The sequence below is a fragment of the Zosterops lateralis genome (assembly GCF_965231275.1).
Source record: "Zosterops lateralis genome assembly, chromosome: Z".
Classification (NCBI taxonomy): Eukaryota; Metazoa; Chordata; class Aves; order Passeriformes; family Zosteropidae; genus Zosterops; species Zosterops lateralis.
Window position 1 is genome coordinate 13,333,123 of NC_139800.1, and position 72,089 is coordinate 13,405,211.

Here is a 72,089-nt window from a genome sequence, read left to right on the forward strand (position 1 = left end):
CACTGCCTTGGAAAAGGTACCACTGCACTGCACATCTGGGTTTATGTAATGGGGTATTGTTTCTGAAGTTACACACTAAATGTGCTTGCAGACCTTTTGTATGATAAGGGTGGCTCCAGGGAAAAAAAAAATAAATCTGTGTCCCACATCTTTTAAAATCTCCCTCTGTAGACTCTCAATTGATGGAGCAGAAACACTTCTAATCTGCTCTGAAATGGAAAGCCCAGATTCCTCATCATGATGATTTTCTCTTTGTGCTCTTTGCTGGTCTTGTTTCTCTTAAGTATTTTCTCTGATATCAATTCAATACATATTATAAATTACATGGAAACTTTTCCCTCCCTGGACACCTCAAATATTCAACAAATAGTACAGATAATCAACAACATATCATCCAATTGCCAAAAGCTGACTATTATTCTGCATGATCAAATCACAAAATCCCCTGTGTCTGTCTCCTATCTGGGGCATGGATTTAAAAGGCAGCTGTATTCTGACTTCTATTCATTTGTTTGGAGCATTGCACAAGTACATAAATCAGCCTTTGTTTAATGTTAACTGATAGTATTTATTGATTACTGGCCAAACTTCTTTTTGAATCATCTGTATTTAGTTCTGTATTTAATAACTCTTCTGGGTGCTATTATAAAAAACTGACCAATAAAGTCCTTCAAAAGAGCCATTTTACAATGTCCTTCCTCAAAACCCAGATCATTGCATTAATTTCCAAAACCACAGAGAAACATTCTTTAAATGAGTATGAATTAGATGGAACATCAGGGCTTTGTTTGATCTTTGACTAATTTGGTGTACTATGGGAGCAGTGTCATTACCCACTGACCCTCCCCATCACTGGGATAACCTCAGTGCACACTGGTGCCCTTGCCAAGCCAATTTGCAGGTCTGTGACCATGCTCTCCCAGGTTCTTTCTCCTGTTCCACATTGTGGAACACAGGAACGGGATGGATTAATGGCTCATCATTTTTACTATTGTTATTTATTGCTGCCTTGCTGTGTGGGCAAAACAGATGCGGAGAGATTTAGAATACAAACACCAGCTAAGCCATGCAAAGCTGCTTGTGGATCCCTGAGTCAGCAGCATCCTGCTCTATGTCTGGATGCAGGGGGAGGGAGCAGCTCTGCAAGCTGGACACACGGGTCCACACGTGCCCTTTCTCCTTAGAGTGGTCCTGCTGCAACTTCACCCGCTGAGCTGGCAGCAGGGATGGAGTGGGACACTGCTGCTAGGTCACCATTTATCTTGTCTGATGTAACGTGATCTCAATCAAATGTTGTTGAAAAAGAGCTTTCACAGTCTGTGGGGAAATGGATCCCATCTGCCTCTGAGCAGTGACATGCCTCATCTTTGCTTATGTGACGGATTCTTTTTCATACCAGATGTTATGTTAGCTATGTTTGCCAGCCAGAAAGATTTTAGTGGTTTCAGAGGGATAGCTCTTTGCTCAGCTGAGTGGGTTTGTCTACCATAAGCAGGATTTGATTAATTTTGAAGACAATGAAGAAGAGCCAAGGAAATACTACCTTTATCCTTGCTCAGTAGGAACAATCTGATATACATTGGGTCTGCTGAGCTGTTTTAATGAGATTGCACTTGCATGTGAGATTTGATCCCAGAGCACTCTTGACCCATCAGCTTTAAATTGGTCGCCAACAGCCAGTTACTCATAAAGATGAAAAGCTCCAGTTTATTCCAAGCCTGGAAATAAATGAATTCCTTCCAATTTACTGGGCTTCCTCACTCCTTCCATCACTCATCTTTGGCAGAACTGTTAGTGTCAAGACTCCATTGACATTTTCCATATCTCTGGCCACAGATGCTCTCAGCACATTAGAGCTGTTTTGAGAGAGTTGTGGTGAAAATAATTAGAACAAAATAGAATAATTTACTTTGGGAAGCATCTTTAAGATCACCGAATCTGACCACTAATGTGGAACTGCCATGTGCATCAGTAAACCATGTCCCTGGACTTATAGTTCTGTCCTTCCAATACACATTTGTGAGAGTATTGATTTCCAGTGTATTCTCTGTTCTACATCAGTATTTTCAAGGAATTGAATATTTCTGAATGAATGGGGTCTTCTATTCTTTTAAAGGAATTCTGCATATGCCCCATTTATGCAAGGATAGATTGTTCTTGGCATTCAGGTAGGATAGACTTGGTTAAGTCCTGTCTGTACCTCATTTATACTGATGTCACTTGGAGTAAAATTATTGATTGGCCAAGTTTGGCACTTTTAGCATGTCATTGTTTTCTAGAGCTATTATGGAAGGCATTGGGGATAACATACAGACATAGAAAAAATTGTATTTAGCTTTTGTTTCTTTGGAACATAACCTGGGATCCAAATCCATCCCTGTGTATCAGGCTTTTGTGACTTGTTGGAGCATATTTTGGAGATAGAAAACTGTGGCTTGTCTTATACTGCAGGTCAATTTCCCTTATTGATTACTAAAAGTAAGAAACTGGGGAAAGAAATTATTTGTTCTTTCTATTTACGCTTTTATGCAAAAGAGACAATCAACTGTGCTAGCACTTGTTTGTGCAGTCTCATCCTGTTTCTCATTGAACAGCTCAGACCAACTCTGTGGATGATTTGGAAGCACTCCTGGAAGCCTGGTTGTGTGAGCAGATATGTGACAGGCACCCACCAGCTGCCTTTGCAGGACTGTGCTGCCCCCAAACTTGGCTGTCCCATCCTGTGTCCCATTCCGGCTCCTCATGGGGAGAAGAATGCTGATATCAGCAGGGAAAAATTTCCTTTCTGGCACCGTTTTGACCAGCAGTTCCCGTAAGCTGGGCAGACTCCATTCTGACCTGCAGAGCTGCTTGACTCCAGCTTGCCTGCTTTGGAACCAGATTGTCACTGACCTACTACTTTCCTGTCTGTGGCCCAGCTTGGCTGCTTTCTTCACTGCTGCCTGCCCTGGCACCCCACAGCTGCCTTTCCATCTGCATGGTAACACACCTTACCCCACAACAACACATTCAGTTCATAACAGTTATCAGCTCATTCCCTTTGTGGAAAGATCCCTGTAACCTGATGTACTCCCTGTGATATTTGGCAGCTTTACCTGGGCATAGGAGCAGGGAAAGGAGAGTTAACAGAGCACCTCTGACTGCAAGGACAGATAATATTGCCCTTTGCATACAGTTTTCATTTCCCCCAGCTAATGCTGGAACCAGCCAAAAGAATTCCTTCTTATGCCAACTTGAGTACATCAAGAAGTCATTTAATGCAGTGTTCAAGTTTGGCCAGAGCTGTTTTGATTTAGTAATGTCTCTTACAAATACATGCCAAATATCTAGTTTTCTAGTAATAACTTTAGCCCTGGAAATAAGACTTTCAGAACAAATACCAGGTTTTAAAATCTATCATGAATATGTTTGCAATTTATTCACTTTATCTTTCAGATTTAAGAGGAGGATTTACTTAAAATGACACAGCTATGTGTTGGACAGGCAACAATTTGATCTATGTAGCAAAATAGGGCTTTGCTAATGAGGGAGAAAACGAGCAATTGTCTAATGTAAGATGTACAGAAATGTATCTCTCTTTATAGAAAATTATTTCCTCTAACAAACTCACAATATAGCTGAGCATTATGATCTTTCCGTACATCTAATTTGAAGTGATTCTTTAACACATTATAAGAGATTTAAAGTGTGAAAATTCAAGAAGCATTCAGATTGGGGTTTTGGCTACATAACGTTAATCTGAAAAATTCAGGTTCAGATTCTCAGTTCCTCAGCATTGAACTTTTTGGGTTTGGATATATTGCCAGCTACCTCAACAAGGGAAGGTTCCTACTTCTTTATTTTCATTTCTTCTTATTTCAGTGATTATGAAGTAAGGAAAAAGTTTCAGGAAAACATTCTTTGTGGGAAGAAAGTAACTTCTGGCAAGAATAAACTGTGATTTCTTAACAGGCATTTTGGAGCAATAAAGTTATCCAGCAGCCTGTTAATATCTAACCTACTATCACTGTGTCCTTGACTGTGGTTTTGAATAATGTCTGCCTCTGAATCACTTTTTGTCCTTTTGCTTTCCTCCTCCACTCCTGTGCAGCCCCTTTCCAAATCATGCATAAATTCTCAGTCCAGGATACAAAGTCAAATCCATGTTTCATAAACAACAGAACTCTTCAAGATTTTCCCTTTATTAGGGAAGAAAGTTAGAGCCAACACACAAAATGTAAATTCCTGCTGAAATAACTGTACATTCAGGAACCCAGTTTAGTTATTGCTGGTGTCTGTGAATGCAATTTTCCCTCACACACTCTTGTCTGCCATTGTAACATGAACACTGCAAAGATTTGGGAAGGTGTTTCTTGACTACACTGTTTATTTAATTATTAAAATTTAATTATAAAAAATGAAGAATTTGCTGAGTAATCTCTTTAAAATACTGTCTATTTTCACAGAGGAGCCTCAGTTTGGACAGCAGCCAGTCTATTAAGACAGGAAACTGGTCAGCTTGTATAGAATATTTGCTAGTCCCTGCAAGATTCGAGTTCCACTAAAATGTTTTCAGTACATTGACTGCAATACTAGTGAAGACCTCACATTTTCCTTTTTTATTTAGTCACAAAAAGGTGCACATTTTATTTTTCAGCAAAGTTCACAGTAAAAGCATTACATACTTAGGCTCTCCCTTAACCTGCTATATCTGTTTGTCTTGGTGTATTTGTTCTATTTACAGCAACCAAGATATTTCCAAGAAACACTTATATTGACAGGAAAAATACTGCAAGTATATATTCCTGGTGGAAGTATCAAAAATTTTTACATTTCATTTAGTAAATCAGCAATTAAGAGTGTCTGGCACATTCCATACACTGGTAAGGAGGTAGAGACTGGGGTTCAGCCCGTAGGTTGACCTCCCTCTCTTGCTCCAAACATCAACCTCCACTTTGTATATTAAGAAGGACTTGGCACTGGGCCTTCCTATTACAGTTTTAACAATGATGTGAGTAAGAGGGTCTGTGCAATGCAAAGCACGTGGGACGACCCTTTACAGCTGCAAATTGTCATTCAGTTATGTTGCTCATTCACAGCTACTCTGCTGGAACTGGAGTCAGTTTATATAAACCTCAAACTCAATTCCCTTCCCAGAAGCAGATTTGCCCCCTTCTTATAGTGACTCACAGGAGAGCAAAATCGGGCTCCTTGAGCAGAGCCTGAGATTTCTGCATTGTTGATGAAGCATCCCAATCTTTGAGACTGCCTTCAGCTCAAGAACACATACTTCATCTGTGTATTTGGCCCTGGAAAACTGCTGTTTTTAAAAAATAGAATAAAGCAGAACCCTGGTTGTGCGTATGTGCAACAGGTCACTACTGAACCCTCATCTCCTTGATATCCACTGAGACACACAGCTAGTACAAACCTTTACGAATTTAAAGACAGGCTAGCTCAGCAACGCAATGAAGCGGAATGGTAAGGAATAATCTGTTTTCAACATTACATTCTTCATATTCCCATATATCTCAGCTGTATCTTTAAGGAATAGCATATCAACTTTTCAGTCCAGCATTCTATCCCACATAGGACATTTAATCAGAGGAGGTGTGGGAAAATGACTGGGGGTAAAATTAGAGAAAGCAGGGAAGTAATATTTACATTCTAGCAGAAGTTAGTACAGAAATTATAGGGTGATATGCAGATGCTACTCCCTGAATGGGATTACCCACTTTCCAGATGCAATCACTTCAGAATGAACATGATGCATGACAAGTCATTCAAGCTCTCCTTAAATGCAAAACCAGTATAAAAGTAAGTTAAAAATGGGAAAAAGTAAAAGAAAACTCCATAATAAACTTCTGGGATCCATCAGGAGGGTGAAACTGTCTTCTCCTTAGGGATGCTTATTGGGTAAGAATTGCAATTCATGCTTGCTGAATTATTACTGGGACCTTCTATTGGTGATTAGAACTTGCCTGCCTATTTTGCAGCCAGATATTATCACCATCAATATTTGAACTTTAACATGTCAAAATCTTCTATTATATTAATAAAGAGTTTATTCTGTAAACTGTGAGCATGAGTCCTTCACAGGTTCAGCAGCTTCTGGCAGCAGGTAACAGTCTCAACTCTGGAGACCCAGGAAGGAGTCTCTCTTATGCTGTTGTTGTGTGTCCCAGAACAAGTTGAACTCCCTCCAATCCAGGTGGGGTCACCACCTCTGGAAGTGTTCAAGAGGTTCCTGGATGCGGCACCTGAAATTCAGAGAGAAAACCTTTCTAAAATCAATATAGACACAGATTAATTTCAGCCTAGACAGTGTGTATTCTAGCCCTTTGCATCAAATCCCAAGGCAAATGGATTTTTTTTAAGAAATACATCAAAACCCACTAACCCAGAGCAGACTCTGAAGATACTGCTGTTAATTCTGATACCTTCTCAAAGCACTGTGCATACAAGATATGGCAACATATATATTGGTGTAATTAACTTCTGAATCTAGGAAACTGTAAACCAGTACAGGATTTAAACTGTGTGTACTTGAAGGGAAACAAATAGAAAATTTGTGCAGTGGATATGCTGCAGGACATTTCATTGTGAGCAGTCAGTTATGAGAATAGTGCATCTTCTGGTGATAATTATTAGGCACGAGAGTTTATTTTGCATGAGTAGCTATTTTCAAAGTACGGAGAATGAACATGAATGTATGGATGCATGTGTAATGACACAGGCATTCATAAGTTGAAATCATGGTTCTGATATTTCAGACAACAGAAAAAGCAGTATAAAATAAAGGGTTATTCCATTGCAACCTTATTCTGTGCCTGCTAACATCTGTGCATGCTCCTTTCCACGTGGCTTCAGCAATCTGAGCTTATCCATTTGAGTAAAGCTCTCAGTTCTGCATGGTAGCACAGTTCCCCCTTTATGGCAAATTGCTCAGTGTGTGGGTCTTTCACGGGCACAGCAACTCTCAGCAGACAGCAAGAGTAGTATTATTAGGCTGGAAACCTGCCTTTAAAAATATAAATATACAGTTATTTCCTGGTAAAACTACCATCAGATGGTATCTGTAATTACAACCTCTCTTCCCACATCCATCTCCTTCTGCCAAAACTGTAAGGATTTTTCCACTGTTCCCTGACATTTCAAGCTGTTCCCTGGTCCTCTGATGCTTATGGCTCCACAGTAGTGCTTTTCAGAGTTAATCTCAGTTTAATATATAAACACATCATTTCCAGAAATGGAGGTGCAAGTCTTTCAGACATGGTTGAAATTTCTTTCTGGTGATCCTAACATGACTTCAGCATGGTGCCTTTACTGGTAAGAAAGTCATATTTTTACTGTTGTGGATAACAGCTCTTGAGGCAGGGAGAAGACAAAACACATTGCCTTCTGAGATCAAGGATAGGTGTCGCCTATGGCTGTTAAATCTCTGCCCTCCCATTCCCACAGACAGGGATTGACATGGTTATTATCATGTCTGCTTTTCCCCACATGATTGAAGTTAGATTTGTCCTTTTCTGCTATGACTTTTACTCTGATATGGGCCAGGGTTGATGGTCAGTGTTAGGGATGACCCAGATAAACCAGGGCACAGACCTGGGCCAAAAATGGGACAGGCAGGACTCAGCAAGAGTGGGGGCTTACCCAAACTGGGCAACAGCTGTGGCCTTCCAGAGGGGCTCTTGACTGGAAACATCTTGTTTCTCCAGGAAACAGTGTCTGCAAAAGAATTTACAAATTGAAAATATGACCTAGTAGCCTTTTAAAGGGTACTAGCTCCAGTGTAGCCATGCAGTCAGTGTCAGTACTGAGCAATGAGCTCAGAGCATTGGCCTACCTTGTCTTAGGCACCCCCAAGTTGCCAATAAACATTTCTTTGTCTTCTGTGCAGGAAATATTACACTGTTATGCTCAAAATATTCTTTGTGGACTAAGAAAAAGCATGACACATACATAAATAAAGCCAAAAAATTGTTACTGCAACAAAAATTGTAATGGTCTACTTCAAGGATCATTAATTAATCTAAAATTCAAGAATGTAGATGTTATTATTGCAGGAGAAGGGAGACTAGGAATGCAGTTAGAACACTTCTGTAAAGTAAAAGTACCAATCATAGCAATAATAAAATTGTCATGCATACATTTAAAATTTTCTACCCCTTTCCTCGGATATATGCTCACCCTTCCACTTTCCTCTGGACCTTCAGGAAGTCTGGACCAACTGGAGAGGATCACAGCATGAACCATAGCCCCTGAAGTCACTCACTGTGATGAATGTGCATTGGATTCTTCTTCCTTCCTAATATGCACTTGGGATAAGAGGGTTTTAAAAATGTTTTCTAAAGAAGTTTTATACCTTTCTTTTGCTTTCCTGGTCTATGACTTCATTTTACGAATGTATTTACTACACATAGTATTATTTACGTATGTTAGATATTAATTCCTTGTTCCATTTGTTAGCTGTAAAATTAGATTAGTCCAGACTGGGATCCATATTTCTAAAATTGACAACTGATGAGTCTCCAGTGCCAAGCCTGTGGCCCATCTCTTACTGCTTCATCTCTCTAAGCCTCTGTGATGCACTCTGTATCTTCACTTCTCAAATGCTCTGCTGTCATGGCACACCTCTATTTCTTTGTTCTATATGGTGTGTTAGAGTCTTAAATCTCATTTAACACAGCACCAGCACTTGCTACTGCCAGCTATATAAAACTATGATTGTACCATGCAAGGATAAACAGAAGTAGAGGGAATTAGCCATAGGCACCTGGGTAACTGGAGGCTAAACAAAGCTAAGCAGAGCTGCAAGCAAGTCAAGAGATATTCAGACAGCAAACTTGAGGAGTCTCAGTCCTGAGGCCTTGGAAAGCCCCTGCAGAGCTCATGGGTTCTTGCTGGAAGGCAGTACTGCACTGTAGGGCTGCAGGGTTACACAGCAGAGAGGAGTTGTCTCTGGAGAGATTTAGGTTTCCATAATCACTCTGTAATAGCAAAGAACACACATTCACAAAGAACTCAAAACATTTCACGGCCATCTTCCAGCCATGATGTATGTGCAGGAACTGGGAAAGCTTGGGTTTTCTTTTAAAGCTGCTGGGTTGTAGGAGTAGCTGAGGTCACTTGGTCCATTCAGCCTGGAGGAGACTGAGGGGAGACCTCATTGCAGACACAACTTCCTTGTGAGGGAAAGAGGAGAGGCAGGCACTGATCTCTGCTCTGTGGTGACCAGGGACAGGACTGAGGGAATGGCCTGAAGCTGTGCCAGGGGAGGTTTAGGCTGGATATCAGCAAAAGGTTCTTCACCCAGAGGGTGGCTGGGCCCTGGCACAGGCTCCCCAGGGAAGTGGTCACAGCACCAAACCTGACAGAGTTCAAGGAGTGTTTGGACAATGCTCTCAGGCACAGGTGTGACTCCTGGGGATGGTGCTCTGCAGGGCCAGGAGTTGGACTTGATGATCCTTGTGGTTTCCTTCCAACTCAAGATACTCTGAGATTCTCTGAAAACCCATGTGGTGACTTTCAGTGCTGTCTGTAAGAGGTTAAGCACAGCTCCTATTGCCAAAATGACTGTGGGTTAAGATGATTCCTGCCACTGTGGTGCTGGCATGGTCTGGGATGTTTGTGGGGATGAAATACCTAGTGTCCTGAGTTTACTTCTTTAGATTTTTTGTTTTGTATTTCTCAGTCACACTCCCTGGCCATTGCTTTTTGATAAGTATTTTATTGTGGCTAAATATAAATACTTTTAAAGATTAAATATACAAATATGAATATTATTATAAATAAGTTCTTTCATGTTTCATCCTTAGCAAGGACAAATTCAAAAGTTTCTATTTCCAGTGGTTTAGCATATGAAAGAAAATTCTATTACTTACTTGGAAATTATTAAGACTTTGTTTTTTCCCAGACTGTCTGATCAGTTTGACTGATTCAGCCTGTTTAGGACACTTCATGTGAACAGGGTTTAAGAACTAGAGCTGTGTGTCTGGCTGATTCTCTTCACTTCTTCTGTTCCTGTACTAGTTTGAGGGGACAGGATAGAGCATGAAAAGGCACTTTGGAAGGCATTGGCATGGCCTGTCCTAGCACTACAGAAACACTAAAGAAAGAGGAACTGCAGTGCTTTCCAAAATTATCCCCACCTCTATTTCTTTGCATCTTTGTCAAATGCAGAACCCAAGTTTTCAGACAGTCCTTTACATGTCTTAATAATCTTTCAAAAGTGTTTAAACAATTCCAACTCCAGCTGTACTTACAGCTGGCCTAAATTTTTCTTTCATACCAAACATATTTAACAGAGGCTGCATTATTTTACAGCACATTGGAATTTCAAATTAGCTTGATTTGCTCTCATATTATTCCATTGCTTTTGATATATCTTATACATAAGTAATTCAGACATACCAAACATTCCACACCGTTGTTGAAAAGTAACATAAAGGGGAAAAAAATTGTAAAGTATTCAATGGCTTCAGTTTTTAAATTACAACAAAATATATGAAAAGACCTCTTAAAAGCTCATATTGTAACAGATCCATATGTATTTAAACATCAGTTAATTTTAAAAAAAATCTATTACTGTCTCTTTATTCCACCTTCCAAGACTTTAAAAGGTTTCTCTCATAGGCTACAGTTGTTCTATAATGACATTTCCAAAAAATTAATTCAAGACTGAAAATATAATTTATTACCCTAGAGTAACATATAATGTGGTGATTCATCTCATCTAAAAGCAGCTGCTTTTTTTGTCACCTTTGTAAGCAGCATTCATTTCCGTGCCATGAGCACAATTTACAAATTCATCCCTAGGCTCAGATAGCATCATTAGCATATATTTAGCAATAGCAGACAGTGAGCAGCAGGTACAAATGGCTGGCTGATGAGCTAATGAGTGCTTTGGGCACTCTTCCAGCTTGTACAATAAGAGAGAAAATACAGTACTTCAAAGTCTGAGTCACAAAACAATTAGCAGAAGAGAATGACAAAACAACCTATATACTCGGCACTGAACGGGGATTATAGATATACTGACATATTTATCATTCTAGTTAACTCATGAAATTATAACCCAAGTGAAGAGATGCATCTGTGTGCTATAGACTCATTTAAATATCTGTTTGTTTCTTTGTGTGTTTTGTGTTTTTTGTCTGTTTGGATTTTTTTTTTTTTTTTTTTTTTTTTTCCAGGGGGGTGTTAGTAATGAAAAAGTAGGCATCTGCTGCCTATCATCAGTATGGGCAATAATTATTCAACAAATAATAGCTGGAAGATACGGCTGTCAACAGGATTTACAGGATTTGAATATTTTCTTTTTATTGAAGAATGCCAGTTTCCTTATATAAGTTGATAATAAATGTGCAAGAACTGAGCAAGTGTTTTGTTATGATTTATTTTCTGCAGCCTGAAATTAGATACCTGCTACTGTTCAGTGATACCCATATCAGCAAGCACTGACACAGGCATAGAGTCCACTTCAAAATATGCTGATAATTAACCTTCTATTATGCTAAAAATACATATCTTGAAAGACTGTGAGAAAGACTGTGTTGCAGTTTGTGGTTTACCCTAACTCAGCCTCATTTCCAAGTAATTGTGACACTGAAGACCTTGTTGCTGGTTTCAGAAGTGCTTACTGCCAGAACTAGCACCATGCAGGATTGCCACAATTCACAAATTAAATACTGGCTATTTTATCATAGAGGACCATTCAGTGGGACCTGGATAGGCTGGAGAGTTGGGTGGAAAGAACCCTAAGGAGATTCAATAAGGGCAAGTGCAAAGGGCCACAAAGATGATGAGGAGTCTGGAGCATCTCCTTATGAGATTGGAGCTGGGACTATTTGGAAAAGAGAAGACTGAGATGCATATAAATCTATCTAAGACTGTAAATAAACACAAACACCTCAAAGGCAAGTGCCAAGAGGATGGTGCTCAACTCTTTTTGGTGGTGCCCAGTGACAGGACAAGGAGCAATGGCCATGAAGTTCCACCTCAATGTGAAGAAAGCTTCTTTACATGGAGGGTGACACTGGAGCAGGCTTCCCAGGGAAGTCATGGAGTCTCCTTTGCTGGAGATATTCAAAACCTACCTGGATGTGTTCTTGTGTCACCTGTCTCGGTGACACTGCCTTGGCAGTGGGTTGAACAGGATGATCTCCTGAGGTCCCTTCCAACCCCAATAAATCTGTGATCCTGTGAAAGACTATTTAAAGCAAAACAAATAGCAAGCATTTCCAGATGAGTTCAAATGTACTTTGCACTCTGAATTCCCAAAGAGAGGCTCTCAGCTTTGCTGGTAAGTGTTGGGTCTCACTCTTGCCATATAAGTGTTGGGATTCAGCCCTCTGGAACCTGAGGTCATCCTCTTCTACTAGAGAAAAGCCTGCAGGATCAATCACAAGACATCAAACACAGTTTAGGGTGTCAGTTTCTGGACATTGCACTTAGAGGCCAGATACATAATCTAGACCCTGCTCTTCTTCAGGTGACCTCTAGCAATACTATAACAACTGTTAAGAAACTCAGATAGAGTAAGGTCCAGTACATCTGTGCTGATGAATTTTACATGCACCTTAAGCAACGAGGTATTTGACCTTATGAACACCTGAGCAACCTTGAAGGAGGTGCAAAGTCCACCTGCATTGTATCAGTTCCAAAATATAAACATGTAACTAGTTATGGAATTAGGCACTTTCAGGATTGAGTGGCTGATGAAGGTATTTTAAATATATAATTTGAGAATTAGATGCCTCCTTAAATGTAGCCCCAAAAATTCTTGTTTTGCAGCTCATATGTTGGCTTCTCGACACTCTGGGACACACCTCTGATTTGGGCTCCTTAGTGTTGTTCATCAAGACTCTGAGATAGGAAAAGCTCAATTACATTATCTCCCCACTGATAGAGATAAGGTTCTGCTCACTGTCAGACTATGAAATTACAAACATTTGAGCTGGAATTAAAAATGAGCCAGAAAGAGTTCAAATTAACCACTGAAACAATATTTCAGTGACAGCTATTCACAAGAGAAAAAAAGTATCTGACAGGTAAAATTTTGACAAAAGTTTTCATGAATTTTTTAAACAAGTTCTAAGAATGCAGCCAGCCCAACTGGAGTAAAGATTCAATGTAGAAAGACTACATGTATAGTAAGTTTATACAATAATAGAGTCGTTTCAGATAGAACATGCCTGATGCACCAGTAAGAAAAACTTTGAGTCACCCCTACACATAAACATGTAGATAACATTGCCAATTGCTACAGATCACAGACCCTGCTTGACAAGGTCTGTGATCTGTTAATTTTATCAACTTATTTTTGCCTGTTCTCCTTTGTTATGCTTGTTCCTCCCTCAGGCAGCAAGGACAGTGACTGACCTGTGGGAATATGGTCCAGCAGAGGGTAGTTAGCAGAAGGATGGCATGGTGTGGTGTCAAGGGCAGAAGACAATTGTGCCTTGCACACGAGGGGATGTATTGCATAAACACTGAGAACGATGTAGGCTCAAAAAGCCTTTTCTTACCCTACCTTTTCTGGTTTGGGGATTCCTGTGGATAGGCAGCTGTAGCTCCTATTGGGAATCTGACTGTACTAGAGCGGTGTTAGCCTCTAATCCCAGTCTAGAAAAGATGATACGAGTGAGAAAAGTTGTTCAGATTTTGTATAAATTCTAGAATATACAGGAAATTATTTGTCATCTTTTCTGTGCAAAAATTTTCAGACTAGTTTGCATGTTTCAGCTACATATGGGAACTTAGTATTAGAGCAGCATAACTCCCTATGCAAACACTGGGTATTCTTGTTCAGTATTAAGCCTAATTTGATTTACTTTATTTCAGTACGTGAGCAAACAAGGCTAAATGGAAATAGCATGAATTGTGAATGAGCACATGAACATAAGGTTTTAATGTGGTTTAGCGAATCTATTTTAGGTCTATTTTGAATGAAATTTCCTAACTATCCAAGCAGATAACTGTTTTAAGGCCCATAAGGAATGCAGATCCTGCTAAAAGGTGGCTGGTTCATGGAGAGGATCTCTGCATCAGGTGACTTGATTTCGTGAAAAATTTGGGTACATATTTCCCAAGGGGAGAAGCAAAAGAACATATAGAATTCCATCCAGTGGATGGATTGAGCACGGGGGTCTTGGGCACACAGCCCCTTGAGAGCTTATGTCCTTCCTGTACAGCTTCAGATGAAAGTTTTTATAGCCTGGGGTCCCAGAGAACTCTCTGGAGGTGGGCACCTACAGTGTGTCCTGCCAAGGAACAAGGTAATGCTGAGCCCTCACTGATGCTAGTGTGAATATCACTGCCTCCTGCACAACGTCCTGGATAGCAGTGAAATAGTTTCACCCATGTGTGAGGGATTCTCAGCTCCTTTGGCTTCAGAGATTTAGGAACATATGTCTCAGGAACAAGCATCTATGATAAGTGTGAGCTAAGTCTTGTCCTTTCCTTGTTGTCTCCAAGCGCAGAAGAATGCAAGAGAGGTTGCGAGATGACCTTGAAACTCTTTGAGCATTTACTGCCAGAGGTTCCTCCTGGTGGGGCTGCTCCTGTATTTTAGACCAAGCAATAATGATTCTGAAGAGAAAATAGCCACTACTGCCTTATGCAGGATACTTCGCCCATTGAGCATTCATGATTCAGAATGATCCAAAGGGAAACCTGCAGCATCCTTCCGCTTCTCTCTTTGGTTGTCAACAAACAGCTCCACAGTCTGCACTTGGACTATGAGGAAAGAGACAATTACTTCCCCCTTCCTTCTCATCTTCCTGCCCTAACAGGTTCCAGACAGGCTTTCCTTACCACATTGATACACTGAGCAATGTTCCAAGGTGCAGTCTGCCCTTTATCCGGTTACTACTGTGAGCAGTTAAAATTCTTTCCTCCCCACTCCCAGGCACAGGGATTCATATTGCCCAATTCCTTCAACCAAATATGCTCCTTAACTGCAGTTCAAAGTATGAGCAACCAGTTTTTGAACTGAGACATACTTCCTTGTCACTGCATGTGCTGGGGGTGTAATGGACAGCAGAGCCCAGAAACTTATCTGAGACACTGGGAGACTGAAGTGCTGTTGCTGACAACCACCTGGGAGAAAAGACTGGCAGAATAGGACAAGCTCATCACTGAGCTGCTCATCACTGAGCTGCTCACCACTGCAGGATGATGCATTGGCCACATTCTTATGCAGGGTTTAACGTGCACCATCACAGCTTCATTTTTACATCTGACTTTCATGTCACTCAGAACAGAGCTTAAAGGCACCTTGCCACACTACCCTAAAGCAGAGATACACAGCTGCCTTTCAGCTACAGCTTCTGAAGGGATGTTGCTTATGGAACAGTCCAAGCTGTCTGAGAGCAACTGCCTATGCTTATTCACAAGTGACTCCCACAGAGACAGCAGCAAGGAAAAGAAACTGCATACACTACTTGGTTAAAATTAAAGACTCTGCCAGATAAGGTAATTGGGCTTGAGAAGGCATGCTTTTCTTACCAACTAGCAATTCTTCATTAGCACATTCAGTCTGGTTTGCATTAATCTTTTGGACAGACTGTTTCTACACAGCAGCTACCCATGAGCACAAAGCAGACCTGGCACCACACTGACAGCAGGGACCTTCCCTCTGATAAGCTTGCTCCACAGATCCTGAACAATGATGCAAGCAAACAAGGTTTTCCCAACACTTATTAAAGTTTTGTAAAACATTTTATATTTCTTACAATTATATGAAATAAAACCTACCCTTGATAGGTAAGCACTGGAACAGATTCAACACAGCAACCGAATCAGCAGCATGGTTCTGAATTCCTTTCTGAATTTAAAAACTGGGGTAGTCATCTTGCCTGCAACATTTCTCTCAGCAAAGCAAAATGAAAAATAATGAATGTGGCAGGACCCTGCCAGGATGGCACTGGGGGCTCTGACAATTATCATTGTCTAAATGCTGTTTTGCAACATTGTTCACATGTTTGCAACCAGAAATTGCCTGAGAAACTGAACTGCTGTTTGTGGCTCTTTCCCCAGGCACCTTAGGAAGCTCTGGGGTGGAGGTGATTGGTACGGCAGCCTCCTGCGGGACAGGAATCCAGCCAAGTACCCCTCATGGACAGCAAAGGAAATAAACGTCTCCTGCAACTCTTACCTGAGGGCTGGTGACTAAAAATCATAGGGAGGATACTCTTACAACATTATTTCACCATCTAAATTTTTAATTTAAAAACTGACTTGTTTGTTTGTTTTGTTTTTGTTTTGTTTTGTTCCAAAGAGAATGTCTTAAAAAATAGGATGGGGTGCACCAACAGAAATACAGTTGCTGTAACTCATTACGAATAAAACTTTGTACTGCCTCACCTAGCTCTAATTTTTTTTTTATATTAATGTGATGTTCTTCTGGTGCAGCATTATTTTCTCCATTAAAAAACAAACAAACAAACAAACAAAAAACAAACAGTTGTTGATGCCAGTTAAAATGCTCGAGAAAAGACGAAATTCAAAATTCCTGATTTTATATTTTCACAGGTTTTCATGCTCCTTGGAAATGTCTTCTAAAACTGAAAGCAGTAAAGGAGTACTGTCTTCATTTCAAATGATAATGTCATATTCCCCAAAATGAGATGGTTTTGATTAAAATTGCAGGATAGAGCTTTTTGACAGGCAACTTCAAAATTCTGTACATTAGATTCAGTTGTAAATGAGCAGAGGAGGGGAATTCGCTGGGCTGAACACTTCTGAGTTGATGGAGGAATGTAATTTCATCATTGAGCCTGATATTCTTCCCAGCGGAGTCAAGAAAAAAAAATCCCATTGACTTCTAAGTGGGAACATATTAAGTACTTAGTTTTAAAAGGAGTTGCCAAGTGGTAAGTCTATCAGTCAGTCAGTACAGGAGATGCCTTTTAACTTTAGAAAATTAGGAGTTTTACTTTATCTAAAAGTAATTTGTGTTTAAATTAACTCAGGGCATGCCTGAGCCTTGCTACCAACTTCATGAGTCTGAAGTACACCAAAATTACATTACTTACATATACTACACAATTTACTTTTCTATGTGTAACACATACTAACTGTATTACACTGAGAAATTACTGAATTAAAAAAGCAGCACCTCAAGTCTTAGGAAATGCCAGAAATAAGTTAGCCCTTGTGGCTAATTCAGCTTTCCTGTGAATATATATCCAAAATATGCTCCAGTGACATGATCATTCTATCATTCCTCTGAGAAAGCTTTTATCATTCCATTCATGGAATGAACAGTACCTCACTGAGAATCCTTGCTACTCTACATGTGGTCCCATTCCTTATTTCCTAAATACTACTCACACCTCATTCTGAAGTCTACATATTAATTTTCTCAGGAGGGATGTTTTTAAAATAAATCAGTATCTAAAAATGAATTTCAAGAAGTTTATACATTTGCAACATTCCAAGAATGTGATCTGGGTTTACTGGATTACAAACGTTCTCCAATTTGTGCTAGTCTATCTAAAGAAACTAATACCTGATTATTTATTTCCAGACAACTTTGCATTTTGAAGCATTTCTTTTATCCAAAGCAGAATGTGCATAACCTTCGGTGGAAATTGTGTCTTTCCAGCACTTTATTCAGTGTAAACCCTGGGTTTAAACTCAAGCCTGCACAAAATGGAGAGCATATAAATGATTTATCTCACTTGGCTTATATTGCATACAGCCTGGGCAGAGACAAGGACAGAGTTCTCTGAACACCATTCTGCAGGCTGAAAGCCACCTGTACCTGATCTTCACTCTGCTGGTCTTTCTCACTGTGCAGAGTACAACTGATGCTGTAAAAGAAGTAAGGATTAGCCAAACAACAACCTCCCTGAAAGACCTTAAGCTGATTAGGACAATGCTTTACATCATGTGCACTTAATAAGGCAGGGAAAGAGTAAAAAAGTTCTTTGACCATGTCATGGGGTGTCTTGATATACTAGTTACCACAGGCAACTTTAATTATGGAATATTTCTTAATTATTAGTTTTCATTTTTACTGAATTATTAATCTTAGCATTCCTTAATACAGCGGGTTTTATGTGCACAGTTTCCTAAACTGACCTCCTCTTCCCAAGAAAAAAGCGTATGACAGAACACATGAGGCCACACTGACACCCACTGTGCTGCCTTGATTGAGCCTGAATTATGGCATTTCATTCAGCTCCAAAATCTAGTTCTTCAAGTTTTCAACTGCCCATGAAACCATGGAGCGAAGAAAGTAACTTTTAAAGATGGAAACAAAACGTTGCTGCGCTCACCACCAGCAGAACTAAAGTAATCCACTTTCTGCCTGCTCATCATGGCTATTTACTAACAACAAAAGGCCTCGGATGCTTTGGAAGCCCATGGTATTAATTAGGCACTGGTGGAACAGGCTTTTGTAGTCACAGGGCTTTCTCACCTCACCACTTTCTTATCTTCCTATTCCTCCTCAACTATCTCTGACATCCACCTTGTAGCTGACAGGCATGACATCAAACTGGTGTTCCAGGCTGCTGCTCCTCTTCTCCCACGGCCAGGCCCCTAAAGAGCTGGCAGCACCTATCCACAGCTTCTTGGCTCAGCTTGTGGCCCGAGAGGTTCAGCCCCATCTAAAGGAAAGGGAGCAAGAATTACAGAAAAAGCCTCACTTGACTGCTGCTAAGGTTAGAATCAAGACTGCCTGGAGCAAAGGGGAATTACAGAAAATTTATCTGTCAAAATTGAGCACAGCAGGGCCCAGAGAAACTTTAGTATAATTTGGAAATAGATGGACAAATTTTCACAGGTTGTGCAGAAAGCACATCTAAGGTTGTAAAAGATAATGAGTCTGCCAAATATCAAGTCCTTCCTCTGAACTTTGAAAGAACTAAAGACTTCCAGCCAAATTGTTTACAGAATTTATAAAGAAAACTCCCCTTTAAAATTTTTTATGAACTCCTTTCGAGAAATAGCTGAACAATTCTCATTTAAGCTCCCCAGAAGAATTCAGATTCCAGCAGATAACCAGCATGGAAGATGCTAGTTGGAATGGTGAAGGTCTGACAAAATAATCAGGTACTGCCAACAAGATCTTGTGATTCACCAGAAAGATAGCTGTGCCTCACCAAGTAATGTAGGTAAATGTATGTATTTTCAGTGCAGGCAGCTGATAAAAGCTTTTTAAAATTGAGCCAATTTTATTTGCAACATATTCTTGCTTTTTTCCCCCCCCAGGTTCTGTTGGTGCTAGTCTTGCATGTTTCATCATCACAAAATTCTTCTATTGACCCCTCGAAGCTGGGGTCTTACAACACATATATATGAAGTGTATCACACAACTGGACCCTGAAAGAAGGTAGTAAGAATGTAGAGAACATGCACAAATAATAGGGGTAACTCTCTTCTGCAAGTATCACAAAAGAGGAGGGATAGAAATCAAAACTACTAATTTTAATGTGCTGCTAATTTCGAACTATAAACCCCACAATATGAACAGAAATATTACTCACACTCCACTTGCTGGTGATTCTACATAGATATATTACCCTGATGGGTTCATTCCAGTTTTCACAGGACTCAGCACTTTGACAAAACCCAATACCTCAGAGGATCCTCTTGCGAATATCAAACGCCAACAAGCACACTAGAGTCTTACTACTTATCAACGCAAACACTGTGATGCATCAAAAAAATTTACTTGAGTCACATCAAACAAAAGTGTTTATGATACAGAGCAAATTTGCTTTCTTTCACATTTATTTATTTAAATTGTTAGATTTCCTTTGGTGCTTCCATAGTCCCACATAATATACATTCACATTACTGTAGAGTACACTTGGATCCCAGACCACACCACCTAGCAGTCAGTCAGTTATAAGTGGTCAATGTCATTGGTCCAAATACAATTAATATTGTAGTTCCTGAATAGAGAAGCAAGCATTTATGGAGTTCAGGCTCCCTACATCATAAACTCATAGAATATGCTGAGCTGGAAGACACTCATCAGGATCATCAAGTCCAGCTCCTGACCCTGAGGAAACTGACTCCTGACAGAAATCCCCAAGTCACACCACATGGCTGAGAGCACTATCCAAATGCTTCTTGTACTCTCTCAGGCTTAGTGCTTGGACCACTTCCCTCAGGAGCCTGTTCCAGAGCCCAGCCACTCTCTGGGGTGAAGAACCTTTTCCTAATATCCAACCTAAACCTCCCCTGACACAACTTCAGGCCATTCCCCTGGCTTCTGTCACCAGTCCCACAGATCAGTGTCTGCCCCTTCTCCTCCCCTCATGAGGATACTGAAGAGCACAGCAAAGTCTCTGCGCAGTCTCCTCCACACTGAACAGACTAAGTGGCCTCAGCTGTTCCTCATCAGGTTTCCCCTCCAGAATCTCCAACATCCTCATGGCCCTTCTCTGAATGTTCTCTAGTAGTTTAATGTCTCACCCTGTGGCACCCAACCCTGCCCCCAGCCCTGGAGGTGAGGCTGCCCCAGCCCAGAGCAGAGGGGACAATCCCCTCCCTTGCCCGGCTGGCCGTGCTGTCCCTGATGTCCCCAGGACACGCTTGGCCCTCCTGGCTGCCAGGGCACTGCTGGCTCATGTTCAGCTTGCCATGGCCCAGGAGCCCAGGGCCCTTTCCCTGGCACTGCTCTGCAGCCTCTCATTGCCCAGTCTGTCTGTACATCCAGGGCTGCCCCAGCCCAGGTGCAGGATCTGGCACCAGCCCTTGTTTAACTTCACATGGTTGATGATTGCCTGGCCCTCTACTTTGTAAGGGTCTCTCTGTGGGACTTCTCTGTTTTTAAAAGAGTCCACAGTCACTCCCAACTTAGTCTCACCATCAAACTTATTCCCTTTGTGTTTTGTGTCCAAGTGATTTATGAAGACAGTGAAGAGCACAAGGGCCTAAGATCAAGTCATGTGGAACCCCACTTGACTTAACACCTTTTACTGTAACTCCTTGTGCTCCACCTATCAGGCAGTTCAACTTCAACTCTTTAATAACTGAGGAAAAGAGGAAAATGCTAATATAGATGTAGACTTGAACCTTTCTCTACTCTGCAACATTTTAAACCACGATTCCAGTCAAGATCTTCTAGTGCATTAAATTCAACCAATTACTACACCCACTTTTCCTGTGCCCAAATAAATTCACGAATGAGAAAATAAGTTGAAGGCCATGACAGTTTATTATGGAAAACTGTACCTGTCTGATAATGTTGTATGAATATCTATCACAGCCTAATTTCCTCCCAGACATGAACATGTCATTAATACTAATCTTCTAGAATACTTCAATTCAACCAAGATTAATTTCTGAACAAGTCTTAATACCCTCATGCAGAATCAGTTTGATTGTAGTCTGATCTCATTACACCATCTGGCTTAAGCAAATATTAGCCATGGAACTCAGCTCAAACCTAGTTCGTCACGCTGTCACATAATTAAATGACATATGAGAAAGCAGGAGTACTGCTGGGAAGAGCTGTTAGGGGAAGGGGTGAGTTTTGAACGTAGAATGAGACACCATGAGGAAGGTAAAGAGCAAGTCACCCCTATGACTGTGGTCCTTATTTTATGGTCAATCTTGTTTGCAGCCTGTTTCAACAGGCTGGAAATGGAGTCTCTCCTCACTGATTGTCCTTTCTTTTACAAATACTTGCTTTCCCCTCTTCATATTCTCTATTTTACTGCTTTGTATATGTACTAGAAGCACCGCCAAACATAGCTTGTGCAAAACAGCCATCTCCAAACATTTGCGGATGAATCTTAGAACCAAAACTACATTCTTACATGTTATTCCTCTGAAACAGAGGTGTGGGGTTAAACTACAGAAACTCACATGATTATGTGAAAGAACTGCACATTTCTGCTGCATAGGTGAGGAATGATTTGTACTTAACTGTAACTGTTGCTCAACTTCCTTTTCCAGGCTTTCATTTGTTTAAGCTATTTTTGATTAATTGAATTAAACAAAAAAATAAACATTTTGCTTCCTCACAAAGTTTTGTTATTTTTGTTTAGGAGAAAAAAGATAGGATAAACAAAAACACTCTTTCACACTGACCTATAAGAACACCAATAGGTAAGAAATACAGACTTCAGACTTAATTCAAGGGAAATAAGCCATAAACCTCTTTAAAAGATAGTGTTTACATATATATAAATGCACCCTGCTTGTCAAAAATATTTATACAAAACTTAAGACAATTGTTAATTCTTGAGTGTTACAAACATAAAAATGCCACCTGTTTTCCAAGTCAGTTCAACCAAGACTTCAGATCATTTATATTACTGAAAATCCCCATAAACTTTTAACTTAGTAAACTAATGAATCACAGTGGAGTTTCAACTCAGACAACTGGCAATGCAGATACAAGTCTGAAGTTAAACTGAATCAGCAACCGAACAAAGAGAAAATAATTTGAAACTTAAAAAAAATGTTGCAGCCACTTAGCTTGCATTAATATCCCCTTGATAAATGCAATTTTTATTAGGCTAACTCTTCAAATTTCTACTTACAGTAATGCTGTATACCAAAAAAAAAAAACCTCAAAAAACACCCCTCACTGTATTATTTATTTCAGAAAGGGAATAAAGTGGTGTATTTTTTGTACATGTGCTTAACATCCTAGTACATGTAACAAGTAAGTCTCCATTTCCAGGGAAAGTGTGAATAAATTCAACTTTTCCCTTTTGAGCCAACATTTGTCATAAGAAAGTACTTGCTATGCAAAATGGATGGCAGCTGATTTTTTTCCAGTCAACGTGAGGTTTCATCATCAGTTCCCATCATAGGCATCAACCCTTCATTCATTTAATCATAAAAATGTGACTTACTAGAAAAGGAAAAATAGAGTCTAAAGGCACAGAATCACATAGCTGCTCTAGTAGGAGTCTGTAAACAGAGAATTGTTTGAATTTAGGAAATCCAAATCTAGGAAAGTAAAAAGGCATCTGAAGCAGGCTTTTATCTAGCCAACTTCCTTAAATACCCAAAGGGCCTTGAGGTCTACGAAGTATGTACTAAGATACCGTATTTCAAAAAGCAATAAGGCAAATAGTATACTCATTATTTCAAAGAAGTTACAATGGTGTAGGCATACACAGTATAACTTAGTTACAATGCATGGTACTGTATCTACTACATAGCCCTATAACTGTTTCCTTTCTACATAATCGGAGATTAAACCCGGGTTGCAGGTGAACACAAACCCATCCTTGTACCGCCATCTACCACTGGCAACAGCTCTTCGGCGGCATTTGCTCTGCTGCCTGGGTCACGTTCTGTTCTTGCTGAGCAAAGTCCACAAACCAGAGACTAAACACTGTCATACTTGTGAAGAGCTTCTTCTAGCTTTTGTGTCACTTTCTGAAAAAAGAGTATTTGCTGCTGCAAGAAATGCTGCATCTGTGATTTAAAGTCCCTCACGCGAATTTTGTGGAAATGATTAATTTCTGCGAGGGTTGCAAAAGAAATAATGTTACAACGTTCTTGAATGCCCTCAGCTTTCTGGAGCTCCATCTTCCCCTCTTCCACGTGCCTCTTGCTCTCCTTTACTTTGGTGAGGGCTCCTGTGTAAAAAACAAAATGAAACAGTTGAACTGTGAGGAACACGTAGACTCAACTACTGAACTTTAACAAGCAATTTATTAACAACAAGGATTTGTATAAGGCTTATTCTTTACCAAGTGTATTTATAGGTGTGCATATACATATATGTGAATGAAAAGGATAAGACAAAAGCTTTTTAATGTAAAATATGAAGCTCAACACTTTTTTAAGGCTTGAGCATGCAAAAGTTACTAAAACATCCTATTTCACAACCTTAAAAATCAGATGGTGTCCTTCAGAGAATAAGTAATCATTATACCAGTAGAAGAGTAAGTGAAGGCATGAGAAAATTAGATGAATTTAAGCCTACATAAATAACAAAAAAACCCCAACCTTGCTAAGAACTGGACTATGTGAAATATCCCTTTTCCCAATCCTTGTGAAATGTCAAACGTGCATCTTAATACACAAAATCTTGACAATACATGTTTTTGCTTTTGCACCAGATACATTCCAAAACTAATTTTTTAGAGAATTACTAGAGAATCTAAAGGTTTATCTCAAAGTCACAGATGCTCAGGCAGACCTCACCTTTACACAGTGTTGTAAAAGGTAGCAGGAAAGAAGAGTTACAGAACTGACAATCCTCCCTCTCCAAATAGCTAATTAAAACACACACACATCCTACAAAAGCAAAGTACCATCCAAAACAGACCTACCCAAAGCAGACCCAAAAAATTATAGAATACCAAGACAAATCTTAAGACATCCGTATTATTGGACTCAATTTCCCACAGAGCAACTTCTTTGCCTTGAATATTACACACTTACTTAATTCATATCACTCAACCAAGTCAGACTAGTATAGCTTTTATCATCTCACTAGATTCTTGTTCTCTTAAATATTTGTAACGTTGTGACTCTCCGTTCAGATTATTACACTTCTTACACGAGACTAGAGCGTGCAGCCCGAAGGCCAAGGGCAGTGCCTGTCCCTGGGGGCTGTGAGCAGAGACAGTGTTCCACACCTTCCTGGCTCCCATGGCATGACAGTGGGATGGCTAAGTGCTTGGCACTGGCTGCTTCTGCTGACTGACCTCATCATCCCCAGCCTGGCCCCAAAAACACCGCTGAAAAAACTTTTCCACATGCAGTGGTGCCAGCAGTGACGCTGCGCCAGACGATCTGTATGTTGTCCTCTAAGGAGTAAGGAGTCTGTGAGGTAGGGTATGATCTGAAAAACACTTAATCCCTTCTCCTACAAAAAGAACACTCCTTTGATAAATTCAGGCTGAGCAAAATTTTTTCTGCGCTCTGTGGGCACGACAGGAATCCATGCACAGCTGTGAAAAACTGGGATTTGGGACTTACTGGAAGCCAGATGTAGCTAGTTAAATAAACATGACAATTCTTCAGTTGTGATGTGGGAAAGAGCCCTAGATGTTATTTCTAAAATGACCAAACTGGAAAATAAATATTGAAATTCACAGCATCAGCAGCTGAAAGCATAATTAAGCTCTGGATCATGTATAATCTTCAGATTATTTAACACCAATAAAAAACATACATTACCAAACACAACTGCCCTCCGGAAAGGAAAAGGAAAAGAAAAAGGAAAAGGAAGGAAAAGAAAGGAAAGAAGAATTTATAATTAGTGAAGGAATCCAGTGGGAAAAGTATGGTACAATCATTAATGCACACTGCTCTATTAATGCATATGGATCATACTGGTCCAGTAGTGGAATTTCCTTTAAAACCCGGACAGACTATAACCAGATGTCAGCAATATATGACAAAACTCATACATGTCCTTAAGTATAAAGCTATACTTTAATATTGCTTGGGGTTTTTTTAATGCCTTTAAATTATTAGTAATATAATTAATCTTAAAATAACTGCCTAGAGGGAAAATTTTATCTTATTTTAGGACAAAGAATGCTCCCTAAACACAGAGAAAAACCCTCCTAACCCACATGCTTTATTCTAAGAAGAAATTAATTATTTGTTTTAAAATGTTATTTTTAAGCTGTTCAACATCTACTGAAGTTTGCAAGACTTAGTTTAGCAAATCCGAGAAAAAAAGTTATTAGTTTTCATGGCTTTGAGAATAACTTAAGTAACAAAAAACTCCCAGATTTTCTCCAAACACCTCTCCATAATCTACACGTCTTATATTTTAATCTATGTGAGCAAAATCCTGAGCTGGAACAGCGATTTACTGATGTGGAAAGTTCAATGATTCATCCTACAGTGAACAGGAGAAGGACAGGGAACTGGGGACTGGAGAGCAGCCCCTTGTGTACATCCCTCTTGAAGAGAAGGAAGGGTTCTTGTGCAGAGATGCCTCATGAGGTGATGGTAACCAACACCTAATGACTCCAAGCTCACAGCTCTGGAGCTGCTGCACCCCAGGCTGTACAGCATCAACTCCTCCAGCTCCATCCTCACTAAGGGATCCAACACACTCAGCACCTACCCCAGCACCTCATACCGCCTGCTGCCTCCCTTGTGGGATGCTGGGGTGAGCAAGGCCCACCAGTCTAGAAGTGCACCTGCAGAACTTTCTCCTGGTTTCTGGTTTTAATTATGTGAATATCGAGTATTGGTTTGGACAAGCAAAAAAAAAGCAAGATGTATCTAAAAAAAAAAAAAAAAAAGAAGGCTGAATCACAGCAGTCCAAGAAAAGGCTAAAACATATTTTAGGAAAAAGCAACAGAAGGAGCCACCTCCCAATGCATATTAGCTCAAGAAAGCCTACTGCAGAGCACATGCCTGGGATAAATATACACCAGTGCACTGTTCCCAGAGGGATGGAATACACAAAAATAAATTCTTGGGCTTTTTTTAGATGCAGATGTACAGTTTCTGTTCAATCTTGTTCATGCATTTAAAGACCTTCTGTCAGGAATCACTTTCTTGTGATCAGGATTAGCTTTCAAACAAGTGAGGAGGGCCTGGATTAAAAATGATGCAAAACTTTGCTACATTTACTTCTATTCTTAAAGGTGGGGAAAAACTTACATGAATGCTGTTTTGTCATTGCCCAAGGCCTTACAGTAAACAGACTCTGATGCTCACCTCAGCTAAGGGTTTAAAAGAGATTCAGATTTCAGTCCTTGTTTTGAAATATGAGATTAGATAACACAAGATGATATAAATACATTTAACAAGGAACATTTGTGCTAGCAAAATTTCTGCTAGTGTGCTGTGCTAGAAGCCAAGAAAACAGAGACAATGTAGAGTTCTCGACAGAAATAAATAATTTCAAGCCATAAAACACAGTGTATTAACAGCAACTTAAATGGGTCCTGAGAATTTATGAGGAAAAAAGGAAGTGTATTGAGACAGTAAGGTTCTCATGCAAACATGAGATTGCTATGAGGTAGGAAGAACTGCATACATTCAGGGGGAAAAACCCAATCCTGACCTAAAAGCAGTTAGCTTTGGGTCAAACAATCTATTTTCACATCATCTGCAGTTTTATTCCAGTAACAAATGTTTTGAGATTGTGTGAAGCATCAGCTAAAAATGGGTTTGGATCCATATACTCAATCACCCTCCCCACAGGGAATACACATGTACTGCTATGATCCCATGCTGATGTGTGTGTCTCCAAGTTGCAGCCTGCAATGTGAGCAGAAGGCAGAAGTTTTGAGGTTCCTCTCCTGCCAACTACAATGCAGACCACTTTTCACTCCACTCCTTAGTCTTCCTAGGAAGGCAGGCCTGCCCTGTGCCTGCCAGCACATGCAATCAGAACCCAAAGAACAGTGATACCAGCTAAGGAAGTAGCATCCTCCCCTTTCCACCTCTTCTCAACGCACCCAAACATCAGCTCTCAAGTGCTGCATGCAACAGACAGGAGTGAAACATCGGCTGTGTCTGAAGCTACCAACCCACATAAAGAATTCTGCAGGGCAGGAGCCCTTTTTTTTTCTCTCTTTTTGCATAGTGTTTACTACAATGACATCTGTTTCATGACAAGGCTTTCTTAAAGAGCCTCCATTCTTAAAAAAACACAGTACATTGCTGTAGCAGCAGCAATTTAACTGTGTACAGTAATGCTGCATGTGGATGAAACAGAAAGAAGCATCAATTTAACACTGCTGAACACAGCACCTGAAGCAGTGGCAAACGACTGTTGAAGTCACTGAGATCTGAAATTCACAGTCAGTCTCAAGAATCCCTTAAGTCACCAATATATCAAAGTCTTTGGTATCTCACTTCAAAATATCAACTTGAAAACACACCCAGCTTCTAAGAGCCAGCAGGTTAATTTTTTATATCCTGTGATTGTAATACCTTTATCACTGCAGCTATTAAAGTACCTCTTTCACTTCAGTGATGAAATACACTAAAACAGAGCAAACACTCTTGTTTTCAATCTCTCAACAGCCACACCTCAGAAATTGTGTGCAAATAAAATTATGTATGCAATAAATATTTCATCTTTCTACTACCTGCAAGCTACAAAATAACATTTAGTGCACTACTTACTAGATGGTAAAACAACATATATTTCCACACCATTCATCTGTCCAGCATATTAAATATTCTAATAGAATGCATGATGTCCTTCAAAGCATCTTAATGGCGAGAGAGCTTTGAACATGTCAAAAAACTCCCTTTGCTTTACTTTTCTTACAAGAAATCCAAGAAACCATCTCTAATGAAAAAAGAAAAAAAAATATTCATGACGCTGCTTTCATAAAAATATGTAAAAGCAAATAGTGAAACTAGAAATACTTTCTTTTTCCTTACTTAATGATTAGATTATTTAACTACAGATCTTTGCTTAAAGACTTGAAAAATCAAACCCTGGGTAGCCGAGGTGCATGGAAACAACGTTATTGCTAATCCAGCAGAGTGCTGCCAGAGCAAGTTGGTCTACATGTTTGTTCCTCATACTCCAGATCCAGCAAAGATGTTGTTACAAGATGTCTCAAATGACTAATCCAATAAAAGAATGCAAGTGGCCTGGGGAGAGAGGTGATGCTTTAGCCTAATCAATGGCTTAGCTATGTGATCCAGGTCAGCCCTGGGTTACACCATCATTACCTCCAACACAAGGGAAATTGCAAAAGCATTTCATGAATGTCCTGGTTTCAACTAGGGTAGAGTTAACTTCTTCTCAGTAGGTGTTAAAATGGTGTGTTTTGGATTCAGAATGAGAATGGTGTTGATAACACACTGGTGTTTGGGTTTTTCTAAAGCATGCTTATTCCAAGTCAAGGACTCTTTTTTCCTCCCTCCCAGTCTCCTGTTCTGCCAGTGAGGAGGTGCACAAAATAAAACTGGAAGGGAGCATAGTTGGGCAGGTGATTGGAATTGACCAAATGAATATTCCACACCACACAAGTCACGCCCAGGATATAAACTGGGGGGAGTTACCCACAAACACAGCAGACCTGATTTCTGGAACGGGGGTCTGGCATCGGTCACTGGGTGGTGAGGAATTGCATTGTGCATCACCTGTTACCATTATTACAGAATTTTACATTAGTATCAATTATTAAACTGCTCTTATCTCAACATACAAGCTTTACTTTAAGTCTCTTCCCTATTCCACTGGTGTTGGGATGGGGGTAAAGAGAGGAAGGGGTTGAGTGAGCAGTTGTCTGGTGCCTAATTTCCAGCTATACTCAAACCATGACAATGACATAACATAGCGTGAAATCCAACTCTGAAAAAACCCCCAAATTTCTCCCTCGCAATTGAAAGCAAAATAGTTTGTAACAGAACAGAGATTTTGCTACACTGACAGATTATTTTCTCAAGAATGCACTGAGCACTGATTAACAAAAGAAGCCTACACTGAGATTCTGCAAATTCTTTACATTTTCTGGCCAAGATTTATAATGGAAAGCAGCATAATAGGAATTTGCCTGAAATTAAAACCAGAAGATTTCTTCAGTAGAGACTGAACTAAAAGAAATGTCATAGGGAAAAAGTACCATTACAGTTATCAATATTGGAATGAGTTGTTTTTCAAAATTCTAGTTTTACACCAAAAAAAGCAAGTGATTTCAAAACCAAAGGAAAAATTCTGCCACTTGCTTTTGGTAAGTGCCAACACAATAGTTTTCAAACCCAGCCTTTGTGTTTAAAAGATGATATCCTTCTCCTTAAGGGCTTAAACAACATTCTCTTTTCCATAGTGAAATGTCAGAAGTATAAAACTCAAATACATAAATTACTTTAGTATTATAGAGGTTTTTGTAGATACATGAAAATGGCTATGACGCTTTAGAACCTGCAGCCTAACAACAGTTAAAGACGTGAACTTTATTTTTCATTGTTTTGTTGCCCGTTGCTCAAAAAAAGCCCAGAATAACATAGTGCTATCCTGTAAATTTAGGTTTTAAATTACAGCACTCTGCTGACATTTAGATCAACACTGACTGACTACAGAGGCATAATTATTTGTTCTTTCAGGGACCCTGTTGCAAAGTTTATTGAAAGCTGACACTAAAAATCAGATTCTTCAGTTCAAATTGAAGTTATTATGGGGAATGTCTGTATAAAATAATTCGTGCTGGAAATTAAGGAATATAAAAATAAGAAAACACAAGCCGATTCTGGGAAAGTTGATTTACATCTATAAGGGGACAGAAGGCTCCAAGGAGGAACCACAGAATTTGCAAAAGAAAAGGAATCACAGCCATGGAGATGGGCAATCAAAGGTGCTCAATCCAGGTTACACCTAGATGACTGAGATCAGATCTGCATCAATGACAGGACGCCCCTGCTCATCAGGACTGATTGGAACCATACTGGCTTCTCAGAAACTGATCAACTCCACTCCTCTGCCTGGAAAACTATTCAGGAGAACTGGAGTCCAAAAACAAGTCGCATGAATATGTGATCTGAGCAGAAGTGGACAAAGGAACCCTGCCTTGGGGAGAATAAACTGTACATAAACTGGACCCTTGGTGGCAGGATTTGTGAACGAGGAGGGACTGGTGTGATGGAGGCCTGTCCTGTATTCACCCAGTGCCGATCCTGGGATCGGGGCTGTCCTTATTGTGGCTTTCCGAGTTCGCTGTTACGCGAAAGTAAATTTTATTTTTTTATTTTTCAAATCTGGTTGTCTCATTTATAACAGATTGGTGACTCCGACGTGATACAATTTTGGGCTTCATGGGCACCCTGCATTGCTCAGGAGGCGCCCTGATGATTCCCAGTAGCCTGACAGTGTGGGAAACCCAGTGGAACAGACTGTATTACGAAGGAATTTAGGCCACAGCCACAAAAGGAGTTCGAGCTCAGAGCTTGTTTGAGAACTTGAGGGAGACCCAGGAGAAGGGTCTCCAGGAGCTGTGGATATTTTTCATTTGTAAAATTCTACGTGCACGAAGAGCTCACACGGGAAAAGAAACTGTAAATACTGCGTGGTTGAGTGAGTGTGACTGTGTGTCTGAGACACGGAGCGAGAGCGAACCTTGCGGACGCATTTCCACTCTTCCGCGAGGGAAGTGGTCGGCCAAAAGGGAAGCAAATGTAATGGGATAAAAACTCCTTTCCTGTGTAAACCCCCAAACTAGGGAAGGTTCTTGGGCATCAGTCATGGGAGAACTAAATGAGAAGGGTACATCCTCTGAGTTTGGGAACTGGTAAACCTTTTAGTTCAGGTCTTGGTAAGCCCAGGGAAACACAGGCAGGGTGATCAGGAATATCTCACCAGCTGAAAGCCCGTAGAACAGTTTGCTGCAGGGTCAGTAGCTTGGTGATACTGATCAAAGGTAAGCACATGTTGGTTTAAATAAAGAAACAAAAGGGGTTTGTGTGTGAAATTGACATTGGACCACACAGAAGGATCACTGGTAAGTAAAAGGACTGAGATCCTGAGCAAAATGGGAAAAAGGAAAAGTAAAGCTCAGAAAAAAACCTAGAAAAACAGGGGTCTGGAAAAGAGAGTGGTGCTCTCGAAATCCCGAAGCATAGCCCGATGGGCTAGATGTTGGAAAATTATGGCAGATTGCCCTAAAAGGAGAAAATTATCTAAGGAGAAATGATACATTATTGTGTGGAAGTGTGGGGAGGTAAGGAAATCACAGAAGGAGATAAGGAACCACTTAATGTGGTCGATGTTTGATGCTTTTGAGAAAATAGAAAGTTGGCAAGAAAAAGATAAAAGATGAAAGGACGCTTCAGAAGGACTAGGGGTGCCGAGGGCTTTTCATTCTGGGGTCCAGAACATCTAAAGTGCCCACAATAAAGTTTAAGACCTCAAAGGAGGTGCTAAGGAATATGTTGTCTCATTTTAAAAGAGAGTAAATGGATGTAGGAGTGCTAATCCGCTTCCATTGTTTTTGTGTAAGCAAAATGCGTGTGTAGCTGAGAGGTTTACTTTTTTGTGGATTTATTTGTGTTAGTTTCCTGTGCTGTGAGAAGAGGACAGATATTAGACTCTTCCCTACAAAAATTAAAAACGTGCCATAGTGCCTAGGGTGACATGGGGGAACCCCTAGATCTAATGCCTTTACCCAAACCTGCACTAGCCTGGGCTTTATCCCCGAGACCCTCACTTCAACCCTTGCAGGGGGTTCAAGCCCCCCCCTCCCCACTGATGGATTCAGCCCCTCTGCTTGGGCTGCGGCGCCCATGGGCGGAATTTCATCCTCCGCCCACACACGCTCCCCCATCCTGGGACTCCTGCCCCCGCCAGAGAGGGCCTCTGTGTCCCTGCTCCCCCTCCCTCACTTCTGGTGGGCACGGTGCCTCTGCTGCCTCGGGCCACCCCACTCCTGGAGCCCAGCTGCCCAAGCCGGGCCCCGCGTCCCTTCCCAGCCCCTGCACCCGTCCAGGAGAGGAGAAGGGGGGGCTCGGCACAGCCCCTGCCCAGGCTGCGCGGCTGCTGCCTGTGGCTTCACCAACGCCTGTCGGGGAGCCTGCCTTATCTCCTGTTCCAAATTCAGGCTTTTCCGGGGCTTCCGCCTGTTTTTTTGGGTTTTTTTTAGACAGCTTGTCTCCTACTCTGTAAGGGTGAACACCCCCACTAACCCAGGCACTGCTCACAGTCTGCCTCCCTTATCCCAGAGCTGCCTGCGCTCTTTTTCTCCTGGTCCCTGCCCCTGTGCTGCCAGGGGCTCTGTCACACCCAAGCCTCAGTTGCCCTCCCTGCTGTGTCCGTGGCAGGGCTGCCAGATGCCCCAGGGGCCACCTGGTTTTCACCAGGAGACCCCTGTTCACACTACAAGAGGTAGATTATAACCTGTTGGGAAGAAACACGATTATTGCTCTTGATATAAACCTAGTTGTGAAAGAATCCCAGCTGGTGGTAAGCTTGTACAAGCTGACCACAAAAGATAAAGGTAAGATAAATTCTAAGGTTTGGAGGAAGCAGGAAAATTGGAAATAGAACCCATTAGCATTGAAACAGAAAGACCTGAGGATCCAATTAGAGTTAAACAATATCCCATTTTGATGGAGGGAAGAAGGGGGTTGAAGCCAGTGATAAATGAATTGGTAAAAAGGAGGAGGACAGGAGGACAAGTGTCTTACTAAATTTCTTGGGAGATAAGGGATTGAAAGTTTCTAAATCCAAATTGCAGTTTACAGAGCCAGAGGTAAGATATTTGAGACATTGTTTAACAAAAGGTAAGAAGAAATCGAACCCTGAAAGGGTAGCTGGTATTATTGCATTGCCTTCCCCAAGGACAAAAAGAGAAATCAGACAATTATTGGGGCTTTTGGGGTACTGCAGACAGTAGGTTGAGGGGTACAGTGAGAAAGTGAAGTTCTGCTATGAGAAAATCACGACTGACAGGTTGAAATGGACTGAACAGGATGAAGAAGGATTCAAAGAACTAAAGGAGACCTTTATAGCAGCACCAGTGCTAAGTCTCCCTGATACAAAAAGACAATTTCAGCTATTTGTGGATGTCAGTAACCATACTGCCATGGGGTGCTAACCCAGGAGTGGGCAGGGGCTGGGAAGCCTGTGGGGTATGTATCAAAGCTTTTGGATCCAGTAAGCAGGGGGTGGCCCACTTGTTGGCAAGCAGTTGTGGCAGTTGCTTTGTTGGTAGAGGAGGTGAAGAAGGTCACCTTCAGAGCCCCATTGGTAGTATATACTCCTCACAGTGTGAGGGGCATTTTACAGCAGAAAGCAGATAAGTGGCTCACAGGTGCTAGACTTCTTAAATATGAGGCTATATCGGTACACTCACAGGAGCTGGAGTTGCAAACCACTTCAGCTCAGAATCCAGCCTAATTTTTATTAGATGAAGCATTAGAAGAAATTATTCATAATCGTGCAGAGGTGGTAGAACTGCAAATAAAAATAAGACCTGATTTGGAGGAGGAGGAGATAGAAGAAGGAGAGAAATGGTTTGTAGATGGTTCAGCAAGAGTGGTGGAAGGGAAGAGAAAATCTGGATATGCAATTGTGGATGGCAAAATGGGAAAGGTAGTAGAATCTGGGCCTCTCAATGCTAGCTGGTCTGCTCAGGCTTGAGCAGTGTATGTAGTACTACAAGCACCTAAGAGGCTGAAAGGAAAGAACGGAACAGTCTTCATGGATTTGAAATATGCTTTTGGTGTGGCCCATACATTTGGAAAAATTTGGGAAGAGAATGGTTCAGTTAGTACCTGTGGGAGAGGACTAGTACACAGAAAGATCATAAAACAAATTTTAGAAGCTATTAGGGAACCAGAGGCCATTTCAATTGTGCATGTCAAAAGACACCAGGTAAATTCCAAACTTGAGGAAATAATCTGGCAAATAGAGAAGCTAAAAATGCTGCATTGTTAGTGGTAAGTATACCAAAAATAGAAAGGGGTGAGGTTTCAGGATTATCCCCCTTGACCCTCTCAGAAGGAAATAGAAGGTTATGAGAAAATAGGAGGAAAACTAGAGAAAGGCAGATGGAAACTGCCAGATGGGAGAGAATTGTTGTCTAAAGAATACACCAGAAAAATTCTAAAAGACTCCATCAGCTGACTCACTGGGGGGCTCAAGCCCTTGCAGAACAATTTCTGAAGGTTTTTTTGGGTATAAAAGGATTTATGAATTAGCAAAGCAGAAAGTATAAGGATGTACGGTACGTCAAAGAATAAATCAGACCAGAGCATGGCAAGCATTCTTAGAAGGTTGTCTCTTATCGTCTGTTTGGGAGAGTCCAGGTAGATTTTACAGAATTGCCTGAAGTAGTGAAATGTAAGTATTTCACTGGTAATAATAGATCAATTGACATATGGAGTAGAGGTTTTTTCTGGTGCACGAGCTACAGTTCAGACAGTCTCAAAAGTAATACTAGAGGAAATTGTACCTAGATATAGAATAATAAATTATATTAATTTGAACCAAAGGACACATTTTACTTGTAACACAAAGCACTCTCTTGGGATTTGCTATACACAAAATCCAGCCAGGAGACAAGGTGTTAATCAAGACCTGGAAAGAAAAGGCACTAACTCCTCACGGGGAAGGTCCTTTCCTTGTCCTTTTAATCACAGACACAGCAATTAACAACAGCAAAGAAAGGCTGGACATGCACCTCTTGAGTGAAAAGGACTGAATGTCTGAAGAAGACACCCAAATGGAAAGTGAACTCCTCCTCAGGGGACCTGAGGATAAAATACCATCAATGCACCAAAATGACCGAGGAAAACATGATAAGTTGTTTAATACCAGGATGCCCATGTTATCCACATATTCACTTTAAATGTGGTATATGTAATGAAACTTGGATTGTACATTGTGTAAGGGGATTTAGAGGTTTGTGTAAAAAGTGTGTAGAGGATGAGCTAACCTTGACTGACCTTATCTTACTAATCGTTACAGACTTGGGTCTATTGGAGCCAGATCCTCCAGAACGGCTTCTCATATATCGAAAGGGGATAAGGGGAAAACTGGAATCGAAATCACTAGTCCTAGCAGTCGAGTGCCGAAGGTCCAATCAAGTGCCCTGTCTTGCTAATACAATAAAGTTATCAAGGTGAGGCACTGCTAAGAGAAGGTATGCACCTCAGTCCAATTATGGGACCCCTGGAGAATACCCCTGCTGCCAAGAAGATGGTTTTCCTTGCCATGGGCCACAACCTGGTGGGCGCAGGCAAAGGCAGAGGAGTACATTTGTGGGGAATCCTAATGGTCCTGAACCTAGTCATGTGCTACACGATTGGCCTGCCCTCAGAGAAGCTGCTCCACACCAAGAGGCAGAGACAAACGAATAGATGCAAGCATTACTTTGAAATTGTCCTAAAGAGACAAGCAGCAATTAAGGCTATGACATACCAAGCCCACTACGACTACCCTGAGGGCAAGGGAAATGGGTACTGGACCTATAATGGTACTCGATTTGAAATATGTTAATTGGAAAGAGAAACAGTTTGCCAAAACCCAGTAGCGACGCCTAAGAAAGGGCAGTCAGAGTTAATTCCTAGAAAGAGAAAATTTTGACACATGTAATACACAAAAAAGATACTGAATGGATGTTTTCGGACAGTATGGATGAGGGGAGAACTAAATCCACTTTTGTAGGATATTTTCAGATGAATAAATTGTGCTATGACAACGGTCAACTGGAAATTGGTGGAAGGACCTACTGGGTAGGTAAGAACTTGATTTTTTAATTAGGTTTGTATTGAAGTTTTTGGTTTTATATTGGTTAAAGGATTTTTTCACTAAAGGGTGTGGGGAGCACTATGGGTGTGAGAAGGGGTGAGGTTAGAGCAATTAAAGAATAAAGATAACTACTCAGAATGACCCACTTGGAATATCTTGCTCAGAAGGGACTCAGATAAGGAATCAAATATAAGCATGAATTAATGTGTTCATGTAAAAGGGGAGGGATTGTTATGGGGAATGCCTGTATAAAATAATTCGTGCTGGAAATTAAGGAATATAAAAATAAGAAAACACAAGCCGATTCTGGGAAAGTTGATTTACATCTGTAAGGGGACAGGAGGCTCCAAGGAGGAACCACAGAATTTGCAAAAGAAAAGGAATCACAGCCATGGACATGGGCAATCAAAGGTGCTCAATCCAGGTTACACCTGGATGACTGAGATCAGATCTGCATCACCGACAGGACACCCCTGCTCATCAGGACTGATTGGAACCATACTAGCTTCTCAGAAACCGATCAACTCCCCTCCTCTGCCCGGAAAACTATTCAAGAGAACTGGAGTCCAAAAACAAGTCGCATGAATATGTGATCTGAGCAGAAGTGGACAAAGGAACCCTGCCTTGGGAAGAATAAACTGTACATAAACTGGACATTTGGTGGTGGGATTTGTGAACGAGGCGGGACTGGTGTGATGGAGGCCTGTCCTGCGTTCACCCAGTGCTGATCCTGGGATCGGGGCTGTCCTTTATCGTGGCTTTCCGAGTTCGCTGTTACACGAAAATAAATTTTATTTTTTTATTTTTCAAATCCGGCTGTCTCATTTTTAACAAAGTCACTTTTTAATCTACACAACTCAAGAACAAACAAAACAGTCTTTGCTAGATATTTCAGAATGCTAATTAGCTGTAACCTCATTTGATGGTCTTAACTTATAAATTGATTTAATTAACAAAAACTAAATTAACAATGATGAATACAGTAAAATGTCAATTTTTCAAAACTACCAGGGTTACTGGTAGTCTAACTAATATCTAACTAATATTTTTAAAATTTAAAATAATATCATTATTAAGATCTGATCAGACTAATTGAGCATACATCTGTCAGTAAGTGTACACACAGAGGAAGAGCATACAGAGCCGATTTATTTATCCAAATTTACAAGGACTGTAATCATACCTGTGTATGTTCAGAGAGTGTGTCTTGGTTCGAAAGACAGCTATCTGCTAGGGAAAGACAGGACCTCTGCAGGAATGGAGAATTCAAATCCCCTCCCTCCAAATTATTATAATTTAGAAAATTACAGGGGCTTTTAGGCAGAGGTATGGTGGTAGGAATAACAGTTCTATACTAGTATGTATTACAAGGCAAAACAAACAACAACTACAGCATTAACAAAAAAACAGTACCAAGAACCTCGAGGGCTTTGCTTCACAACACCCAGGGCAGTTTGGTCTTGGTGCCCCTGCAGGACCCTCAGAGCACCAGGATGGAAGTGTGGAAAGTCTCGGGCTGGTGGCTGAACGGCAGGATGTCCCCGGCAGGCAGGGCCGGGATGTCCCGGCAGGGCAGGGGGTGCAGGGTCACACTGTAGCAAAAAGAGCGGGGCTGAAGAAGCCCCGAGGTGGGACAGGGCTGGTGGCTCAGCTCCAGCAGGGCAGGCGGAGGAGCTCAGAATTTCAAGGCACGCGAGCAGGTGATGGCAGATTTCCCAGGGCAGGACTTTCTGGTGGCAGTGAACTCCTCCTGCAGCAAGCAGCAGCCTGGCTGGGTCCTAATCTCCAATGCCAAGAGCAAGAGATCGAAGCTGCCTCCAGCTCTGTCCTTTACCTGCCCCAAAACTCGCGTTATCTCCTCCTCTCAGAGAAACTCCCAGACACAAAGGAAGTGCAGCCAGGTGCTACGACTCCTCTCCTTTGTGCCCTTTGTTCTGTTTGAGCACCCTTAAGTACCCAGTAGTTTCCTAGCAACTTATGGGAAAAATTCTGTAAGCAAAAGAAAAAACAAATCTAACCCCCAACAGTGTGAAATGATCACACTACTGAAAAAATATTTGTATCTCCACACTGGTCAATGTGCATCTCAGTTCCAGAGCACCCCAGAGGAATCTACGGGCCTTGGTGTGTAGCACCTCCAGTACAAATGTTCTGCTGGGCCATCCTACACCACACTGCTACGTGAGCAGATACCATAGCTTGCCTTTGGAAGAGTTGATAACAGAAAATGAGAGCAACATGTCAAGTAAACGAAAGAAACATCACAGAATTATCATTTTAATACATCTACCGTCCCACACAATGCCATTGGTGAAATTTTTAAAAACTCCAACAAAATATAATGCTAGGTAAGCAGATAGAAAAAAAAGTGTAAAATGAGATTAATATTTTCCATTCAAATCTTGAATACAGAGACATCAAAACTGATCTTTTGATGTATTGTACACTAGCAGCCTTCTAAACAAACAAATGACCTTATTTCAGACACTAAAGCATGTTTAAACTGTGTTTGTGAATAGTTTTGACTTTACAAGCACCTACAATGATATCTGAAAGGAGGCCCACCAGGAATCATTTGACTGTAAAATTCAGTTAAACTATGTGTACTGTTATCACAAATATAATATTTTACACCACAGCCTGAGAAGCAAACGCTAACTAATGCCAGGTTTGTCCAGTTCTAAGGCACTCTGTACTTTTTCGCACTCACATTTAAAAGAGTTTTTCTTTGGTGTGGTTTCCAGCTGGCAGTGCAGACTAGGGGGACAGAAATGAGTGAAACATAAACTAGGCTGGTCACCAGAAACACAGTACATTTGCCCATTAGAAAGTTAGTAATGTTTTTCAGGACCACACTTGAAAATTTAAGCAACTGGGATTTGCAGAAGTACCAAGATGAAATCTTTCAGTCATTTTTAGTACTTTTCATTAGTTTACATCTAACTGGGGCATCAAACATGCTCTTTAATATAGAACTCTGCTTTTCCAGAATTGGAGTTGGGCTATTACAGTCTGGTTGTCACAGGTTTTGAACACTAATTTTCCCCAGTTAGGATGCTAGGAACAAGCATTTTATGTTAGAAAGATGCCACAGACTTTTAACAGCTTTCGTAAATGCCCTATTCATACTCCTGACTTCAAGACAACAGAAATTATGGTGTCCATGGATAAAAGAAATTAATTTTCAGTAGAAATGTTTAACAACAAAGGAGCAGAAATCCCTCCCCATCTCCAGAATGGATGTAAGCACTATTACATTAAATGCTGACTTCTTTCAAAATTTTTTTAAGATTCATGAGATTGATTTTTATAAGATTCACGTCCATCTACATCATGGGATGTGGATGGACAGGGGAAGATAGGTAACACTGTGTATCAATATCCATACACTGTTACTGAGAGAATTAAGTAAAAATGCAAGTTCCACTGACTCTCTTGCATCACTGCTTCATTGGGGCACAATGAAACATCTGCTTTTGGATGTTGTTTTCTGTTAAGGCTAAAAGGGAAGCAAAGAACAAATAACACTTATGGTTTGCTTGTCTATTATCACCTGCTTAGCTCCAGTACTGTCCTAAGATAAGCAAATAAAACATGTATAGACAGTTTAACATAAATTAATATGGAGTCAAGATGCAAATGAAATGCAGATACTGGTTTACTTTATCCTAGTACCCTTTAATTGCCCTCTCTTAGATTTCTGAACACCGTAGTTTCTCTATAAAAACAAAAAGAAGTAGAATTGTATTGTAGAATTGAATTGCCTGTAGGCATAGAAAAGGTAGCTTAGTTCATTATGATTACAAAAGTTGTCCACACACAATGTGTACCTGCCTAAAACAAAGCCTGAAAACATCAAACTTCTTCCTGTTCTGCTACAATAACAACCCAAAGTCACTGGCAAGAACTGAACAGATTGTTTAAATGCTGGTGAGTTGTTAGAGTTTTTTTCCATTTTATTTAAGTCCTCATGGCTTTCATGAAAGACACAAACAAGAGTGCATAAGAAAGCATGTGCCATTTGTTTACTCAAGTCTGCTGATAAAGCTCATTTTGGGGACTCAGCCAAGTGTAATTTCCAATTTTTTCCATTAAAATTTTCAGATTCTGTGCTATTTGAACCAGGCAATTTAAAATACATAATGTGCCAACAGGATAAGTTTATACAGTCTGCACTTACTGACTTGGCATTTTAACTGTTCAAACAAAGTCTAACAATGAAGTCATGGAAATGCTGCAAAGGCTGAAACATGTCCTTGTTTCAAAGGTGAATTACAAATTAAAAGTCAGTCAGCTTGTTTGTTTTTGATAATGTGCTAAGAGAGAACTGGAAGAGCTCAGGGAGCTTCTTTCCATTTTCAGTCTACCAATTCTTATCTTCTGTGTTTGGATGGAAGCCCTTTCAGCCAGACTAGGAGCACCCAGAGCTTCAGGAAAACCATCCTACCATATAGATTCTTCATATTTCTCTCAAAAGGCATTACTTTGTTTTTGAAATAGAATGACTTCCTCTTTCTCCAATATATTTTTTAATTCTTCAATGTCGACACGGATCTGCTACTCCCTAGTTGCTCACAGGGCCTTCCCAGTAGACAAGGCCTTACTACTTGTGATGAGCATATAGTATGGAGAATTTTCTGTGATCTGACTAAAAATCTGATGAAATTTTATATTTATTTACATATGCACTGCCTGTAGTCAGACCGAGAGGTGCGAGCTCCAATCAAAACTTCTCCTCTTAGGACTAAGACTTTCTGGTGTGTGGTAATGCATGCAGTCCCCCCCATGGAAGGAACAGCTGTAGTCTTCCTCTGATACCAGCAGGTCTAGAAAAAAACTCAACCCACTGGTGTTTCATTAGCCATGAAATGTCTCTCTGTTACTGAAGGTGTATGATACCAGATGAACTTCAAAAAGTAATAGGAAAAAGACCCATCACAACAGCATGAATCTCACTCCCCTAGAAAGCCACAGAGATTGATTGTGGGGGAGTGGAAAAGAAAAAAGAATCATACATTTAGCAGACCCATGCACCTTTCAGAGAGTCAGGGCATAGAAGTCCTTTTTTTCCTCTTTCTGTTTAGTTTCCTTCAAGTAAAGCCATTGCTCAACTTTAGTCGTTTTCTCCTGTCCTGGCTTCACACAAACTAAGGCAGCTGTAATTTTATACAGTTTCTAAATGTCAAGATTCTTTCACATTTTATCTCAATTTCCTTAAGGTTACCTTCAAAAATTGCGAGACAATATTGGGTAATGCAGCAGCAAGCAGACAGTGTTACATCATCAGTGTAACAGCTATGGGGAGGCTGACACGGCAGAAAAGAGAAGTCATCCTGGAGCAGTACATCCTTTCTCACCAAAGCTCTTACACAGATGAAGTGCCCATCTCTTTTTACTGCTGCAAGGGTTATCTGGCTAGGATTACATGCCTAGCTCTTACCCAGCAGCTACCTGAGTTGAAGCCCATGCAAAGTGTATGCATCTGAGGGACACAGGAGAAAAAAAAAACCCTAAAAGGTGGATAGAAAGAAAAAGAGTGATAAAAAATCATGTCTGCACAACAAATTGAAGAGCTTAGGAAGTAAACATGAGAGAAAAGCACTGCTTTTATACTGTGATATAAAGTTTTAGGTGCCAATTTTAACCAGTCTGATTTATTCATTAATTCAAATATCACTTCTTCCCTGGGGGGAGGAGGGAGAAGGAAGCTGAAAATGTTAGTGTTCCAAGTTCCAGTGCTGTTTGGGTTTTCTGGTGCTTTCAATTTTGATGCATTTCTGTCTGGATGGATTTTTCACCCATAGTTTTGTAAGATATTCTAAAAATACAGCAAGTATATTCTTTAAAGCCTATGTCTAGAGTTAAGTTTGCTCCGGGTAAATAAGACCATTTTACTTTTTACAAACAGTGACCAAGAAACAAGTCATTCAGGTGTTTTTTAAAAAAAATCTATTAAATCCCAGCATGAAAGGGAAATGGAATTGCCTGTATCTCAGGAAACATTTAGACCACGTTTTCAGATCTCTTTTGTAAAAACCATAACCAGAAGTTTGTCAAACATTAACATCATAACATTAGGAGAGAAGAAATCTGGACAGCAGAGATGAAAGAGCATGTTACTCAGTAGTTCTTCCACTGTCATGAGTCACAAGAGGCCAATTATAGTAATTCCTACAACAAAACTTGAAAGAAAGAAATCCAAAATTCCCCCAACTTCTCTACTCTCACTAAGCAAATATGAAGAGAAGAGAGTCAGACAAGAATGAGCTAGGATACTAGCATTTGCTGTCTCCAATTCCCACAACTGCACAAATTTTCTGAACCTGAACTTGCATGGGCCTGGAGTGAGCATTTGTGTTGAACATTACAGAAGTAGGAAGATTGCATCAAGTTGAGCGAAGCTTTAACAATTAATATGTAGAAATTATTTCACCAAGAATGCCTAGGGAATTTCCCCAAGTAGACCTTGAACACATGAAGGAGAAGGTATTATCCATTACAAATGAGAACCTGCTTTGCTTCTCAAAATTAAAAAAACGGAACCAGTATTTCTTTGAAGATACACCAGTTCTGCAACAGAAAATTACAAAATACAATTTAGTTTTTTGAGCTTTTGGAACTTAATATCCCTCTTCTGCAAATGTTTTGCTGTAGGCTAAAGAAAATTGTATACAAGTCTATTTGTCTAATATGTACCTTCCATTCCAAAACCCCACGTACATCCCCAAGAATATTTTCATGCAAGCGCATTAGAAGCATTTACCTACATTGAGGGCTTAAATTCATGAAAGTATTGGGGTGTTTATAAGCTTGAGGCATCACTCTGCCATTGTCTACCCTATCCAGGCACCAGTTTTCCTTAACCCCTTAGTTTTCCAAACAAAACCTATAGAACAACAAGCTGTTGTAAAGGACATATGCCTTGGTTGGTATGTTCTATGCCAGCCTCAGTGGGACTCTCAAACCACGTATTTCCAGATGGAAATGTGGGGTTCCCAACTGGGCACATTCTTTGCTGTAGGGATCAATCAAATGAATCATCAGACCTGGACTAGGGTGAATATGAAATCAAGAAAGGTCTCAAAGTATTGACCTGTTGATCCTCGACTGGCATGTGATATAGAAATGTTCAAATACTTCCTCTGTCTCTCCTGTAGCAGGAACTTTTAACACTTCCTTCTCTGCAGACAATTCCTTAAACACTAGGAACTCAAGATGAAAGAAAAGGAATCTTGTAATAGAAAAAAGGAATCTTGTAAACTTTCCTACTGAAGGAAGGAAAGTTGCCATTTCATAAAGTATCAATTAACAATATAATTAAGACAACAGTTTGAAAATATTTCCACAGTCTGTTGGTACACGTGTTTTACACAAATTACACAAATCAGATCACACAGGATGTCCTCAGCACAGAAGAGAGAAAGATCTGAATTCCACCAGTACAAGTATCTGAATTCCAAACACAACAGTAAACACATTTTCCTGGTAAGAGGCACACAAAGCAACAGCAAGGCTTCCATGGCTTTGGTTCCTAATTCTAGAAAAAAAGACAAAGCCCACACAGAGGGAAACTTTTAACTTTTTTTTTTTTAACCCTGTGGCTCTTTTTGCATAAGTTGCAGAAAGTTTTTTAACAAAACCTCAGACATGCAGAGTTCTCAGTTGATAGCATAAGATGCACTTAGAACTAACATTCAGCAGCTCTTCAGCTAACTGCAGTACAGCAGAAGCATAAAAGGACAAGACAGTTAAAATTATAGAATCACAGAATATGCTGAGTTGGAAGAGACCCACAGGTATCACTGAGTTCAACCTACACAGGACATCATCCCAAGAGTCACACCAGATGCCTGAGGGCAGAGTCCAAATGTTTCTTCAAATCTATCCAGCTTGGTGCTTGTACCACTTCCCTCAGGAGCCTTTTCCAGAGCCCAAAAACTGTCTGGTTGAAGAACCTCTTCCTAATATCCAACCTAAACCTCCCCTGACACAACTTCATGCCATTCCCCTGGCTTCTGTCACCAGTCCCACAGAGATGAGATCAGTGCCTGCCCCTCCTCCTCCCCCTCCCAAGGAAGTTGCAGGCTGCAATGAGGTCTCCCCTCAGTCTCCTCTTTCTCCAGGCTGCACAGAACAAATGATCTCAGCTGCTCCTCATCAGGCTTCCCCTCCAGAACCTCCAACATCCTCATGGCCCTCCTCTGGATGTTCTCTAGTAGTTTAATGTCTCACCCTGTGGCACCCAACCCTGCCCCCAGCCCTGGAGGTGAGGCTGCCCCAGCCCAGAGCAGAGGGGACAATCCCCTCCCTTGCCCGGCTGGCCGTGCTGTCCCTGATGTCCCCAGGACACGCTTGGCCCTCCTGGCTGCCAGGGCACTGCTGGCTCATGTTCAACTTGCCATGGCCCAGGAGCCCAGGGCCCTTTCCCTGGCACTGCTCTGCAGCCTCTCATTGCCCAGTCTGTCTGTACATCCAGGGCTGCCCCAGCCCAGGTACAGGATCTGGCACTTTTCCCTGTTGAGCTTCATATGGTTGGCAATTGCCTGGCCCTCTGCTCTGTCAGGGTCTCTCTGCAGGGCCTCCCCGCCTTTTGAGGGAGTCAACAGCTCCTCTCAGATTTGTGTCACCTGGGAACATGCTTAGTGTCCCTTCCAGTCCTGAGTCAAAGAGCCCAGGGCTGAGGATGGAGCCCTGTGGAACCCCCCTAGTGACAGGTCCCCAGTCTGATGTCACCCATCCACTGTAACCTTTTGTGCAGAAGAGTTATACCGAAGATATGTGAAGAAAGACATACCAACTCTGTTTTTTCAGATGATTTCTTATCACAAAGACAGTTTCATAGCTGTTGACTATACAAACAGATATTTGTATAGTCTATAGTGACAATATTATTTCTCAAAACTGGCAACCATCCCAGACAGTAAATTTAAGACAAAGCCTTTATGTTCCAAGAACACCAAACAGTTCATATTTTCATCTGAAGTTTACAAATTGGAATGGAAAACCAGTACCTTTTAAAAAGTACCTCTTAAGAGTAATAAACAAGCAATATATGGAGGGCAAAACATGACTCTCAGTTTTCCTCTGGTTTGCTGTCTTTTAACAAAAACAACAAACAAACACACAACCCACACAGCTGAGCTCCTGTCATGACCACAGACACTCAAGACACCAATCTCTCAAGCCCTGCCATATTCCTACGACTAGTATGTACCACGGACGATAGTGTGAACACAGTGCCAGCTCAGAGGTGCCAGAGGGTTAGCAGTTGCATGCAGGAGTGTTGGGCATCTCTCCAATCTTCTCCAGGACAGTGCTCTAGCCCAAAATCAACTCTACATACTTCATGCTCATGCACTGCTCTAGTTATTTACATGAACCTTCAGCAGTTCAGTAAGTAAACTTGACCAGTAAGTGTAAATTCAAATAGAACCACAAAAGAAATAAGGTTGGTTTCAGCACATATCTTATTATTTCCAATACTCTCCTCAAAGGCTTGTCTCCAAAAATACTTCAGTGAAGACCTCCATATAACATTAAAACTTAAGTATTTATTATTTAAATAGTATATACAGTCTGCTGGATTTTTCCTTCTAATAAAAAAAAGTGCCCCTTTATTTTTTTCCAGAAGCTTACAGATAATCCTATTAGATGACAACTCAATTTAACATGCTCTGCTCCCAAATGTGAGGCATTGCCAAGGACACTCATCTCTCCAAACCTAAAATATCTGAAAGCTGTTATCAAAACACAATTGCTAGCAAAGCAACTCCTCTAATGTTAACCTTCACACCTCCCTTTCTTCTTCCAAATAAAATTAAGATTTTTTAAGTTTCCACTCACAATTTTTGATATTTGACAGCAGAACGAAAATCTGACTTCGACGCATGCAATTTTTATGAAAAGCTGACTTTCTTAAATAACAAATCGTGCAACAACAAATTTCTAGCAACTCTCTTTCCTCAGATGTTCCTAGCAATGCATACCTCTGCACACCTGCCTTTTTGCTCTCTTGAAAAAACTTTTTCAACTCTCTTTTTACCAAACGTAATGTACTTTTCCAGATGGAAAACCTCTGAAAATGTCATGTAAGGACAAAAAGAATGATTTTCTCTGAGTGATAATTCACTTGGGATGCAGAACACTACTTACTAATTTCCAAAATAATGTTCTACAAAGCTCATGCAGTTTTTTGGGTAACGTATGGATACCCATTTTTGCAGAGCATATGTGACGTTTTCGTGGTCTCTTTTACAGCTCAAATCCCCACACTCTCCTGAACTTTGAGTTGAAAACTACAGGTAAGGAAGATAATACAAAAAAGAATTAATGATGGACTTACCTACTTGCAATGGTAAAGAATGTATGACTATCAATTTAACAGCAGCATCTCCACATATACAGCACTACAAACTTCTGTTTATCTGATCTGATCTGGTCATTAGTTATACAGCAATTTTTTTTTTTTTTTTCATTTTTGAGTTTCCTTCTTTCTAACAGATCACAAAGTACCTTACAACCTTACAACCAGCAATCTGAACCTGGAAAGAGTGTTTCAGCTAGAAAGATGCTAAAAGGATAATAGGTGAGCAGCATCTGTTCGTGACAATAAAGGAAAAGGTTGAACAACTCCAACTAAGAACACCATTACTCTTTCAAAGACACCACAAGATGCTTGGCTGAACAAAGATGTCCCAGCAGCCTTAAACATCTCAACAGACTGACGCTGCAAAACACACTCAGCTCCACATGCACTTTGAACACGGTGGTTGATCAGAGGAGTACCTGCATCCTCATATTACTTCATATTCATTACCTAACAGGCAAGAGATTTAAGATACCTCACATACCTCAGATTAAGAGATGTTTCCATACCACTTGATTTCCAGGGTTTAGAAACAAGCCCGATAGTATTTAACGTATAGGCAGTTTAGCAATCACTTAGACGTGGTTGCTTCCAGAGATAGGCAGCCAAACACAGCAACCCCCAACCAGCAAAACTCCCAACTATGTTTAAGCCTTTGGCACAAAACGAAAATTGTCCCTGATGTGGTTTTTGTATTTCTGGTGAGAGTTTACCTAAGTAAACACAGGAAGACTGAACACAAGGCCAGCAAGCCAGACACAAGGCAAATTTAGCCCCTGGTTCCTATATCGGTTGCATACCACCGATATCTACTACTCTAATTGTTTCAAAAACACATAAAGGTCTTACCTTTCTGCACATGGATGATGTCTGGAAAGTTGGCCAAATGCCCCTGATACAGTGCTAACAAATCCATCACAGGATCTAGGTCCTGCCGGGGCTGATCTGCAAAGAGGTCCCCAATGGCATCATAGGCTTCTGCAGTGAAGGCTATGGCTTGGTTGAGGCCAGCTGAAAAGGCCTGCTGGTCCAGCTCAAACGCCTGGCTGAGGCACTTGAAGGAGTGCCCCACCTTCTGGTATTCCTTCTTGAAACCGGTGACTTGCTTGCGGGCAAACTCATTGGCTGTGTGATTAAGTTGCAGGGCACTCTCATCCATCTTCTTGGTGAAGGCTTTGAAGCCATCCACCTGGCTTTCCACCTCCTGCAAGTCCAGGCTGGCCCCAGGGCCTGTGGGGACACTGATGGTCAGAAAGAAGTTGGCACCCACCATCTCATCCTTCTCTGCCTTGCGCTTGCCTTGTTTCCAGGCCTTCTCATCCGTGCTGGGACAGGTGAGGAAGTGCTGGAAGGCATCACACTGAGCCAGCACGGGGTGGCTGCACATGTGGTCCATCCACCAGGCCAAGCCTTTGCGGCGTTTGGAGATGAAGTCCTCCTCAAAGCGGCCAGTGGCCTGCTTCTCCGGCAGGTGGGGCACGGAGATGACCGGGAACTTCTCTGCCAGGCGCCCGTAGAGCCAGTCAAAGTGCTTGTAGCGGCGGTGCACCTGCTGCCCGGTGTGGCTGGGCACCAGCTTGTAGGCGATGTAGCTCTTCATGCCCTTGAATTTGGTCTGTTTGGTGGGGTCCTCGATGGAGCACTGGAAGGGGTAGGGGTTCTCCTGCCACTCGGGGCCCCTGGGGCCCAGCACCACGCACAGCTTGTCCCCGTCCTTGACGAAGCCGGACGCCTCGCCCAGCACGAAGGCCTCTCCGCCGGACTTGACGAAGGTGGAGAAGCGGTTGAGGTTGCGGCTCACCGTGGCCGAGCTCTTGGCGCCGCCGCCGCCGGGCGGGTGCGGGTGTCCCGGCGGGTGCCCCGCGCCGCGGGGGCCCAGGGCGGGCTCGGAGCGGGTGGACAGGCGGTACCGGCCCGGGCCGCCGCCGCCCGCCGCCTCGTACTCGGGGTACGAGCTGCCCAGGGCGCCCGGCTCGTCGGCCACCGTGGAGCTGTCGTCCCAGTCGTCGTCCCAGTCGTCATCGCTGCCCTGGCTGGGCTGGTAGGAGCCGCCGTAGGGCGGGAAGGGGTACCCGGCGGGGGGCGGCGGGAAGGGCTCGGGCGGGGGCTGCTGCGCCGCGGGCTTGAAGGCGGCGGGGGGCGGCAGCGGCTCGAACCCGCCGACCGGGACGTTCGCGTAGCGGGCGGGCGGCGGCGGCTCGGCGGCGGGGGCGCGGATCACCTGCACGTAAGAAGCCGGGAAAAGCCCGCGGTCCCCGCGGCTGTTGACGCCCTCCAGCCAGCCCTCGATGTCCTGCTCGCTGCACAGGCTCAGCACCTCGTGCTCCCGCAGCGAGATCTCACCGGGGTTCTCCGACCTGAAGTCGTACAGCGCCCGTGCCCGCAGCGCCATCGCCGCCCCCCGGGGCGCTCCCCGCGCCGCCGCCCCTCACCGCGTGGCGCTGGCGGAGCCGCGGGCCCGGAGTGCCGCCGCCCTGGGGCTGCTGGTCCCGCCGGGCCTGCCCGGTGCCGCTCCCGGGGCCGCTCCCGCAGCGGGCGCGGGGCCGGGCCGTCCCACGTCGCCAGTTGCGCTAATCCAGAGCCGAGCGGCAGGGCGGAGCAGCCGAGCGCAGAGCGGCCGCCCCCATCGATGGCCCCCACGCCCCCTGCCGGCCGCGGGCCCGGGGGGGCCTCGCCGGGCGCGTCCCGCGGTCCCCGCTGTCCCCCCGCCCCGGGCCCGGTGTCCCCGGCCCCCCCGGGCCCCCGCCGCTCGATCGCCGCCGGCGCCTCTCGGGCCCCCAAAGGCGCGTCTGCGCTTCCCCGCGGCCGGCCGGGAGCTCCTCGAGCCCTCAGGTCTCCCCCCCGCGCTCCGGGGCCGCGGGAGCTGCGCCGGGCGGGTGCTGCCGGCCCTGCTCCGGGCCCGCCGCCTCCGGGGAAAACAGTGTCGGGGTGGTGCCTTCTGCTCGGGGATTGCTCGTGTTTTAGCCTTCGCGAAAATGTAGTCGTGCCACTGGTGCTGGTTTTCTGTGGAACAGCCTCAGTCCGGTCCAGATGCTCTTTTTCCCTGTGCCTTTATTTCCACACCTGTTCCTCCTTGTCCTGTGTTGTCTCAGTCAAGGGTCCCGTCCCGTTCATCAGCTTTGTCCTGTCTTTGGATCCCTGTACAAGTTTCTCTCAAAATTTCTAAAATTTTACCTGTTCACAAGCAGTCGAAAGAAGTTTTTCAGAGGAGATGTTCAAGTTTCTAGTCCCCAGTTCTTCATGTTTTCCCATTACCATCCGGATATCTGGCTTATTTCTCTGCCGTAGTTTAGGTAGTGTGTTACATCCTGGATCTTTGTGTCAAATAATTTGTCTTCACCTGGGAACGAATCACTGGAATGCAACAAGATCCACCGTTTCCTTTCATCGCTGGTTTTAGTGTTTGATGATACCTAGGGTTTACTTTTTTTTTTACACTTTTCTTTGGACCTTCATTTTCTCCAAAAGTAGTGCACATATCATCACACTGCTTTCCTGTTACTGCTGCTCAGTCTGTCTATTCACTTTTTTTTTTTTTTTTTTTTTTTTTTTTTTTTTTTTTTTTTTTTTAGTATGCCAGCAAACCCCAGTCCACCATGTTAGCCCCAAACTCCTTTAATGCTTAAATCTGGAAGTCTGTTTTAATTAGTGATTACAGTGCCCAAAGAAACACGTAATTGACTGTGTAACCAGTGACCAACCCTGTGGAAGATGTTTGTGTTGCAGAGAATTTACAGAGAGCAATTCTGAGTATCTACAGCAGTGCCAAGGTGAGAAGCATCAGTTGTCTCCTGAGATGGAGCTGGCAGCTGATAGAAACACCCTGACCTGCCCTGGCCATGATCACTCACCCCAGACCAGCAGGCTCTGAGGAGATCCTCAAGCCCTGCATCAGTTCCTGTTAGTGTTCCCAGAACCACCAGAGCTCTTTTTCTGTCAGCCGATGTTCTGCTCCTGCAGCTGGTACACCATCAGTGTCTGCCTTTCACACAGGTCTGTTTCTCTTCTGCAAAACACAGAGACTGCCTGGCAGCTGGCCCACAGCCCACTGTGCTGCTCTCCACCCACCTGGCTGACTTAGAGGAAGGAGTAAAACCCCAGCAGGAGGTAGATGTGGATCAGTTTGACCTTGGGTTTAGATTTTGTCCCAAATTCTGATTGCTGCAGATCAAGATAAGCAATGGGGATTTTGTATTCCTTCCAACGTTACTGCTGACTTTGATCTGGGAATTCTTGTGCATTCATGTGAATCCTCACAGGTTGAACTTCAGAAGAACAGCCCTTGATCTGCCTTCTCTATACTTCTTATTGCATTATATCTATTTGACTTCACCTGATCCAACTCCTCTCCTAAACTTTTCACTACTATTCATGTAAATTTCAATTTTCCTAACGTCTGAATAGACAAAATTCTTTTTTGTCACATGGGGTGAATGGTACTAGACATGATGCTGACCAGCTTGATTTGTTTTATATAGATATTTAAGATTTGCTTTCATTGGACAACCTGAAGTGACAAACAGATGCCTTGCACAGGTGCAGAGCTGTTTCAGGAATGGGATTTTCCTGCTCCAAGTGGTCATGCTGACAGTGCCTGTCATGGTGTGGTTGTCACAGCCAGGACAGGACAAAGGGACAACTTTGGGCTGGGCATCTGTCTTGGGTCTGGTGGAGGTGGTAGCTGTCCTACTTCCTCCTGCTCCCCTCAGTGCTTTTTGCCTGGTTTTTCTCTGGTGTTTGCATCTCAAATGAGCAGAAGCAAAGGTGTCAAGTCCAACACGGACAAAAACTGCTACCAGGAGAATTTGGAAGTGTAAGATCTACAAAGCTAATGAAAATAATGTTTCTTAATTACATTGGTGTGATTTTTAAAGTAGTTATTCTCTAACATTTTTCAGTTTTATCTGAAGACTTTAACAAAAATTAAGTTATGTGACATTGAGTCATGGTTTTTCCAGCACCAATGCTTTCAATAAGGCGAAAATATGAAAGGAAAATGTGTGCTATGTTATTTTCCTAGTGATCAGAACTGCAAAGAGAATTTGGAACAATAAAAAGGTTGCAAATGACGTTTTCCATCCTTTCCCACCAGTGAGCCAACTCTGATTACCACAGTGCTGAGGCACTCTGTTGTGGATGTTATAAATAACATTTTTAAACTGTCAATTATTATTTTCAAGAAAACTAACCTGGAAAATTAGAAGCCATTCTAACAATCATTTTTAAAATGTTTGAAAAAACAGCTTCCAAAGTCCTCAATAAGCATTTGCAGTGCCAAGCAGAAGAGCTGGATTTATTGAGCTTTTTTTCTTGCTGTTTGGATAGGAGAGACAACAGTTCCAAAGTAACTCCAGTCACAGTTCCAAGTCACTCCAATGGTGACTTGGAGTTTTTTAGCTGACAAAGTCTCTATCTCAGTGCTTTGCTTGGTCAGGAATTTCTACTGTCTTTGTTGGGAATTGAATTTTCAGAGGCAAAGTGAATGTTATTATAAAGACTAATAACCTATAATTCAGTGAAAATGTATGTTATTTACTGTTTTCCTAGGGACCTGTAATTTGAGGGAGTAAAGCTGAATGCTAGACTAAAACCAAATGACTACCAAAGACTCTATATGGGATATCTCATTGTATGTGAGTTAATCATCTCAAGACACCATTAATATGCTCAAAGAGATGTCTGAAAGAAGCATGATTTTTTTGCTGCTCAGGTGCAGAAAATTAAGAGTTAAAAATTTGGAAACATTCAAACATTTTTGAAAAATTGTATGGATTTAATCTATCTTAAATTTAAAAAAGTGAATGGAGGCTCTGAACTCTAATGGAAGCTCATATTGCCCTGTGTAACTTTTCGTTGAAGGTGTCAAATCTTTCCATCTTTATTTTTTTACTGTCCCTCTATGCTATTACTTTTGCTGTTTTACTAAGAAAAGCAAAGTGAATTTTCATGAGAGAAGATGAAACTTTGGTGGCACTAAGCCTTTTCTTTATGATGATACTCCTTTGTGGACCCTAGAAAAACCATGTATCTGGACTTTGAACAATGCTGTGATAGGAAATACACTGAATAGTGCTTTGTGCAATGAAATGGCTACAAACAGGTCAGTTTTTATCAACACAATTTCTAAGAGCAAATTTGGTGAAATGCTTACACAGTATGTGATTTTTTGGGGGTTTTGTGATTTGTGGTATATAGCTGGTGGTATTACCACATCATAACGACAGCTGAGTGTAATTTTTTAAAACCATACAGACTGATAATAAATTCACTTAATAGGAGAATAAACTGGTTTTCTTCCATTTTTGTGTCATCTCTGACAGGAGGGTCACAGTTCGGGTCTCTGGCAGGGCTGCCACTAGAGGGCACAAAATGATTTCAAACACAAAATTGTCAAAACATTTCACTTGCTAAAAGTAAAAAGCTAAACGCAGGTAAAGACTTTGAATTATCAAATCAGTAAAGAAAATGCAATAAATTTGACAAAATGTTATTCTAGTGGTATTTTTTACAGTTTCTGAAAGATGAAATGTTTTATAAAATCATACTTGAAAACATAAAATTGAGAGAAATGAAGACACTTTTAGAGTGTTCTGTAAACTGAAATTTAGGAAAAGATGCAGTGAGATGTGAAAAAAAATGAAGTATTTTTTAATCACGAGCATGAATTAAACAAAAGTTTCATTGCTTTTTTCAAACTAGGCTGTGTAAATTAGATAAAACTGATTAGAAGCACTGAGGTTTTTGCTTGCCTTTGCAATATGTATTAGCTATCTCAGCTCCAGTCTGTGTAATGGGTGGCTGTTACTCTGTTATTCTCCACTCTCCATTTAATATTATTTGAAATGCAAGCCTGTCTCCATTTCCTGTCTGAAGGGATAATGTTTCAGGCCATCCAAGGATGCTGCCAGGATAAATCCATTATGTGTGCAGCTCTTCTGTGCCGTGGCAGGGGGCAATATGTGCTGGGCAGACATTCTAATGGTGCTGGGTCTTTCCTGGTTATGGGCAGATGGGCCCATGCCAGCTGCCAGTCCCTTGGCATGCACACAGGCAGAATTTACCTGCTGAATAAGGACTGAGACAGCAGAAGAGGGTGAATGAGACTGCTGTGCTTTGTCCTGAGCTATCTAAGTCCTTGAGGGGTAATCTTAATCTTCCATTTATCAGTCCAATACCTTTAGTGATAACAAATACTTGATAAAAAGCACGACTGAGAGCTAAGTGGGCAGCTGATGTTGAGGCCAGCATTATATCCATGTGCCACATAAATGTGGCATGAAAGTGAAGTTATCCCAGCAGTTAACCCACTGTATAGTATGAATAAGTAATAGTATAGTGAGAATGAAGAATTGAACATTTGTTAATTTTCTGCATGCAAGTGTCCGCATCTTCATCCAGGACAGAGAAATTGCAGAGAGGACCTCCTTAGCAGGCTCTGTGCTTGTGTTAATGCTGAGGTTTATCATGGGAAAATAAATGCTGATGGGTTCTAAAGATCTACAGGAGCTGGAGTGGAGCTGGTCAGTCCTGAAGTTGCTATGGTCAGTGCAGAAAGGTGCCTGGCAGGGGCTGGCTGCAGAGTGAAGGACTAGCCACTGGCAGCTCCTCAGTTATACCTGTCAATGGATCAGGATGGATGAGCTCTGACACTGCTTTATGAGTATTTGCTGTCCATTGTTGAATTTTATGAGAGTGACATCTCAGTCTCAGCCTGGAAACCAGGACAAGTGCTCGCTAACTTAGTGTTGGTGGCATTTTGGCCATCAAAGTATCTTGTTTTCTCAGAGCTTGTCTTTAACAGTGCATTCTGTATCAGGAGAGAGTGGCATTTACATTAAGGTTAATTAATATTTGGGTGAGATTTGTTTTATCTTCAAGGAGGAAAATTTTGTTCATGTTGGTAGTTGAGGACATGAACTACTCAAAAGATGGCCAAGAAGTTACTCATTTGTCCGTGTCAGCTCAAGTAATGGAGAGTTCAGAGAAGCTGAGTGACTGAAAATGACACCATGTTACTCTGTTTTAGCTTCTGTGTTTGGCTGGTCTTTTGGAGAACACAGAGGCCTGCAGCTATTGAGGTGGTGAAGAAAGTTCTTGCTGTGCTTACTTAGGGCCATGTATTTGTGAGAAACTGAATTCCCTATCACAGGTGGTGCAGCCTGGTGCTTCCTTGTTTTGAACATTTGTTTTAGGAGGGAGTTCAAAGCAAAGACATATTAGGCATCCCCTACCATTAGTAAGATTTTAAGAGATTATTATTTGCTGAGGGAAACAGTGTCAGACCCTGGCTCTGGTTGTTCTGTACGCATTTAGAATGTTTATTGGTACCCGTAAACACAGAACTGTGCTCATATAAGCAGAATTATCCAGATTTAAAATACAGTATTATAAAAGAGTAAGTGAAAGTAGAAATGGAAAAAATAAGAAGTTGGTAGCAAACTTAAAAATTTTATTGTCAGTGGAAGGTCAGGATTTACTCAACAAGAAACAGAACCCTAGCAATAGTTTAGTGAGTAGGAAGTGAATATGGTAAAATTACCAGTGATCATACAGATATCCACAAGGTACAAAGGTATTGAATATATGCAAAGTTATTCAATATTTATTTCTATGGTGAAAAATTATACTTACAGTTTTTCATTTTGGTGAATTCCTTTTTATTCTATTAGCAGCTAATAAAAGTGTTTAGTAGAAAGCATTATGCTTTTATATATTTGTAACTCAGAAAAAAGGATAGTACAAAGAATGTCCCAAGAGCTGTCCAGAGTATAACTTTTAGCTTTAGGGTAAAATTATCACTGAGCAAATTTCAGAGGACTAGGGAAAACGTGCTCTTTGTAGGCCGTGATGATTATTAACACTTGAACAACTGCTGGAGGGATGTGATGAGTTTTCCATCAACTGAAGTCTTTAAATAAAGATTTCATCTCTTATTTAAATATGTGTTCTTTTTCAAACATATTATGGGCTGGCTTCATGAGGAAATTATCAAGTGAGATAATGTGCATTCTGTTCAGGGTGTCACACTAGAGATCATCACTGATCCTTCTGACCTTTAAATCTGGAATAAAATAAATCTGGAAACCTTATCTGTCTTAACACTGTAGCCATTTGAGACTGAAGTTTCTAGAAGGTTTAAGTTAAATATTGCTATGGTTATTATGATAGGGTCTAGAGTTCATATTTCTTCACTTAGTCTCATAGTCTCCTAATCTGTATTGAGTCTCTCAGTTTCATTCTGGGATCAAGTCCTGAGGCTCCATATATACATTAAGGCAGAGACTGTGTTTATGGTGTGTCTTGTACAGTACATACTAATCATGCCACCAGCGCTTGGGTAATTGTGGTAAAGTTGCAAAATGTAATTGAACTGTTATTAAAATGCATACAGCTGTCACCAGAGCAGGTAGCTTATGAGCTTTTGTCTGCCTTGTAAGACAGAGTACAAGAATTGTGTTTTTATTAGTCACACTCTGCTCTGAAAATCATTCCCCTTAATTAATTTTTCATTATAGCTATGATCAATGGAATCATTTTTAGTTAAGAGTTCGACTTACTTAAACCAAACATCCAAATTCCAAATTAGCTTATTCACAGACACAAGCCATGCCTGCTCTTCGTGCTTACTCCAGTGTGGTACTGTGATGTCTGTGGAACAGACGACTCCTGTGTCCAGGCTGAGAGGAGAATGGTATATCCTGGAAAATGAGGAGTGGAACTAAAAATAAAGAAGTTAGTGACACTGGAACCCAAAACATTCTCAGATCCCATCTTACCTCTTGTGGGAAGTCAGACACAGACAGAGAACTACTCATGTGGTGCCTCTGGGTGTCTGAATCAGCTGCAGGAGCAGCCAGCTGCTATTCCTGGTACTGTGGTGGTAGAGCAAAAGGTTCCAGCCAGCACTGGAGGCTGCACGTTGGCACCTGAGTTAGGAAGTCTTGCTGGATCAAACCAACTCCATGCAGAGCCCGTGAGAGGGACAACTACACAAGTTAACTAGTTTAAACTGATTCAGTAAACCGGTTTGAGCTGATGAGGACTTGACTAGAAATTTTGGGGTGTCTAGTTCAGGTAGGGCACTCCCACTTTGATCCCCATGTCATCCAACTCTGCTAAGAACAAATGAAACTTTGGGAGATTCTGGCATGCTATCTGCTTACATGATGGAATGTACAATTAATAGATAAGAAAATTGAAGAGATGTGCAAGTGGAAAGAAACGTGGCTGAAAATAGTAGCTGAAGATACTCTTTCAATCTAGCATACCAAGGGTTCAGTCCATATATGTGTTACTATTCTATGATTTTGAAAAAAAATGATTTTGAAATGTCTTTCTCAGCCCCTAAAAATGCTTATTTTACAGAGAAGTCAAATGTTTGTTGTAGAAGGTTTAAATATTATGTCTTCAAGTCTCTTTATATGTATCTACTGGTTTTGACCTGGGATTGAGTGTATTTTCTTGACAGTAACTGCTATAGGGCTGTGGTGTGAATTTGCTGGAAACAGTGTTGGTAACATGAGGATGTTTTAGCCCTCCCTGAGAAGTGCTCAGACTGTGTCAAGGCTTTTTCTGCTCTTCACTGTGTCTCACCAGCGAGGAGTCTTGGAGGGGTCACAAGGAGTTGGGAGGGGACACAGCCGAGGCAGTTGGGTACAAGTGATTGCAGAGATATCCATCCTACATGGGTCAAGCTCAACAGATAAAGGCAGGGGAAGAAGGAGGAAGGAGGAGACATTTGGTATGATGGCATTTGTCTTCTCAGTTCACCATTACATGTGTTGGATCCCTGCTGTCCTGGGGGTGGCTGAACACCTGCCTGCCCATGAAAAGTGGTCACTTAGTCCCTTTTGCTTTGCTTGTGCATGCAGCTTTTGCCTTTCCTACTAAACTGTCTGTATCACAACCCATGAGTATACTCACTTTTACTACTCCTATTCTCTCACGCACCCCATGGCAGGGGAGTGAGTGGGTGGCTGGACAGGGCTGAGTTGCCAGCTGGGGTTAAACCATGACTATATCTATCTATCTATTGCATATAATCCAAACCACATTGAGTGTTTTTCCTGCTCCCCGTCCTTTCTTGAGACACCTCTCAAGAAAGTGGACTTCCTTGCTCTCTGTGTGCCAAGGCCTACCTACCCTGGTTCTACAGTTTTCTGTCTCCTCCTCATGCACAGACCTGCCTGCTGTTGTTTCTGTGCCACATAGCAGAGCTCAGCAGTGGTATGCTTCCTCACCAGTGCTCACTGGGGTCAGGGTCAGCCCAACGCACAGTAAACACACCAAGAAGCATGAGAGGAACTGTGAATTATTCTCTATTTGTATCAATTCTATTTGTGCAAGCTGCTGCTAGACATACTTCCCCTTAAAAAGGCTGGCATCAGCAGTATTACCATGTGGCTCAAGAGGGTTAATTTTAAACCAGATTGGTGGGATTTGTGGTGAAAATGCAGCCCACCATAGCACTGAGAGCAGAAATCTCCACTCTAGCACTAACCTGAATGGAGAGTCCTGAGCTGGAGTGCCACGTTTCTCCTGTCTCTATGTCCAACTGTTTTATTTTAATAAGGGATGACTTTTCAGCCTGAGGACAGCAATAGATAGTCTGAGCTTTCTGAACCTGAGCTGGCACAGAGGGACAGGACTTCTGGCTCCAGAGTTAGCACAAGTGGGGCCAGCTCACAACTCCAATGTAGTGTACAGGTGTAACTCTTTAGACTTCTGTGTTCACAGTGTAGGGCTATTGAGCTGCTGTCCTCTGGGTGAGAGGGGCCAGCCACTGTCTCTGGTAGTCAGCAGGACAGAGGTCTGCATGTCTTTCAAACAGCAGAAGGTGTACCTAGTATTTTCAGGAATATTCCTACTCACTTTAAAAACCAGTCTTCTACTGTTACTCAGATTAAAAAAGGAACATTTTGATTCCTGGCTGTGAAGTAAGGAATGTGAGACCTTCCCCTCTGGGCAGGAATGTTGCCACCATGATACCCCAGAGATTTCTTTTTCTCTTTACCAACACTGCAGCTAAGTCATTATTGAGTGACTGGTGGGTATCATGTCAGCCTTGGTTCACTGTATTACCAGTGTTGGACTCTGTAGAGAGCTCTGAAATGGGTGAGAGCTCATTTGGTGCAGCAGAAATTATAAAAAGGCAGCAAGGCAATGAAAGGCATTTTTGGGCTTTTTGCCCACAAGAATCTTATGGAAATTTTCTTTTTTTAAAATCGTGTTTTTGGAGACTAATGCCATATTGGTACATTTTCTTCTCTATGAAGGCATTTTTCACAGTGCTTAGATTCATGCATGAAATCATCTTTATCCATTTGGAGAAGCAGTTTGATCAATTACAAAGGTAATCTGAGAAGGCTTGGTAACACTTGGTCTGCAAGGCTTGCAGAGGCTTATCACTTACTCTGTGCCAGAATTTTATAGACAGCCAATTTCACGGTTCCCAAGTTAACCACATCAGCTTGTCTTAAACCTGTCTTAAGCTGTAGCTGTTCTGAAATCCTTTGCTCTTGATTAATATCTCAGTCTGCTGCCCATGAGCAATATTAGCACCTTTCTACGTGACATTCACGTTCAGTTCTAATCACATTATAAAAGTAAAATATCATATAAAATATGTGAGAACAGGTCTTTCCAGATTATTCAGAAACTGCCAGCCAAGTATTGAGGTTTTTCTGGTAAACACATAAAAATAATCAATAATAATAATAATAATTTTTAAAATAATAAAAATCATCCATCCAAATATTTTGATAAATCACCACTAAAAAAAAGGAAGGAAACATTTTCATATGCTCTTCTTGGTCCTAAAATGCAGGAATTCAGTGGCAAGTCCATACTCCAGTGTGGTCCCTATTACATGGACAGTCAGGTGCCAGGTAAGGGGAAGTTCCCCTTTACCAAGGAGCATGGATGTAGGCTTTTGTAAAGATCTGTCTACAAGAGAAGGTAAAGTTTGGCTGGGTCCAACCATGCCATGTCTGGGTCAAGGTATTCCAGTGATTCTGACTGATGACATTGTGAGCAAGTATAAACTTGGGCACAGAGTGATGCAGAGTGACCTGCAATACAGAACAGTCAGATGTAAAAATTTTCCATCCAGTTTTGTGAGGCAGGCCTGTGTACATAAGCAGGCCTGTGTGTAACCATGGTGTTAACATATATAGAACAGATGATATGATTTTGGCTCTATGGTCTAATTCCTTGCCAAGTTTCCAGTAGTTTAACCATGATCTAATTTGAAATAATTAAATCAGTTATGGTTTTTTTAGAACATCTTTCTTGTCTATAGGGCTATGATTATCATCACTGCAATCATAGCTAGAATAGTTTTTATAATAACTTGCAAATTTAAGTGATAAAATTTACAAAACTCTCTGTAAACAAAAATCACCAAAAGCAGATTGCTTCCTTCTGATCCTGAACACTGTCCCAATATCCATATTGGGTTAGTGCCATAAGGTGGTGTAGAAACCATGGGTTTAAGCTTGTACAGAATTCAGTTTCTTAAACCCATGTTATGTCTTCTACAAGATTGCTGTCTGATGAAGCTCCTAGATGTAGAAATCTAGATCTGATTTGCTGTTTGATCTTAAACAAATATGCAAATTGAATGCAGGCAATATGAGGGAAAAGTGTGGGGATGAGTGGAAGTGCAGGGACATATGTTTTATATTTGGTTTGGTTTGTTAGAAAACATTACACTCTTGTCTTCTGGTATATTAAAAATATAATTGCATGTGATTGAAATTTACAATTCGGACTTTATTCTGCCTTTCTTGTACAAATTTCTTGCGAGTTTTAGCAAAATTAATAGGTAAAATACAAGAATTGTACTACCCACTTTTCTAAAATAAGTTGCTTCAAATATCTTGAAGTCTAAAAAACAAGTCTACTGTAAATCTTTGTCATAAATGGACATGTCCAGACATACAGGCTTAGAATTTTCATTTGAAACAAAATTATTTCTCTAGCTTCGGCTGGTGAGAGCCCAGGTTTTGTTCATCACAGTTTTCTTGTATTCTTAAAATTGTATTTGTATTCAGTTTCATTTGAATATGTTTTTGATTTGTCCAAACAGCAGATGGCTGTGATAAAGTGTCTGTATTTAACTTGGCACTTTCTATTCCACATTCCTTTACTATTCATAGCACACCAGTCTCCAGTACACATAAAAGGAGGCAGTTTGACTTTCAGATGCAGTTACCCTCAAATGTGTGAGTATTTTCAAACCCATAGCATTATTTCTTCTTAATATTGAGAAGACCACATACTAGATATAGAAGGTGGATATGTTTTCATCTTCACCACTCTCCTGAAATGTGAGACACTGGAACAGAAACTAAAGCTGTGTCTGCAGTAAGGAACCCTTGCATTTAAAATTAGATTCATGTAGAGCCTGTGTTCCTACGGGGAGCTGGGGATTATTATTGGCAGAAAAATTAGGCTCTTGAAGACGGAGTTGTGGGATTTCAGCCTAAATTGTCAAGCAACATGGATAATTAAATACTCATCTGATTAAATAACAAGACTATCTAAAATGTGTAAGAAAAAAAGGCATTTGGGCAAGGGCAATGTCTTTTTATTACTGAGGTTTCACAAAAATTTGGTGCTTTTGTAAGCAAATTTTTTTTCTTCAGTTATGGTAAACAAAACCAATTTACTAAAATGTCTTCAAAGGTTTTCTCAAATTACTTAGTATAATTTATGTTTCTTGTGTTTCCAAGCAAATAAGGCAAGCAAATACATTCTTTTTTCTTATAGTTTGAAACATGCAACACACTTCTAAAAAGTAATCTCTTGACAGTTTTTGGTATAAAACCTTGAACTGTGGAAATAGGGATTTTTCTCTTGATGCTATCTTTCCCTTCATGTGCTTTTCCAGAGAGAGGACTTTAATCTCAAAAATTAGAAAATAGATTTTTTTTTGGTACATAAATTTCCATAATATCACAACTTATCCATTCCCTCTTCAATTTTTATGCCTATGTATGACAAATGCTTATTCCTTAGAAATACAATTCCTGCTACTTAACTCAAAACTGTGCTCTATTTTCAATATGTTATCGAATAGGTGGTTTTTTTCTCCTGCTGAGACTAGCCCAAGTTTGCTACTGTTCAAACAGCCTGGGTTTTCTACCTATGTGTAGCTGGAGGCAAGCAGTATAACATTTCACATCAGACAGTAAACTCAGCATACAGAAAAACATATACAAAGAATTTCCTTTACTTTAATAAATACAGTCACATGCTTACTACACCCAACAGCATTGCATGACTGATACTATTTTGTTACATTAAGAATGATTTTATCTCACCGATGACTATAGACATGGTTCTAATTCTTTTCCACTGAGTTCTTCATTTCAACAACCAAAATGCCATCATGGCAGAAAAGTGCAGACAAGTCTTTGTTCTCCACTCCATCAGGTAATTTGTATTGTCTGGTGAAGCTCCTGGATATGAAACCATGTTCATCCATCCGGGGTCCGTGCTGAGCTTTAATCAGGAGCCAGCCTTCAAAAGTCTGGATAATGATATCTTCAGGGCGGAACTGCACAACGTCCAGCAGGACCCGAAAGCGTGTGTTTTCCTCCTCCTGGACACTCTTCCCAGCCCCAGCCGTGCTCTCTGTGGTGCACCTTTGGTTGCCTGGTGCAGTGGTGGCAGGGCCTGGCAAAGCATACAGAAGGTGGTTCAGTTTGTGTGCTTCCAGGTCTTGGTCAACAAACTGCTCCTGGTAGCGCACAGGAGTTTCCACCCAGTGTCTTATGACAGCTTCTGCCATTGCTGAGGCAGAAAGATCAGCTGCTGCTCCTGCTGTGCCGGGAAGCTGCAGAGTCAGGCTGAGCCCTTCCCAGCCGTGTGTCTTACCCACAGACCAGTCTATCAGTTGATGTTGTCTTTCACTTTTAGAACAGGCAGAGCTTAACATTTAATACAGTGTCCTGTGTTCCAGTGCTGTGAGACTTGCTTCATCTTTTATCCACCAACAATAGACCACTATTTATAGTGCTGCAGTCATGACTGGCTTCAACACATGCACGGCTTTCATGCAGGAGTAATGAAGGCAAAACTTTAATGCACCTCTTCTTATTGCAATATTGTGCTGTTTATAATTATGAATAGTAATTACACAAATAATGTGAAAGGTTTTTTTTAATCTTTTGTTTTTCCAAGGGATACGTGGAAATAAGTACAAACTTTGTATTTCTTCTAATTGAAACGTGGAACTAGTAAAGGAAGAGGTTTGCACCTTGGCAGCAGGAATGGAGCAGATTTCAGGTTAATTAAACTGTGAAGTTAGCAAGTGCATTGGACGTTTTTGCAGAAGCTGTGCATACGTGAAATTTGGGCATGGTCACCCCAGGACACCATGTTATTGGTGGGAGGAGGGAACCATCTCTGCTCAAAAAGGGGGAGCCTGAAGGGCTGAATCTGCAGTCTTAGTGACCTACAAGCACAGCAGAGGCATCTGCAGCATGTCAGGGAGTCAGACACAAGAGTGCAGGGAGAGCTACAATGAAAGCTCATGTTTCAGAGCTTCCAGAAGAGGGTAGAGTTATTTTCCCCCAGCAGCATAGTAAAGACAATTCTAAATCCTTAATGCTATCACATTGTCCGAGTAATCTTCATCTTCTGTTGCTTAACAGCTTGAACCTGTGATTTCATCTACTGCATGTGTCTGCAAAGCAGGACTGATGACTTCTAAAGCTCTCTGAGGTGTAATTATGGAATCACAAAATGTTTGGGAATGGAAGTGACCTCTGGAGATCATCTAGACCAACCCCCCTGCTAAATCAGATTCACCTAGAACAGGTTGCACAGGATCACATCCAGGTGGGCTTCAAACACCTCCAGAGAAGGATCTTCTACAACCTCTGGCTTGTAATCATCTTGCTACTTACTCTATAATTGCAGGGCAGATAATGCCTACAAAGGTCAATAGTTTGTTTAACAAGAATTAAGAGAAAAGTGCAAAAAAGAGAGAAAATAATTTCTAAATTTTAGTATGTTCACTAGAAAATCGCTGTAGCTGAGCTTGGTAATGTAAAGCAGAATGTGTTATGGCAACTGATGGTGAAGATTTTTTTATTTGATTTGTTAGTGCAGTAAGAGTTGCCCTAGTGGTAGAAGTAATCAAATAAGATACTTTTATTCCTTCTTGTTTGGCTATTGTTCAGAGTTCTGTCTCTCTGTTGTCCTTACATGCTCCATTACCATAGTTAATATGAGATCTTTGGTTGCTAATGGCGTAATGAAGAAAGGCAATTAAACTTCAGTACTTACCAGATACTGACTTCTTTATTGCATTAATAGCAGGGCAGGATTTCCAGATGTATGTGTAATTAAAGCTTTAAGGCTGCCATTTTATTTTAAACTTAGAAAGGCTGTGTTGGAAGGTAAGGAAATTTTCAAAAGTCCAAAATCATTAACATTAATGGCCAACTGTTTAATTGACTATTGTGGGAGAGGAGTATTATGAGTAAGGAGAGTTAGGCTGCTTTAACTATTGACTCTTCTCCTGTTAAACTGTCCTCCAGAAATAATATAAAAATGCAATTCTGAATGTATGACTGACTAAAATAGTGATAAACCCAACCTGGAGCATTGCCTGTTATCTGTTCAAGCAGCTGTTTTCTCTTTTGCTAGCAAATGATTCACTTGATGAGGAAACTTTAACCCTGAGGTGAAGCAGTAGCCTGGCCAGTTGTGATATTATGCTTTTACAGATTGCTGAAGGCTATTGCTGTTCCTAATTAATTCTGTGATGATAGCCTGACTTATTTTACTTCAGTTTTGCATTTCATTAATAAATGTACAGTACAGAAATACCACTTTTAAATTTTGTTTTATTTATTCCCATTATATGTGGGAAAAGATACACTTACCCATGGTTACACTTCAAATGAAAACAGAAGTCACCGTGTCACTGCAAGTCACTGTGAGACAGCTGTATCTATTCCCAGAAACAGCTGTGTTAGTCTTTCAAATGTCTGCATTAAGCATACTTGAAACTGTCTGGTTTAATTAGCACGAAAGATGCTTTGAATACTCTTTAAATTCATGTTGTAAGCAAAATGCTGCAGAAGGTTATAGGATCCCTTTCTACTCTGTAGGACAAGAAATTAGAAAGATTTTGATAATGAAGCCATGGAGCCTATTTTTGCTTTCTCATCCTGCCCTCTCCTCTGTTCAGTCCCTACTCTCACTTTGTCACCTGTGGGCTCATTAATTAGCACAGTGGTTCCTATCTCTTTGCTACTACCATGGGGAATGTGCCAAGTGGAACACGCAAACACCCTTCATTTTCGGCTTTCAAATTTAAACACGGGTGCAGTGCTGCAACACTGCCGCGCTCCTGATGTTTGTGGTGCGCACTCCTCAAATACCTACAGCAGGGTTCAGTCCAGCCATAGGTTTTCATAACAATCGGTTACCGGGGTCTTTTTAAACCTTCAGAGCTGATCCTATAGGAGCAGGAACGATGTCCTAAACCACCAGCTCGGAGCCTCAGGTGTTGTTCCCCGGTGTTACCGTGCCTGCCAAAGCCTCTCTCTGTGCAGGAGCCCGCCGGCTGCCCCGGGAAAGCGCTGCAGAGCTGTTCCTCCGGAGCAGCAGCCGGGCGGCGCACGGCGCCCCTCGCTGCCCGCCCGTTTTCCTGGTGTTCAGCTCTCCCGGTTTTCCAGCGCGGGATGCGCGGGGCACAGCGACATCTCCTGGGCAGGCCGGGCAGCGGGGACAGCGCGGGGACAGGACGGGGACAGGACAGGGACAGGACGGAGACAGCGCGGGGACAGCGCGGGGACAGCGCGGGGACAGGACGGGGACAGCGCGGGGACAGGACAGGGACAGGACAGGGACAGGACAGGGACAGGACGGGGACAGCGCGGGGACAGGACGGGGACAGCGCGGGGACAGGACAGGGACAGGACAGGGACAGGACAGGGACAGGACAGGGACAGGACGGGGACAGCGCGGGCACAGCCACACGCCTGCCCGGCCGCGCTCCTCTGCGGCAGGGAATGCCAGATAAAAGCTGTGAACTCTCACGCTCATCATATAAGACACTTTCTCAGTATTTTGGAGGGGGAAAAAAATACTTGATTCACGTCCTGGGCTGCACCCAAAGCAGCGTGGGCTGCAGGTGGAGGGAGGGGATTGTGCCCCCCTGCCCGCGGGGTTGCATCCAGCTCTGAGCGTGAAAAGGGCAGAGCGCTGTTGGAGTGGGTGCAGAGGAGGGGCAGGAGGATGATCACAGGGCTGGAGAACCTCTCCTGCAGAGGTAGGCTGAGACAGCTGGGGAGTTGGGGTTTTTCATCCTGGAGAAGAGAAGCCTCCAGGGACACCTTATTGTGGCCTTCCAGTATGTAAAGAGGGCTTACAACAGAGCTAGTGAGGGATTTTTGACAAGGACATGTAGTGATAGGACAAGAGGGAATGGCTTTAAACTGAAAGAGAGTACGCTTTGTTTAGATATTCCAAAGGAATTCATCACTGTGTGCGTTGTGAAACACTGGAACAGGTTGTCTGGAGAAGTTGTGGATGCTTCATCCACACTGGAATGTGCTCAAGGCAGATTGAATGGGGCATTGAGGAATCTGATCTAGTGGGTGAAATCCCTGCCATGGCAGGGACCTTAAAACTTAGATGATTTTTAGTTTCTTTCAATCCAAACCTTTCTATGTTTCTGTGATGCTATTAAATACATAAAGTAGGCATCCTGTAAAGCTGTATTTTTAAATTGCAAAAATCTAAGGTGCAAAACATCATGAGAGTAACACATTTTTGATGTATTTCTTAGATAAATACAGATTCATCCTGCTTGACACAACTTTAAAATAGTAGATTGCCCTGTCACAATCCTCTGTGTGCTTGATTCCCCAAAGAGAAATTTGTATTTCAACTATCATTGAAATTCAGTAACTGCTGAAAGGGGAAAAATGTGAAAAGGCTGGCAGGCTAAATTGAACAAGAACTCTTATAGAAGAAGCTAAGAGGCTAAATTGACATCAGTGCCATGTAATTATCCAAATGAATCTAGATGAAGCACTGCAGTTACTTTTACCAAAGCACCCAGGGATGCCATTCATGATCTACTTCACATGTCATTCCAAAGAGATATTATCACTTCAGACTTTGCAATACATATGAAATGAAAGAAAAAGTAGGACTTCCTGGGTTTTACCAGTGCTCTGTTATGCCCAATAGGGAAATACAAGCTTTGTGGTGGTACCAAAGAGCTAGATAGTAAAATAAAATGTATGTGACAATGTAAAATGAAGTGATACATATGAAAACGCCATGGTAAGGAGCTATTTTCCACATGGTATTTAATATATTTGTTTAGAGTGAGAAAACTACCATCTCTTACTTCCATTGCTTTGAATCCATTGCTCCTTAATGCTATGAGCTGTTTTTTTAGGTGATTGTTAGATCTGGATCTGTGTAAGCGCTGAAGAAATCAGCAATGTAACCACAAGTCCTGCAAGTGCCTAATCAGCAGATACTAAGTGTTCTGTTTTCAATAAATATTGAGGGATTTTTTTTTTTTTTGGTAATGTCTCATTCCAATCACATGGTGTTTATATTGGTCAGTGAATCACAACATAACTCTTTCTGCAGCGGGACTTCACGCTGTGTTATAAAAATTCTTGCAAGTAGTAAAGACTGTGTTGTTACATAGCCAGCTTTACTAAAGGGAGACTTCTGTTTGTGGGTCATGTCCTTCAAAACCTGGAAAAGTCTGGATCTGCTCAACCTCTTGGAAAATCTCTCCAGGGCATTGATGCTCTCTTGTAACTTACGTACCTCTTAAGAAGTGGAAAACTAATCCCAGCTTTTGAACTAAGAATCAAGTGTTTGCTCATTTGTTAGGAAATATTCTAAGAAATATAAATAATCATGGAATAGACTATACTTTCGACATATTTCAACCACTATTACAAGATTTGTTTTTCTTGACATGTTGAGATGACAGAAGAGCAGATGAAGGATGAGGATGAAGCAGGTGAAGGTTGACAAGACCACAGCAGCTGCTGTTGAAGCAACAACTTCACAGAAGAGTGAAGAAATGAAACACAACACATATAACAATGATTTTAAAATTTCACATTACTATAGAAGTTTCTTTAAAGTGGTGTCATGCAACTCTTTTCACAAACTTGCTTTGTTATTCACATGGCTTGTTTTTAAATATTTGCATGTATGCTGGAGGCAAATGCATCTCTGCCTCACAAATTCTTGAGGAATTCCTATAGATAGCAAACTCTTTAGAATGATAGTAATCTGTTCAATTCTTGCAGACAAAACAGTAGAGAGGAAATGAACAATTAAAAGAGAATAATGTGCCTTAGGGGGTCAAAAGCTCTGTTTTGCTATTGAAACTCAGGATCCAAAGCACTCTTGCTGTAGAAACAGACTTAGTTTTCACCAGTTAAAAATCAACTAGTGTTCCAAGAAGAATACCAATTTTCATGTTTCCTCCTCTTTTGCCTCAGCTGAGGGTTTTACTTGAGACTTGATTGGAATAACTCAAGCAATGATGTACAGTAAGACTCGTGTATTTATTTTGGACCTGTTAAAATTTTGTAGCTAGTGCTGTCATGCATTTAAGATGTGAAACCCCTATTCATAGGGAGATCATCAGCTGTGCATGTTTTCATGTGGACCACTTTAGTAAAAATAATCAGGTACTGAAAATCTCACCTATGAATATCTGGAAATAGCAAAATTTATGCTCTTAAAAATTATGTACTGTCTAGGTCCTACATTGTACATAAAACATGCTAACATGTAATTAGCACAAAATGCCCTTTATTTCCTTTTTTTTTTTTTTTTTTTTTTTTTTTTTTTTTTTTTTTTTTTTTTTTTTTTTAATGTTTGTTTTGTTTGTTATAAAAGAACAAAGTGAATATATGAGGTGTACTAATCCTCTGGATATATTTGTCAAAGTAATTGCTTCCCAGAATTGGACTTATTAACTGAATTTTAGGATTTAAGAAGTTCTGTGTTCAAAGAATCCCTGAAAACTCAGCTGAGAACTCTGTGAGAGTTGTGTTGAACTCAGCTGAGAACATGTTGGTCTGGAAGGTGACTGGCTGCTGATCCAGAAAGTCTTTAAAAAGAAACTGCTGGGATTTGTGAAGGATTTACAGGAAGAGTCTGCTGTGGTTAGTGAACAATTCCTTTCTGGAATGACATAAATATGCTGTTTGGTATCGATGTACCCTGGGAATTAACTACTGTGTCAAGCATCTTTAGCTGACAAGGAGCAGCTGGAGACTGACTGCGTAAGTAATGGGAGTGGCTTACCTTGAAATCTCAAATTTAGAGCGATTGGTAGGGAATTGATGGTGTTGCAATGCTATTGTCTTGATATGGTGACTTAGTGGATAATATAAAATTCCAGTCTTGGAAGCAAAGCGAATAATTCATTGGCAAAAATACTGTCTCACCTTGCCTCTGTACATGGTAAAAGCCAACAAAAATCTGGCTCCTATGTCAGAACTGTTATTTCCTTTAGTGTTGGAATTAGAACAATAGTCTCATATTGTCCTAATTTCCTGACTTTGGCAATGCCAGGAAAGCTGCAGATGTGGTAAAATCTGCTGCTAGAAATCCTTTTCTGTAGATAATTTTCAGTCAAATATGAGGAGCAAATTCTGATATATAAACTACACAATCCTTTATCTTTACAGGACTTGCACTTAAGTGTATATCAGCGCAGAATTTACATTCTTAATCTTAATACTATCATCTATACTATTTCTGAAATTACTTTTTCTTTCCTGGCATACATTCATCTCGGAAGACAACTTGGCCAGACTTTTTTTTTTAAGATTACCAATTAATTTACTGTGAACCTTGATTTACAGGACACAGATAAGTAGGTTATTCCACATACCAGTGAGTCAAGAATGCTTTAAAGGAGTGTTAGGTCTGAAATTTAGAACTCCCATTCTCCTCTCTCTTATCTGACCTTCTGTTAGAATTTGAAAAATCTAAAATGTTTTCTGGCCTGCTATGTACACTTGCCTATTTGCAAAGACCCCGTGCCCATATGTTGGAAAAAAATTGATGTATGTTTTCCTTCTGAAAAAAGCCTTTGTATCATATAAGATACTGGCAGAATCTCACTCAGTCTTTGCCATACCCTCTAAGCAAAGATTTCTGTACATGTAAACATTTATTTAACATGATCAGAAACCTGGTTAGTTGGTAAGGTAGCACTTTCTTTCCATTACTACAGTACTTTCCTCCCAACATGTATTTGTCAATACAGCTATTTTTATAACATGGATCAGAACTGCTGTGAAAATCTGTTGCTTGTGTGTTGTTCTACTGAAGGTCAGAAGGTCCTTAATTAAACTTTATTTTGCTAAGGTTTATGTTTACATAGCATGCTCTGCAAGAAATAGCATGTTTGTAGTGAGATCTTGAGAGAACAATAATATTTATAAAGGCAGATTTAACTCACATATTATAGATACCACTTTATTTCCACAGTAGAAGCTCTTTCTTCCATATTAATCTTTGCTGTACCGAGGAGGTAAATTAAGTCTGTGCAGGCTAATGGGGCAGTTCTGTAGTCAAAGATTAGTAATTAGGAATTAGTACAACTGTACCTGAATGTGATTACTTATTCTTGGAGAGAAGTTTAAAAAAATAATTTATGTATTTACTGGGGATAAGTGTTTACTTAGCTATTCCATATAGGTTGTAGGGCCAGTTAAAGCAGATTACAGGCTCTGCAGTTGATAAAGTGAAGAGGGGATGTTCATCCCTTTGTGCAGGGATGAACAAAGCCACGGGAAAATAATTCAGAAGAGTTAATCATAAGGAAAACCACAGAGAGGGCTTTGACATGCAGTGAAAAGACTTAGCGTTGTTGACATTTTGTTATCAATTCAAAACATACTCAGTTTTACGAAGAGAATGACTGATGGATGGATAAAGAAGGCTGAAGTAGAATGAAAGACAAAATGTTCTAAACACAAGGAAATTTGGTTATTACTGTACAAGCAAGCTGTCATTCAGCAAACTGTACTGACTGATAGTAGCTGAAGGCAGCTGGATGTTGAATAATTCGTGGTTATCTGTCCAATTTGTCAACTCACTACTCTCATTGCTATTCTCAGAACATTCACTGAGGATATCAGCAAAGTAAAGGCTGCAGGATTAAATCTTATTCTAGTAAAAATCCAGGACAGAAAGAACCACTAGACAGTTTCAGATAGACTCCAAGCTGTCTCACCACTATTCATTTTCTACCACTGCTGGAATTTTGCTGTGGAAACAAATAGCAAAGAAAACAATAACAGGATTAAGAACAATGATGGACTATTAAATCACATACCAGTAGTTCCCAGCCTATGGCATTTTTTTTCCACTGGTGCAATGTTAGATTTTTTTTGGCAATGGCTTTTCCTTTTTTAAGGTACAACATTTTGGGGTTACGAACATGACCTAGTGGAGGAAGGGATGCTTTCTAGTTCCTCCCTACTTTGATATAATTTTATGATGTTTTTCATTTAGTTCTCCCACCTCATTCTGTGTAGTTTGGAGATAGGCCCCTTTTCTGCTCAGGAAGAAGAGTCAGGGCCAAATCAGATGCCAAATCATGCTTCATTCTTCTTTTGTATAGTGAGCCACAGAAAGCAGTTAGCCATCAGTGAGCAAACAATAGTAATGAGTTCTTCTACCAACTATAACTGGGGAGGCTAATATGCACAGACTGCAGGGCAATAGAGATTTGGAACTAATATACAAGCAAGAGGTAATTCAGTAATCTAAGGTCTAGTCTAGATCCATAGAAAACCAGTATCCTAAGTTTAAGTACTTAAATAGTGCAAGAGGCCTCTGCTATTTTGAGAAAACAAATACAGTTTCCTGTTTCTATTGTTCCCAGAGTTAAAAATGCATCCTGTTGATACCATAAAAAGACACCAAACTATTCTGCAATCTGGAAAAGTGTATTTTAGTTATTCTACTGCTGCAGTTCTACACTCTGATTATGTAGAATCATGATATTAATATTTTTTTCTCAGTAATTCAATTTCTTTAGTCTTTGAAACCATTTTACATACTCTGATAATAATTTTAATTTTCTGCTCTCAAATGTCACACATTAATTTCACCTGTGTATTTATTTTTATCCATATCCAAGTGTGAAGCAAGCACTTAGACAGCTAGGTAATGTGGATACAAAACATGCTTGCTACATACCAATTACATGTCAGATGCATGACCACTTGCAGAATTCAGTCCCATTTGAGCAGACAAAAAGCTGTTAGGGCCTCCCAAAACACAGTTGGTGCAGTCACCTGCCTCCAACAGCTTGTTACCCTTTATGTTCCCATCTCCTGTGTGGGTGAGTTCATTAAGAGTTGTCTTTCCAACTCCAAGCTGGCTGTCATATGAGGCTGCCACATGTCAGCTCTGCCTTTTGTACCAACTAATATGGAGTTGATTGCCTGCATGTTTGAAACAATTGGACTGATGTCTTGTGTTACTGGATATAAACTCCTGCAGTTATTACCTCCAGATGTGGGGAGAAAAGCTAGCAGAAAATACCTGCTCCATTAGCCCATGCTTTGATCCAGTACAGCAGG

At 41.2% G+C, this 72,089-nt stretch overlaps 2 protein-coding genes across 2 annotated transcripts; both read right to left on the reverse strand.

Annotated features, from left to right (window-relative positions):
• Positions 1 to 22,085: 22,085 nt before the first annotated feature.
• SNX18 (sorting nexin 18) lies at positions 22,086 to 48,924 on the reverse strand. Its single transcript, XM_083883216.1, has 2 exons — positions 47,317 to 48,924; positions 22,086 to 23,549 (listed from the first exon to the last, which is right to left on the reverse strand). The coding sequence occupies exons 1-2, from the start codon at positions 48,857 to 48,859 to the stop codon at positions 23,296 to 23,298; spliced, it is 1,797 nt and encodes a 598-aa protein (XP_083739342.1). The 5' UTR covers positions 48,860 to 48,924; the 3' UTR covers positions 22,086 to 23,295.
• Positions 48,925 to 61,124: 12,200 nt separating this feature from the next.
• Positions 61,125 to 62,410, reverse strand: HSPB3 (heat shock protein family B (small) member 3; the record flags this gene model as incomplete). Its single annotated transcript, XM_083883002.1, has 1 exon — positions 61,125 to 62,410. The coding sequence occupies one exon, from the start codon at positions 62,408 to 62,410 to the stop codon at positions 61,814 to 61,816; it is 597 nt and encodes a 198-aa protein (XP_083739128.1). The 3' UTR covers positions 61,125 to 61,813.
• Positions 62,411 to 72,089: the final 9,679 nt, after the last annotated feature.

Excerpts from the sequence above, each read along its gene's own strand:
- SNX18 (XM_083883216.1), bottom strand. The coding sequence starts at position 48,859 with ATGGCGCTGCGGGCACGGGCGCTGTACGACTTCAGGTCGGAGAACCCC. Across the intron at positions 23,550-47,316 it reads CATCATCCATGTGCAGAAAG|GAGCCCTCACCAAAGTAAAG; the intron begins GTAAGACCTTTA and ends TTTTTTACACAG.